Below are 72,089 nucleotides of genomic sequence, written 5' to 3' on the forward strand. Positions count from 1 at the left end.
TAGCTGAGCAGGTAATTACCTGTGACTTAATTGGCCATGCAATGGTCGCGTAGAGCTACAACTATCCAGAGGAGTCCTCCAGGATCCTTCTCTATCAGGTCCTGGCCTGCCTTACCTGCCTTGTCTCCTGGGTCCCTCCAGCCTCCCTTCCAGACCATGGAAATAGCCCAGGCTGTTTGTCTGCTCACCTGCCAGTGACGTGTGCAGTCTCTAAGTCTAACCTGAGTACTAGATTATGCTGTGAGCCCTCCCAACAATGTGATCTCTTTCTCCTCTGAAAGCACTAAGATCCTGCCATGGATTCTGCCTTTGGTAGCCACAGCAGCCTAGAAAGCCATCACAGGGCCCATGGAGCATTTCTCGTGGACAGAGCTCTGCTTTCACTCAGATAAATGTACTTAATCCTTGAAGAACCAAGCCCCAAAGATGTCATTTAACTCACCAAAATCACAGAGCTAATACAAAACTCAAGCCTAAGGTGGTCTGACTAAGGGACTGGGATCTGGACAGATCCATGGCAGACAGGCCATGAGAGAGAGAAAGGAATGACAGATAAATAAAAAAAGGCGCACGCTTCTGCCTTCCTCTGACCTAAGACAAAGGCCGGGCAGGCTTGTTTTTCTGCCAGCGGGGTCTTCTTTCTAGCTAACTGGTCCAGGCCAACACAGTCCAGGCTGATCCTGAGCATGCTAACCTAAGCTATATGAGTCTCGGCTCCCTTTCTTTGTTTAAGTTGACCAAGCTGAAATGAGATGGGGGGCGGGGAGCATCCCAAGCTACCCAAAACCCTTAAAACCCCCAGCCTTCCACAGGGAAAATAGATTCAAGATTCAGGATCCCCCAGTCTTCCCTTTGTGGGGGGTCTTTTTCTCTGTATGCCTTGCTCTGCGTGTGTGTGTGTGTGTGTGTGTGTGTGTGTGTGTGTGTGCGCGCATGCATGTGCGCACGCTTCTTCACTTTAATAGTTTGTTAGCTGCTCCCGCCTGCTGTATCTGAGATTCTCCTTGCCCTTTAGTTCTTCAACTGTTAAAGAAAATGAACCTGATCAAAACTCCTAGACAGTAACACGACCTTTGCCCCTAACCAGCTGCTTCTTGAAAAAAGAAGTTCCTTTTAAATTTTTATTTATTTTGTCTATACAGGTGTGTGCATGTGTGTCCCGGTATGTGTGTGAAGGCTGGAGGTCAGCTTTGAGGCGCTGGGTCTTTACTCCTTCTATGCGGGTCCTCAGGAAGGGACTCAGGCTGCCAGGCTTGGCAGTCAGTGCCTCTGCCTGCTCTCAGGGCTCTCTTCATTTTGTGCACTTACTTGTGCATATCTCTCTGTATTCATTAGTTTGCTCGCCCTGTTGAGCATGCGGTGTGTTACAGTTCTCCTGTGGAGGCAGAAGTCAACTTGAAAGAGCCAATTCTTTTCTTCTACCACGAGGCCCCAAGGAACGAACTCAGGGTTTCAGGCTTGACAGCAAGTCGCTTTACCATCTTGCCATCTCAACAGCTTTAAGGACCAACATGACGCCCACCACAGGTGGAAAATTCCATGCCATGTAATTTTGTTTCTTGCATAAAATTGTCTGAAATACTATCCAAATTTCTCTTTAAGCTGTCTGAAACAAATGAATTTATGTTTGACTTGGATTCTATCCCTAAGATAGGCTTTATGCAAATACTATGTAATCTTTTCTTAAAAAAATGTAGGAAGAATTTAATTTCAAAACGAAGCATTTTGGATAAAAGATATACAATCTGCATATATAAAAACAAATATATACATGTATAACACATAACTACATGTACACACATGTGTGTATATATCACATGCAGTGGGTAGGGTTATAAAGAGTAGTATTAGCTTTCTGTGGCCGCTGCGACAAATAACCATGTTTGGTTCCAGAGACCTGAAATCGCTGTTCCTGAACCCGGATCAAGGTGTGGTCAGCGCATGCGCCCTCCGCCAGAGACAGATTTGCAACCTCTCTTTTCCCTTTGCCTCTCATATAAGGGCACTTGGAACCCAACATAATGACCCCATTTTGGGGTCCTTCCCTTAAACCAATGCTGGAAGGACCCTTCTTCCAAATAGGATGACAACCCAATAAGGGAGTGGAGCTGCTTACCTTTAGAGGTCATTGCGTTGCCAACCAGGACACTCAAAATGAAATCTTAGTCTTAAGTCACAGGTGTCAGGAGCAGCCAGCCATCCTAATTAGCATACTCTAACAACAGCAGCAACAGCAACAACAACAACAACAATCTGTCATTGCAGGAAGCCTTCCCCCATCCCTAAAGGCCAAAGAAACAGAACAGGAACAGCGCCGAGGTCTCCTTAGGAAAGGCTGGGTGCAGACAGAAGGATTGTACATTCTTCAAAATAAAAACGGAAAGAGCACACACTCCTTAGCACACACAGTTCAGGTCACATTACTATGGACGAATCCACAAAATGCTCTCCATAAACCAGGATTCTGTGCAGTACAGACTGTTCCAGAAACTCTCCTGCTGCCAGAATGTAGAGGAGACACAACGGGTCCTCTTACTCTGGTGTCTGTGGAAATTCTTTCCCACGTACCTCAAGGCTTCCTGTGCTAACAACTGGATAGTATATCATCCTCAAGGGACCAGCCAGCAGCTACCCCTCTGGTGGGAGCCGAGGGACTCAGAACACAGAGCATGAAATACTTCAAGGTTCTGAGGTAGAACCCCCGGACAGCTGTTGTCAGTGAGGGGTTACATAAGCATATTAACAAGGGCCAAACTGGAATCGCACGCTTGCTCTGAGTCCACCAGACCCTTTGACAACTCCAGTGAGTGGGTATTTGCTAATAAATCCTCCATCTGGGAAACAACTTCCTAGAAGATGTTCAGATGGAGAATCCCTGCAGGCCCTCGGTCAATATGATTTTATGGTTTGTTTAAAAATGGTTAAATAGCTATTAGGCTTCTCTCTCTGGCCTGCGTCCCTGCCTTCACATAAGCCATGCATGCACTTTCTCCCTCCCTTTAAAACCCTCAGACACATAAACACACACTCCTGCAGTTTGATCGCTCCATTATGGGGCAGAAACATCATGATTTTTCCACCTCTGTTGAGCATTAAGAATTCAATCCCGACCATGAACATGAGCCCAGTGGCCTCCGGTGACAGCCTCCTCCACTTATAGGGGCCGCAAGGGCTCAGCTCGGCACTGACTTGCTGCCAGCCATGGGGGAGCGGAGTCCTTCTCTGATCCATTCTTCCTTGCAAACAGTTCAATAAAATTGATAGAATCAGAAAGCTTTCTTTTCCTAGTGATGGTTCAACCTGCTGTTTTATTTCTGCTGACTTGGTGATCATTTGCCATGCTTGTTGTTAACCAGGTTTATTGTAATGCAGGAAGTATACGTCAACGCTGCCTGGAGAAGGCGCCCTGAGCCTGCTGTCAGCTCTCTTAGGACTGGCTGGGTCAGGCAGGAAGCACATCTCAGTGGTTGCTGGCTGGTGGGATGGCCATTTTGGTCAGGAGCCAGGCCCGGGTTCTCTTCCAATGTCACTCTTGAGGGAGGCTTAGCAGCCGTGAAACCTCTCCTGGGACACTTTCATCCAACCATTTCACAGGACATGGATTTGCCTGGCAGCCTGAAACAGCACAGTGCCTTTCTCCCAAATCCTTTATCTATGCATCTCAAGAAATTTCTGGACGAGGATAAAGCTATATTTCATACCAAGAGGCCGGTTGGCAGGGCTCTCCTTGGAAAAGCAGCATCTCAGGGTCTGGTGCTAATGTAGAAAAGCAATTCAGTCTTTGCATTGAACATGAGAGAGCGCAGAAACCAGGAGGTGGGAATTTCCAAGTTCAAGAATGCTGAATTCTTACTTTTTGGTTCACTGAGCAAATCTCTATTAGCTAACTACATTATCCTGACAAAGGTGATGTTTGCAGCAGCTTTAAAAAATGTAATAGGAAGCTAGATATGGTGAGGCCTGGAATCCCAGCACTCGGGAGACTGAGGCAGAAGGGATATGAGTTCAAAGCCAGCCTGGATTATGTAGCAAGACCCTGTCTCAAAAAAATTTAAAATACAAATTGGAATTCCAGATTTTATGTGCCAACATTAATTTCTTCATTGCACGAAACTAGGGAAGTTACACCCATTTCTTGTAGAATAAGAAACCATTTGCTTCTTTCTTGGTCATACCTATTCACCATGGCAAAAAAAAAAAAAAGGAAGGAAGGAGGAAAGAAGGAAGAGGAAGGAAGGAGAAGGAAGGAAGGAAGGAAGAAGGAAGGAAGGAAGGAGGAAGGAAGGAAGAGGAAGGAAGGAGAAGGAAGGAAGGAAGGAAGAAGGAAGGAAGGAAGGAGGAAGGAGGAAGGAAGGAAGGAAGGAAGGAGGGAAGGAGGTCTTCTACTGTGTCAGGAGAAGAAAATGTTAGCCCTGGCTTATCCTGCTTACAAAATTAGTGGAGAGGGACTAACAAGTTTTCTACCAATGCAATATATGCCATATTAGACCAGATTAAAAAATAGATAAAGGCAGGTTTATTAGATGTCAATCCATGACAGGTTCCTTGGACTGAAGGAACAGGGCCAGGGAAACAAACCATATACCCGGGCTAGGGAAACCGTATACCCGGGCCAGCAAGTTGTTTTAAGGAGCTGGGATTGGGCCCATACAGAGTCAAAAGCTGAGCCCCTGGGCAGGTGCTCTTGGGTGGGTTGCCGGAAACACAGGAGGTGAGGGGTGATGACCTGTTAGCCCCAAGACTTGCTCCTTGTGGTTGGGATTGAGGGACGAAGAGCAGACACGGTTTTCCAGTTTGTTTGGGGCGAGCAGGGGTTCCAACCAAACAGGAACCAACAGAAAAAAGGATTGCTATATGAAAGGAGAGACTCTCAGCCTCTGGAAAGCTACTGATGGAATTGTTTCTAAATAATTCTTGTCCTAAATCTTTGCCCGTTTACAGAGAAAACACATTGGTTTACAGTGGACAGGCAGACTTAATGTTTGGTAATGTCTAGTGTAATAATTCTCAACCTGTGTGGGTCATGACCCCTTGAGGGGGTCAAATGACACAGAGGTCTCCTAAGACCATCTGCACAGCAGATATCTATATTATGATTCATCACGGTAGCAGAATCACAGTTATGAAGTAGCAACAAAAATAATTTTTTGGTTGGGGGTCACTACAACATGAGGAACTGTATTAAAGGGTCACAACATTGAGAGGTAGACAACCAGTGCTCTGGTGGTATGAAGTGTCTCTCAACAACACTCCCCAATATGCCCATGCTAGAAGAGACCCGTGTCAAACCCTTGTGTCAAATCCTTACCTTATTAGCATGAATAACAAATTATTCATTAGCATCAAAACAGATTTGAAGCCAAAAGTGGACCAAGAGCAACAAAATGCAAGTCTGGACCAACACCCCTCTCTCTGTGCAGAGACTTGACCCTGGACACTCAGTACAGTGCAGCTAGGCTGGAAAGGGGTCGGGGTGGGGGGGACTTTGTGTGAATGGAAGTGATATAGTTTTTCCTCCCGGCAGACTCAGCTCCAGAGCAAGATGCAGTATGGTTCTCAGTCCTCACACTTCTCCTCAGTGGAGCCTCTCTATGGAGTATACAAACAAGGCTGACCTCCACAACTTCACACGGGGAATGGCTCTGAAAAACAAAATTTCATTGACCAACTAAAGAGAAACAAACGTTTGTACCTAGTGGCACTCCTCTTTTCATTATTAACTTAATTATGTCTCCATGAATTGACCTTCATTTGGGTTCTAAGTACCACAGGGGTCCTTTCCCATCCAGTAATGGAGGTGAGGCTAGTGTCCACTCTTGCCATGACTATCTCAGAGTATCTGTGTAGTTCTTTTTCTTCTCAATCTCTGACTCAGTTTCCCTGCTCCTCTGACACAAATGAGAAATAAGAAAGGTGAATTTGTAGTGCCAGCCCCACTAGACCAGGGTTATTGAGACAGCTCACACCTCTGACCATGCTACACAGACAAGACCCTGCTTAGTCTTCAGAATGCTACAGTCGCAAGCCTAGTCTCATACCTGTATCCATGGGCTGGAGGAAAAGTGAAATGCTACTAAGAGAGGAAGACAGCGGGGAGCCCAGAAGCTGAGATTATGGATCAAGAGTCCTTGTGTTCATGACCCCCAAGGCCAGCTGCCTCCCAATGAAGATGCAGAAGAGGTGGAGTCAAGAGTTCCTCTTCCGGTTTAGAGTCTGTCTTACAGGTTGAACCCCTGACTTCTTGCCTCTGAGAAGGTGATGTCAGTGGTGTTCACCTCATAAACTATCTTCAAACAGAAGTCACAGTCTCATATTTGATTTCTCTTTTGCACATTTTTGTCATAACGCTAATAGTTATATATTTCCCAATATGTTAGCTACTTGTTATTAGTGATTAAAATATATTTTCTCATAGTCTTGAACTATGAGAAGTAAATTTTTTTTCTCACAGCTTCAGTTTGTGGGAAATATCTCCCAAGCATCAAGCCATTTAGCAAATAAATTTGAAATGCCAAACTTGGTTTTCATCCCAATTACTAAAGCATACTTAACTAAGTTAGAAAAACTTCAGTTTACCTTGTTAATTTAAACAAGGGGTAATATAAATAATTACATTATTAATATTTTGTTAAATGTCACATATTGTTATATATTTGAACTTATATTTCAATTTTACTACATATTATTAGTATATAATTAATAAACATCATTAATATAACTAATGATGATTTTCTTTTTCTAGATTCTGATTCTGGAATGAGTGAACAAACAGACAGATAGATGGATATATTGATGGATCATGTCTTTGTGGTGAGCATGTGTCTTAAGTTAAAGAAGATGTCATTTTTTTCAATATTTCTTAATGAAGTTCTCTTTTCACTGGTCTCATGAAATCCTACCTCAAGTAGCAGCACATTACTAACTTCTTTCTTTCCAGGGTGTCCTAATGGTAGTAGTAGTAGTTGTTGTGTGTGTGTGTGTGTGTGTGTGTGTGTGTGTGTGTGTGTGTGTGTGGTGTGTGTGTGTGTGTGTATGTGTATGTGTGTGTGTAGGACAAAAGGTAAATTAGAAAAGTCAAAGGAAACCTGGCAGCCCAGAGACTAACCATGGCGAGGTAGTTGAGCACAGGGTAATTACAGAAGCTGAGAGTTGGGAAATCTCTTCCTGCAGAGTCTCTCCCACCCCTGAGAAATTCTCATTCCCTTCTAGAAGCATGCGCATCCCAAGCAGAAGACAGCATGATCCTATCACCTAATACAAGTTCAAAGCACTGGGAACCTCAATATTATATCGTCCCTGAAAACACATCGCTCTTCCTGCTCCCCACCCAAAAAAACAGTGAGTGAAAAGTCTGGGACATGAGAACTAAAATATAGTAAAGAGTGGATTTCAACCCCCATTAGAAAAGGTGCTCAGTCCCCACTCCTTGTTGCCTTATTAATGACGATGACTCCTTAATCACATTCCCTGGTGGGGAGGAAAACATCTTGTTCCCATTCATTAGGTCACAATAACTTTTTTGTTCACCCAAAGTGCCTGGGACAAGGTTCAGTGAGCAATGTCATTGATGGCCCTGCTAATTGAAATCCCGTCTGAAACTTAGCACCTACAGAATGGAAGCCGGCCAAATCATCCCAGGCCTTTCATGGTGGCTTCTTCCTGTCCCAAACCCCTGGGCCTAATCCACCAGCAAGTTAGTTTTTTGAAAGATTTAAACAGCCCAACCACTGAATGCCTTATTATTCAAGATTCACAGGGAAAAATTACAAAAGTATATGGGAGGGATGTACAGGCACACATGAACAAATTATGAGTGAACCGATGACTAGAGAATGTCAACCCAAACGGTTTGATCCTCTGTCCTGTACCAAAATCAAAAGTCAGAATCAAACACGTGCAGCTGTTTTAATCTTTCTGGTAAACACAACCATGACTTGTTCAGCACTAATTGAGAACTCAACAATAGCTAATGACTATTCAATAAAACTAACCAACCTTACATCCTGACCTCAGAAAAGGTCAAACGAAGTCAATGACCCAACTAGGGTCATTTGCCAGTTATCAAAGTCCCATAAAGGCTTTCTTTGGTAGCCATTGATGAGAAAGCTGTCACACAGCAAACTCTAGACTTCAGACGCAGTCACCCCTGCCCCATACCCCATACAGATGGGTATGCACATGCGTTTTCCAACCCAAAGGCCACATGTGCTCTCTGGTAAGTTCCACCAGTCGAACCACCCCAAAACTTCTTTTCCTCTTTATAAAGAAACATCAACAATCCCATGATCTGACCTTCCGACAGAACCACGAGTCCCTGGTTCTTAACAATGAAGGGGTAAGGGAGCACTAACAAAATGTCAATGAAAAAGAGGTGTGGTAAGACGTTCCTGAAACGCAGGCGCCCGCAGCTGCTGGAGACTGAAGGATCCGTCTGCTCACCTGTCTTCAGATGTGAGTGTCCGTCGTTTACTGCCTTCGTCTTGTCACACACCCCAAGTAAGCCAGTTGTTTTGCAGTCAACCAAATTCCAGCGGACCGAGATGTTGACTGTGCCCGGAGATCGCACTGGTTTAGTTATTTTTTAGCACTCTGGCCTGTCATAAAAACGTCCTCTCAAATCCCAGTACTTCTCAGAACTCCACTGGCATAATAACTTGGAAATGTATTATTGCTGAGTGTCTCTCTCTCTGCCAACAAGTCCCCGGGGCGAGGCTCTAACAGAAGAAAGTTTTTACAGTCACTTCATGAGACAAAGTCACTCATCCACTGGACCTAATCAAGTTTTCCAAGACGTAGCCCACAGCTGACACCCAGAGCAACATTCTTTGTATTTGTAGGGTTTTTTTTTTTCTGCCTTTAAAAAAGAAATGGAGAAGAGGGAGGAGGAAAATAATCGTCTACTTCTTTTGCAGTAAAAATGCAATGGGCAAAAAAAAAAAGCAACTGCCATTCCGGGAGTGCTAATAGCGATTCCAGCCTGTAAGTGAAACAGACTTACCAGGAACAGAGTGCTAATTAACAGGTCAGCCAGCTAATGCACTAACACAGGAGGAAATGTGTGTTTAAGGAGAGGGGCTGAGTGTGGACCACAAGCGGTTGCTGGCCTTGCAGCTAGTCTTTTGGCCTTGTGGAAGAACATTAGCACGGATTGGGAAAGGGAGTGACCTTAGTTCTAGCCCCAATTAATATCTCCCTTTCCCCTCCATGAATCACGCGCTCTGTATGGGAGAAAAGACCTTTTAAGCTCTGCGTTTAGAAGCTGTGATCTGTTTGACTGCTCAATGAACAGTTTAATAAACAGGGAGACCATGCAGATACATAGCCTAAGAGATGTAGAAAGTAATGGTCTTCCATTCCAAATGTGGGGCCCTGGGCACACCTTCTGTTGGTATTGGTGACTATCATGTGGAGGGTTGAGTCCGTGGCATGTGTCTCTGTTTACTTGACATCCTTTCAAGCAGAAATTTCTGCCAGGCTTGCCCAATGGCTATCAACATACTTAAGGAGGACCTAGGGACATGTAGGATCTGCCAATGTCTTCCAAATCAGCAAAAAGTACTACCTGTGGGATTGTTTTACTGTTATGTATTTTGTTGAAGCTTAAAATATCAAGAACATGCCTCCCTCTTTTCAATTAATTCATTTAAGACTTAAATGTGTGTCTAAATAACGTCCCCACCACACTTGGCCCTCAGCAATATGACAAGATCACAAAAGAATACACATTCATTTCCTTTTTCCACGGAAACAGGCCACCACAGTCATGATGTTTAAAAGCAAAACAATGTATGATCTTATACATTCTGGAGGTCAGCAGTCTGAAATGGGTCTCCCGGGACTCTGGCGAGGTATCTATAGGACCTCATTTTTTCTATGAGAGATTCCGTTTCTTCTTCTTTCCTAGCTTTCAGACAAGGCCCACAGTCCCTGGTTCATCTACCATCCACCCTCTCCAGAGTCAGTAGTAGAGTACCTTGAAATCTTTTACTCCCGCATCCCTCTAACCTTGTGTAGGGACTCAGTTGATTAACTGGGCCAGCTAAATAATCCAGGAAACCCTATTTCTAGACTATCTAGTTAGGACCTTTACTTGTTTATAACCTCACTTCCACATTTTTCTATAACATCAACAGACATGGATTTCAGGAACTGATACATGGGTGTGTTTAGAGGATCCATTCTTCTTCCAACCAGTGGGTCTTCATTGACCCCTTCTTTATTGCCTCCTCTTTAACTCTTTCTGCACCTAAGGGTACACAGGTGGCAGAAGCTATTTACCTGATGCCATAGAAGATGGTGAGCTACTCTGAAAACCAAGCTAAGATTACAACATTACAACAAGCCAAGATACCTATGGGACAGGGAGGGATTAATTACATAAAGGATATTAGAACATCAAACCATCTCATGTGGTGCTATAATAGAAGATACCTGGCATTGTAAATGTGTCAAAATTACAGTGAAATTACAAAATTACAGTATCATGCAAAAAAAACAAAAAACAAAAAACAAGAAAGAACACCACGTCAACTGACGGCTTTGCACATCAGTTCACCAACCATACCAAACACACTACTCTGATACACGTTATTGGCAGTGGATAGGACCTATAGGAACAGCTGAGCACTTCCATCCTTTCTGCTTGGTTTTCCTGTGAACTTAGAACTTTTAATGATACCTGTATTGTGTAGTTTCATCATCAAGGCACCAAATATCCCAAAAAAACAAGTTAAAGGCAAGAATGACTTGTTTCAACCTCAGGTTTCAGAGCTCTCCACCCATAGGCTGTGGTTCTGTTCATTGTGAGCCCCAGGGTGAGACAGAACCATCGCAGTAGTAGGCACACGTGACAGAGGCTGCTCACCTCATGGTGGACAAGAATCAGAGAGAAGAAAGTATGGAGGACAAAAATAATCTTTAAAGTCACAACCCCAGGAACTCACTTCTTTCCAGCTAAAGTTTCTACCACCTACCAAGACAGTGCTACCATGTGGGGACCACGTGCTCGTGAGCCTGTGGGGAACATTCTATTCAAAGCATAATAACAGGCAGGTTAGGCCAGATTGTTGCAAACTTCACTGTGCACACAAACCGTGTGGGGGATTGGTCAGACAACTCGCCTGCTCTATTACTTGCTCGCAGCAGTGCTACGGAGCCAGGACTTTGTTCACGCAAGGCAGGCGCTCTTCCAGTCAGTCCCTCGTATACAGATTCTAATTCAGTCTTTCTGATACCCAAGCAAGGCAAATGCCACTGGGCCAAGTACCACATCTTAGAGAGAAAACACTTCCGCATTCTACAGACTTAAAACTCAAAGAAGTTACACTAATCACTTTCTTGTAGGGTCTTGTATTGGATCCACTGGTACAGGGTCTGTGAATGTTTCCTTTATAAGCCACACCCATAACACATCTCCCATGATTTCTCGATGTGTTTTTCAAAAGCAGGACAGGAAGTTAAAAATTCCCATGTAAACATTCTGAGCACCGAGCCTTCCTGCGGTTCACTTTTTAGAAGTAATTTCTCCCGAGTATATCATTCACACTTGAATCAATAGAAAACGTTTCCAAAACACTGAACTTAATTTTCACAATATTAAAATCATTCACTTTTTCACATGCCTGTATATGTGATGTTTATTTAAACAGTATCCTTGAAATAACATGCCAGTGCAGCAAAAGAATTGGGAGCAGACACAAGAGGCTCTTGGTGAGAACACAGCACAGTGGGAAGTGACAAAGAAGAACCTGGAGAACAGCTGGGTGGCTCCTGGCTGTGGGGTACGGAAAGGGATCCAGTTAGGGAGCAGTCAGGTGACCCGCCACTCTGAAGCTGTGGATCTGTGACCTCAAAAGCTTGGCTGAGAAAGGACCAAGATACACTCACAGAGAGAAAGAAACAATGGAGTTCAGTGCATAAAACTTACTATCAACTTTCTATTTTTAACATTGAGGAAGTCTGACATGGCAAGGCCAGCCCCTTAGTGAGTGAATGTTAGTGTTATTCCGGTAAAGGGGATGCTGTGCCTGCGCATTAAAGAACCCTAAAATCACACTGGCATCTGAGCCCAGCCTTCCAGGCATGTGTGAGTCTTCTTAAAGAATTCACAAAGATGAGTCTAGAACAGACTTTTAGGAGAAGGTTGTCTGACAAGAGATCTGAGTTAGAAAGGAAGCAAATCAGTTCTGGGAAGGCCAGAATTCACCATGTAGGTGTGACAGAGAGAGAAAACCCAACTCTTTTCTCTGTGCACCTCTGTGCACCCAGCCAAAGGATCAAGACCCGGGATCCCAGGATCCTTGTTTTGAAGGTCCCTTTCGATTTTAGTACTCCATAGAGTCCATGAAAGAAGTTGTATTATAAGGAGCAGAAAGGTTCTGTGAAGTAGTTCAGCTGATCGCATAGAGAAATAAAACAAATGGAGCCTTGTTAGAGACAAAAGAAAGCAAAGGGGCAGAAGTACCAAGCTACCAACTCACTTCTCCACATGACATAGTACCTCACAGAACCTGCAAAGGAGAGCCCAGGAGACCTTGCCAGGGGACTGACAGGAGCCACCACTCTGTTTAGTCTCCTGCCAGCTCCCCCTATCACCAGACACATATACCCAGATTGCAAGTTGTGAAGCCCTCAGCAGAGTCTATAACATAATGATGCTTCCCCACCACTGTTCAGCCTCTACCAGGTGTGAATGGAAAAGAACACGCAGTTAACCATAGAGCCGTTCCTTAGTTCTCCAAGTGAAGTGTCACTAAGCACCAGACCCAGAGTTACCTCTCCCATTAGCATAGCCTTGATGAGTCCTCTTCTGTGCAAAGGGTAGAGGGGTGAGAGGGTGTGTTTCTCACCACTGCAATAGGCTCAGTCACAGAACACAGGCAGATGCCTCTCTGTTCTCTCTATTATGACTAATTTACATGGAGTAAATAAAATAGCACCGCTAAGCATGTTATCTGCAATGCTGCAGCACACTGAATACATGCAACCACCTGATGAAATCACATGGTAACCACACAACCACATGGTAATGTCACATATGACAGATGAGGAACTCGGACTCTCGGGGACATTAATCCAGTGGGTCAAGACCACACAGCTATAAAGGGAAGAATGCAAGACTAGGGATGTGACTCTGTGGTTACACTTGCCTAGCATGTACAAGGCCTGGATCCACAAAAAAAAGAAGGGGACAGGGAGAGCTAAGGCAGTCTACTTCCAAGTCACTGTTTAGGCCACAAATAAAAGCAACATCCCTAAAGCTTTCTCTCTACTGGATTCGACAATGAAGCTTATGAGAAGACTAAAGAAAACTCTTACCTGTAACCATAAGGCGTGGAAGGCAGAGGAAGGCTGATACCCTTGGCTTTGAGGTCAGTGTGGTCTATGTAGCAAGTTCCTGGCAAGACAGGACTACATAGTGAGACTCTGTCCTCCCAAAAATGAGGTTTAAGGAGAACGCTTTCAGGTGAGGTCTGAGAAGAACCTAAATCTGGAGGGGTCTCTAAAGGACTCTGGTACTTAGGAATGTTCTAACAATTGTTCAGGCAAGTTAGTGAGATTGTGTCTTTTAAAGAAGGAAAAGAGAAAAGGGGAGAGGGTCCTGTCTGGTGTTTCCAGAGAGCAAAGTACTTGAGTTCAGAGAGCTCCCTTCCCTGTGATCCACCCATCGGGATGCTCTGCGTCTTCTGAAACTGTCAGTTGCCCTGTTCATAACACTCTTCCCTAATGGAAAAAGTCCAAAACTCCATTACATTAGACCCATGGAACTATCTACAGGAGAAAAAAAGACTCTCCAGGAAGATCTCTGCCTGGGGGTAGCAACACTACTTTCCCCAAGAACCCTTTGTGACTCTCACTCAACGTACAGAAGCAGGAAGGACTTAGGTGAGCCAGGGGGCCCCTATGACCTGAGACAGGTACCATCTGCAGATGCACCGGCCTCCTCACCAGCGTTGTAAAGCTCACAGGGAAGCCAGAGGCATCATGATGCTCCAAGCCCACCTCTTGGCTGGCTGCCTGAGCTGATGGATTGCATCCTGTCAGGGTATTGATCTTGATGAACTAGGGGACCCTTGACTATGATTAAATGAAGCTGATCATAAGGAAAAGCCTTGAGCTATAGATGACACCATGTCACCTGGGAGATGTACCAGAAAATCAACTCCAAACTGTTCTACTGGAATGTGATGGAGGCCTTGAGCACCCAGGGAGCAACAGGAGAATTCTGTAGAATTCTTGTGTTTCTTGCCACCAAGAAGTCACATTTACTTCCTGTAAACATGAGGTCTCTGTGCTCTGTGTGTACTTGTGGAGTATGACAACCTTTTAGCCCTCTTGTATAATTTTGCCTCACATCTCCTCTGAAGGAACAAGCTATTCCCACATATGGTCGTCACGTGGCCCATATCACATACACTTCCCTGCACCTTTCCTCCTTCTGCCCTGGCTGCACAGAAAAGTCACCTGTAGGTCTGGTTCTCTCCACGTCTCCCAGCCGACCCCAAATTCAAAATATTTAAGAAGTCTAAACTCCTTCCTTCCCTCTCTGAATGCTCTCTTCTGCCGTCAGCTAGTTGGTGAAGGCATCAGTGTCCTTTGAGACCAAGACTGATCCAAGAGAAACAAAAAGACCTTCTCAGTGGTTTCCAGGCATGAAATGAGCTGAGCAGAGGTAAATATGGAAGCTGTAACATGACCTGCCTTCAGCCTGAAGGATCCCTGTGTCCATGGTTCATTACGTGTTGGAACGGTTGTCAGATGTGTTTCCCTTGAGGGCAGGCTCCAGGTCTCTCCATTGCCACACTGGGTATTCTACCTAGCACCAGCGTGTTCCCATTCACAGTGTCTCTCTCTGGTGGCCGTTCATTCATGGTGCTTTTAATTGACACCCCAGAAGCTCATAATGTGTGTCAGGCACTGTACTGGCTCCAGAGGGGAGAGGCTTGGGAACTCTCACCTCTGCAGGAAGACCAACAACAAACACATCAGGAGACAACCGAGGAAATAACCATGTGGTGTGACGGGCAGCATGGCGAAGAGCCTCACATCCTAATGCCTGAGCATCAAGAATGGCTGAACTCAGCAGAGGATCCAGGTTCTTGTTTAGAGGAACAAGGGACTCTGTCACAAGAGTTCGAGATAACAGACTCTTCACCCAAGGCAAGGAGTTTGGCTTTTATCACCAAAATTACAACAGGTTCTAAAAGCAGTGACACTGGCAGATCCACATTCTAGAAAATTCTTTGTGACTCCAGTTGTGGAGGGGCTAGAAGTATGGCAGAGGCTGAAAGGTTGGAGGTGTGGAAACCACACCTGGGTGGCCACAGGAATGTAGGAGATGGTTACGAAAAACCAAGTTCTTCAGGACCTCTGAGCCCACAGGGAGTGAAGGGAAACAGGCCTGTATTGATCCCAGGGCCTCAGGAATATCTGAAGCACAGAATAGAGAAGGCAGTGAATGCCAAGTCTGGCTGGAGTATGCTGAGTCCACAATACCCTGGGGAGGTCTGTGTGGACGTGTGTCCCCAGAGTCCCAGACTCAGGACCCAAAACAGAGCCTCCAAGAAGTTGATCCAGCTGAGGGAGAGCTCGTGAGAATGTTTAGAGCAGCTTCCACAGGAGAGGTGATGGGTCTTGAGCCTAGGAAACGCCAATGTTTAACAAAACTCACAAAGGTGGGAGAGAGTGACAGCCTGTAAATGAAGGCAGAGATGGGGAGACGTCATAGACACTGGTTTGGGTTTGTACTCATTACCCGCCCATTTACAGAGACGGAAACTCTGGTTAGGAGGTGAAGCCTCCTGTCCAGTTGCTGTAAGAAGATGAACTCAGACCCCGACCTCAAATATGAGCCCCATTCATGCCTGTCCTTCTCTAACCGCCCTCCCCGGAGCAAGCTGTTGGATTTATTTTGTTCGTTTGCTTGTTCATTCATAGTTTTCAGTTTGTAGAGAGTCTCCTCCAAATGGGTCAGAACTGAGAAGTGTTTCCCACTACCCTGCTTTTGAACTGAAGAGGCACAACTACCATTTCTTGAAATCTTTCTTGCCATCCCAGTCTATGCCCTCCATCATCCTGAGACAACCCCTGACAGGTCCAAAAGGCAGGGATCTGAAAAAAAAGGGACTGGGGTGTGGAAACAAGGCACCCCTGAGACTCGCAGACCTGGCTTGCCAGCTGTGAGGTGCAGGGAAGGCAACCTGACCTCTTCTCCTCCCTTCAGTATGTGGGCCTGCAATGCCACCTAGTGTGTGTCACCAGGAGCACCAGGGCCTGGCCTGTGCTTTTGTTTGGTGGATGGCGTTTGTGTAGGCGAAACCCTGGAGCAGCCTCAAACGCTGTTCTCAGCTCTCCTACCCATCGTAGTCAGTTCAGATAACCCGAGCGTTTACCTAAGAGGTCCTGGATGACACGGGCACAGTCCCAGGACTGAACTCAACACACAACTGCACGTATAAACAAAAAACCCTGAGAGGGGACAGGAGACGGCTCGGCAAGTAAAGGTGCTTGTCACCAAACCTGAAGACCCGAGTTCGATCCCCTGGCATACAAGGTGGAAGTTGCCCTCTGACCTCCACATGAAGGCTGCGGCACACGTACATACACACAAACAGTAATTTAATGGGAGAGAGAGAGGGAGAGGGAAAGAGAGAGGGAGAGAGAGAGAGAGAGAGAGAGAGAGAGAGAGAGAGAGAGAGAGAGAGAGAGAGTCTGAAAAGCTGGACAGTTCTAGAAGGGATAAAAGGAGGAGATACAGAAATTTAAAAAAAAAAAAAAAAAAAAAAAAAAACTTGAATCTCACTGCCCAGAGCACTAGTGCCAGCCTCTCCAAGAACAAACATCCTGTGAGGGACTATTTCCCCACTAAAAAAATAAAAAAAAAAAAAAGGAAGATGGAGGAATAGCAGGGAGAAGAAGGAAGAGGAGAGGAAGGAGTAGAGGCACACAGATGTGTGTGCCCTGAGGAGTGCTGAGACAATAATAACAGTTCGGAAAGCAGAAACCGGCAGGGTCCTTTACCAGGGGGCGGGGGAGGGGGCTGGCTCCGGTTTTGCCTGAGGTGGGAATGATGGAATTTCCCTGCGCCTCCAGCTGAAGAGTAAATCCGTCCTGAACCGCACCAGAGAAACCAACAAACACAACATTACCCTCTCCCGCATCTCTCATGCAAAGTGTCCCAAAGAGGCTGGCAGAATGGAATTGAGCTGAGTCGCAATGAGAAAGCATACACGCCATAAAGGAGCATTCGATATAGAAGCAATCACTCCAAGGTGATCCGTGCCATCAGTCAGTCAGAGGTGTAAATCCCACGGGACGCATGAGGTATGTGGCTGGCCGGGATGCCTATTTTCTAGGGGCAATGAATGAATGGATCTCTCCCTCCTGCCCAGGCCCCAATGCTTTTAGCAATTGGCACCGTGGCAGAATTTATACCATGATTCTTGTAAACTGTACTTTCTCTCTCTCTCTTTTTCAAAGGTTCCTTTCAATAAAATGCAGATGGGATTGTTTGAGAGCCGCCTCGCATGTGTTTATCGGTTACTTCTGCCTCGCTGCTTATGCAGGTGTGTGTCTCTAGGCCTCTTTGTTTTTTATTTTCTCTGCCTATTAGGGGATGGAAACATATGGATCCCTTGTGTGGGCCCAGAGGACTTTATAGAATAGTATCCTCATTGCTTTCCTCACACATCTTCCTGTAATCACATGGCTTGGAATTAGCCTCTTAATCCCCCACTGGAAACGCTATAATACAGGGAAACTCAATAAAACGTCTGTGTGTTCTGAACACCAAAGCACTTACAAAGTGGATGGGAATGTGGTCAACTGTATGAGGAGAGTCTTTGCTGGTAAGAAGCTGACATGGCGGACTTGTGCCAGCGCACAGAAAGCTAAGCTTCCTAAAGCCTAACTGAAGTGAGGGGCAAAGGAATTAGAGAAGGGTTCAGATCTGAACCCCCGATATAAATGTTCCCAGCTTCCATGAGCAGTTACATACAAAGATTCTAGGAATGTTCTTTTCCTGGAAGATACAAACTCTAGAAATATTGCGGTGCCCTCCCAGAAATGCACAGTACGTAACATTAAAGACATACTATAAGTAATATTCCCCGCACTATGACTCCCACTGTAAGTAAATACCTCATTTACTGAAGGTGTGTGTTTAATTAAAATGTCTTACTGCAGCCTTCTAGGAACAAGAAACAAGTAAATGTTTATGCAGGAGACTGCCCACCATCCCCAGCAGACTGATTTTTACAATTAATGCAAACACATAATGTCTATGTTGGGAGAAAAATCAAAAATGAACATCCTTTAGCCAAAGATTATCATTTTGCCATCCTTCTCCCATGTCGGCCAAAGGACAGTCCAGCCTCCTTATCCAGAAGGCGAGGGAGTGAAGAGCACGGATGTTGGTCCCTCCAGCACCTACTGCTCCAACAGGAGTCCAAAACGATGTGCAGAGTCCAGCTCAAGATGTCACTGGGTTCACGTGCTTCCCTGAACCCTCGGGAAAATTGCCCAAGTCTCAGCCTAGCATAAGTCACGGGATGGAGCTCCGATGAACAGAGGTCCTAAGTAAGCAGCTCCCCCAAAACAAAGAAGGTCGCTGTCCTGGATATGGGAGGCACTGATAGTGAAAAACCTCCCAGCCCTGTCCAGAAACTGAACCCCTCACCTCCACGCCCCCACGCTCCCATGCTCCCATACCCCCACACCCCCACACTCCCTACGCCCCCAATCTGAAAACGAGCCTTTGATATTAGCTGAGGGGTGTGCGCCCCCTAGTGGAGAATTATCCAATGTAATGATGGTTGTCAACCGTGGGAGTTTTTTTTTTTTTCAGGCATAGAGGGAAGGAAAGCGGGGAAAACCACCAAGAAGGTTTGAATCCAGGGCTGAACCTGGTTTTTCTCCTCTTGGATTCACGGGTCCAATTCTCTACTAGCTTCTCTAAAGGCAGTAGATGTGTTTACAAGTGTGCCTTTGACTAAGGGCGATTGAGGTACTTATGGGTGGTGTTTTGTTAGTTTTGTTTTCAGGCAGGCGATGTGATGCTCAGAATGGACTGGCTTTTACTATACAGCCCAGACTGGACTGGAAACCGCAGTCCTCCTGCCTATGACTCCTAAATCCTGGGACTGCAGGCATGGCTGCCCCACCTAGGACCAGACAAGATAAAACCAAATCATCACTTTCAGACTTAGCATACAGAGGAGTAAAGAGTTAACTAGTAACATGTGCTAAGGTGTCCCGGACAGGATTCTCACTCATGGCAGGCTAGTCCAGAAACGGCTGTCCAACAACAGAATTTGCCCCTCCATCCGAGTATGACCCTCTTCCTGACCTCTGTGCTCCTGGCTAGCCAGGAGGGTAGAAAAGAATTGCAAATGCCTTGGCTTGGTTCCTTATTGTTAGTAGGAAGATGGGGTGAATATTAATTAAATAACCTGATGCATCTTTTATCTTGACAAACAGCGCATCCCTTGTCTTTACATAAACAAATTAGAAAAGCCGTGTGAGGATATAAGCTTCTAGAGACAGTAAGAAAAGAAAATGCTGACTTTCCACTGCGCACTTAGTATATACCACAAGTTCTACTGGGCACCTGTGACTGAAGCTATTTCAAATGTAATTACCGCAGTCACCCCCCACTGGGCAGGGACTCTGAAGGTCTGCTCAGCTTCTAGTGCATGGCTGGTGCTCAATAAATGACAAACGCAATTATAATAATTAATAATTCATATATTAATAATTCAATCCCTTTCCCCTCGCTCAGTAATTGCCCACCAACATTCCATGCATGCATGGGAACTAGGGTTAGCAGACGCCCCAGACTTTCTCCACACTTTCACAAAGCTGTGTGCAAAGGTCACCTTGAAGAGCCGGTCACAGCTGCCAGTTTGTCTAACAAAGATCACCGCTTAAAATGCTTCATTTTCTCCTCATCTCCTTCATATTTCAAATATTTGTAACTGGCTTTGATACCTCATCAGGGAAACAAATGGCCTACTGCCACACTTGATGGGCACTGCGATGGCCCTGCACTCCCAGAGGCAGGGCAATGGGAATTTCTAGCTAATTCCCAGCACCCTCTGCTCTATCCTAACCCTGCACAGGACTCCGGCAACCCTTCCTGCATCCTGACACTGCCCCCCAGGGATGAGGGCTTCGTACGCCCAGCCTGTTATCTGGGGTGACTGGTGAAGTCTGGTTGGCAGATCTCCATCCCACACAGAGCAGATTGTTCATTTCAGAGACAGTTACAAAACTCAAAGGCTCAGGAGAGGCACTAGTGTCCCGGCGAGTCCTCCTGAAGGGGCAAACGGCTGGTCTCTTTATCTCTTTGCTTTCTTTTCCCTGGCTGGCCTGGCTTTTTTACAATGCAGGTGATGCTACTCTGTTTGATCAGAACTCAACGTTGCCTAATGAATTTCAATTGCCATTTTATCGGGTTTTCCAATTGGCCTCTCTTCCCCAGGCATCCCAGACGGTTTCTACACAGAGACTGACATTCAGCAGCCCTGACCACCCTGCACCCCCATCTGTCTCATCCTCCTGATACTTTCTATAGCAATAAGACTGAGATGGGCAGGAAGGAAGATGCTGGAGTCATTAAACAACTGTTACAATTCTCCTGGAGTCTTGAGATGGCTGACCTTGTGCTATGCATAAATCTACTCCCACATCCTCACTCCAAGGGACCACAAGGCAAGACAGCCCTTTCTCATGAGCATCTCGCTCTACCAATCTTTCAGTTTTCCCTCTTGCAGGTTCCAAGTAAAAGCCACTCAACCACAGCCCCTGACTTCATCTTCAAAGGGGTGGCGAGTGAATGATCAATGAGACTAATTTTCAGATGTAACTTTCCTCATGAGGACCATGAGGTTTCACTGGAGACCTCTCCTAAGCACGACATCTGCAGAGAGCGTTCTAAATAGCTGCTGTGGTGGTTTGAATAAAAATGGCCCCCATAGGTCCACAGGAAGTGGTGGTATTAGGAGGTGTGGCCTTTGTTGGAATGGACATGGTCTTGTTGGAGGAAGTGTGTCACTAGGGGGTGGGCTTTGAGAACTCAGAAACTCAAGCCAGGCCTAATGGCTCACTGTTCTCTTCCTACTGCCTTTGGATCCAGAGGAAGAACTTTCAGCTACCTCTCCAGCATGATGTCTGCCTGCATGCCGCCATGCTTCCCACCATGACAATTACAGACTAAACCTCTAAACTGTAAGTCAACACCAACTACAGGTTATCCCTTACAAGAGTTGCTGTAGTCTGTAGTGTCAATTTTGGTATCTCTAGAAACCTAGTTATGTTATGTGAATATGTTTTTGTTTTAATCCCCGGTGTGGGGTAAGAGGCTGTTTCAGAACAGGTGATTATGATTTGCCTGGTGCAGTTCAGGGGTGTAGTTTTGCCAGTTGTAGGTACTTTAATTCTGGGACTCTGGAGAGGGTATAAAAATGCTAGAACCCTGAGGGGAGCCAGGGCATTCCAAAGTGGCCGCTGCTGCCCCTGCTATTCGTGGTTGTTGTTGTTGTTGTTGTTGTTGTTGTTGTTGTTGTTGTTGCAATTTGTCAAGTGTTCATGAGCAAAGAGGCAAAAAGAAGTTAGATATATCCTGACAACGAAGACTGGACTTGCCCCAAGGAACTCAATGTCTCTGATCAGGAGGAAGTAGTCTAAAGAGGTCTACACCCTGTCTTTCCTCTAATCTTGCTTTCCTACCCTGTGTTGGGGAGTTGGAAGGAATTAGGGTAGACTAAGGGTTGGAAAGGAGGTAGGTAAAAGAACCCAATAAAATAATAAAACAAATACACCAACAGTAGTCATGGTGTCTCTTCACAGCAATAAAACCCTAGCTAAGACAGCAGCTGGTAGCAAGACCAAGTTCCCATGCTCCATATCGGCATGAACCTGCCTCACTTCCTGGGTACTCCAGGCAGAAGTATTGCCTGCATTGGTTTTCAGCACAATATATGTCTCTTTGTATGAGCTTTTCCTAAGCTACTAACTAGTTAACTAGCCTGCCGCCATCAAAGGTCTGTGTTAACACTCCTTGTAAAGCCATTCAAAATGTCTTGCCTCTAGTACCATTCTTCATGTCATTGAATTAGAGATCTCTCATTAAACAACTCCATTGATTACCTATTGAAGGCTTAATGGCCTAAAGGCCTCAGGTGGCCCGAGAAACTCCAGAAAAGAAAGTTAACTTGACAGATAACACCTGTGGAATCTTCTGGTAAAGATACCAAACCCTGACGGTGTCTCCTGCTCTGAGACTGCAAGAGGACAGACCTATGGATAGACCTCCATCCCCAAAGTTCCCCCTTTTCCATCCTTGGAAACCCCAATCTCCTGTGCCACATGCACACAATGTCTACCTCCATGGAGAGACTGCAGTCCTTTGGTTGTTCTGATTAAAGAACAATTCTGCTTATGGAGATGCCTGTCTGCTTTCTCCACCAACCCTGACCTAATAGCTACCCATAAGCCCACAAGAGAAGTCAGTATAACAGACTCATCATCTTCCCTATGAATCTGATCTTCTTTTCAGACTCTTCATACTAATCCAGGGAGACCACCACTCTCCTAGTTTAAGGGCTGGCAAACTTTTTCTATAAAGGACCACATAATATCCTAGTCATCAATAGTCAACTCCACTGTCACAGTATTAAAGCAGTAGCAGTGATTGACAATGCATAAATGATTGTGCATGGCATCATCCCAATAAAACTTTATAAAAACATACATGTCATGGATTGAATGTTTCTGAACCCTTCAATGCATGTGTTGCAACCTAACCCCTTGATGAAAGTTTTAAAACGTGGGGCCTTTACGGGTGATTAGATCACAAGAGCTGGAAGAAGAACCCCATGAAGGATCCCTTTTATGATAGGAGGGTATAGTGAGAAAGTTCTAGGAACCAAGAAATCAGCCCTCACCATCCACCAAACCTGCCATGCTCCCAGGCTTCCCAGTTTCTGGAGCTGTGAGATATGCATTTGTGATTTAAAAGCCACTCGGTCCACTTTATTTTGTCACAGCCAAAAGGACTAAGGCTAGATGGTTAGCCAGATTGGCCCCAGCATGGTAGTCTGTCAACCTTTGCAGCCAGAGTCATCTAGGTGTCTTCTCTTTGTCCCTCCATATATCCAAACAACAACCTCCATATGTCAGCCAACCCTACTTCCTAAATAGTCCCCAAAGTTGCCTCCTTTTGCCATTCCTAAGTCTTACCTCACCTTTTAGAAAAGAAAAATGTGATTGTGAATTATACAGGAGTCAAGAAAGAGAGTGAGGGACTGGGAGACAATGGATCTGCATCAAATGACTGGAAAAAAAATGTTTGCTGTATTTTATCAAATCTAAACTAACCATTGAGACACTGTCTGCTATTTAATGCATACCAAGACCAAATAAAACTGCAGTCAAAACTATAATCAAAGGTTTCTAATCACTTAGAGTTTGTATAATTCCTGAAACTTGATAGGATTTGGAATTACCTAGGAGACACACTTCCGAGAGTGTCTACGTGTGCACTCACAGAGAATATTAACTGGGGGGAGACTGGGGACAGGGCTGATCCCAAAGCCAGTGGCACCTTCTACTGAGACACACACACACACACACACACACACACACACACACACACACACACATCTCCAGAAAAGCAGTGTTACCTGGTTGCCCTCACACCTTCATGAACAAGTGCACCTATTGCTGCTGCCACCATTAGATTTCAGCTTCTCTATAGCCTGCTGATGTGGACTCAATACCAGGAACTCTCCAGGGAGTTCCATGTGTTGGTGCTAGAATGGGACTGCCAAGCATCTAGCAAACAGAACAGCTGCCAGGTTCTCTGCCCCTCTAGAGTACAGACAGCCAAACTAGCTAGCCCCTACTGTATAAGTCAGTATAATAAATGCCTTTGATCTCTCTCTGTCTCTGCCTCTGTCTCTGTCTCTCTCACTTTGTGTGTGTGTGTGTGTGTGTGTGTGTCAGAGAGAGAGAGAGAGAGAGAGAGAGAGAGAGAGAGAGAGAGACTATTGGTTCTTCTAGAAAATCCTGTCATCAAGATTGGCTTAGCATTGCTATTCTTTTTGGTTTGGGGGGGGTGGTTGTTTGGTTGTTGTTTTTTAGACAAAGCTTTATTCTGCCCAAGCTAGAATTCACTTTGTAGCCCAAACTCCCCACAATCCTTCTGCCTCAGCATCCTGAGTGTTGAAACCGCAGGCATCGACCTTCATGCTTGGCTTCCTAAAACTTCTTAACATACAAAGACCAACTCATCATTTTCCTTCTAGAATCTGGAAGTCTGGATTTTTTTTTTTTTTTTTTTTTTGAGAACCAGTTTTTTTTTTTTTTTTTTTTTTTTTTTTATTAACTTGAGTATTTATTTACATTTCGAGTGTTATTCCCTTTCCTGGTTTCCGGGTCAACATCCCCCTAACCCCTCCTCCTCCCCTTCTTTATGGGTGTTCCCCTCCCCATCCTCCCCCCATTACCGCCCTCCCCCCAACAATCACGTTCACTGGGGGTTCAGTCTTAGCAGGACCAAGGGCTTCCCCTTCCACTGGTGATCTTACTAGGCTATTCATTGCTACCTATGAGGTCAGAGTCCAGGGTCAATCCATGTATAGTCTTTAGGTAGTGGCTTAGTCCCTGGAAGCTCTGGTTGCTTGGCATTGTTGTTCATATGGGGTCTCGAGCCCCTTCAGGCTCTTCCAGTTCTTTCTCTGATTCCTTCAACGGGGGTCCCGCTCTCAGTTCAGTGGTTTGCTGCTGGCATACGCCTCTGTGTTTGTTGTATTCTGGCTGCGTCTCTCAGGAGAGATCTACATCCAGCTCCCGTCTGCCTGCACTTCCCTGCTTCATCCATCCTGTCCAATTGGGTGGCTGTATATGCATGGGCCACATGTGGGGCAGGCTCTGAATGGGTGTTCCTTCTGTGTCTGTTTTAATCTTTGCCTCTCTATTCCCTGTGGATTTTTTTTCATTAATTTATTTATTCACTTTACATCCCAGGCAAAGCTCCCCCTCCTTCTTCTCCTCCCAATCTCACTCCACGAATCCCTCATCCCTCGTGTACTGTCTAACATTTCTTAACAGTACTCCAGAAGGACTTTCCAGGCTCTCCCTTCCCCCGCCCATCATCCCAAGGGCTCTGATGCTATTGCTTTCTCTTACTTGAAGTGTCGATGCAATATCATTCATGAACTCCTGGTCTTTCTACAGAGCCCTTATGGCTTGTGGCTTAAAGCAATGAGGAGTCCAGAGCTGGGAGGTATAACTATGAAGAGAAGTTCTTGCCGAGATGTGCAAGGTCCTGAGTTTAACCCAAAACACTACCAGAAAAGAAAACTAAGAATTTGCTATGGACCAATCCTACCACCAGGACAACAAATTGCATTCCCCCCAAAAGGTGATAGTAACTATATCTTGAATTTTGCCTGGCAGACAGGGATTACAACACAGAGTCAATTTCTGGAGAAATTCATGTAAATGTAAAAAATATGTACATTGGCGTCCATGAAATGTTGTATATGTTTTGAATTACAGCAAATGTTTATGGCATGTTATGTAATTGTTTTGTTCTTCCCACTTCAACTAGCTTTTTTTCTTTACCTCACTAATAGTCATTGTTATCTATAAACTAATAATAAAATGATAAGAGAGTATATGACTAGTTTTTATATCAATTTGACCCAGGCTAGAAGAAGGAACATCAACTGAGAAAATACTCCCCACCAGATTGGTCTAGGAGCCAATCTGACACGCATTTTCTTAATTAGTGATTGATGTGGGAAGGCCCAGTCCACTGTGGGTGGTGCCACCCCTAGGCAGGTAGTCCTGTATAGTATAAGAACACAGGATGAATAATAATAAAAACAACATTGTACTTGCATAAAAAACAAACATGTAGACCAATGGAACAAAATTGAAGACCCAAACACAAGTGTGCATAACTTCGGCCTTTTAATTTTAATTGATATTAAATTGCTGTCTTAATTGACAAAGATACCAAAAACATAAACCAGAGAAAAGAGCACATCTTTAACAAATGGCACTGGGAAAACTGGATGTCTACATGCAGAAGAAGGAAATTGATCCCTGTACTGGCTGATTTTGTGTGTCAAGTTGACACAAACTGAAGTTATTACGGAGAAAGGAGCTTCAGTTGAGGAAATACCTCCAGCTGTAAGGCTTTTTCTCAACTAGTGATCAAGGGAGGAGGGTCCTTTCCATTACGGGTGGCTCCATCCCTGGGCTGGTAGTCCTGGGTTCTATAAGAAAGCAAGCAGAGCAAGCCAGGGGAAGCAAGCCAGTAAGAAACATCCCTCCATGGCCTCTGTATCAGCTCCTGCCTCCTAACCTGCTTGAGTTCCAGTCCTGACTTCCTTTGGTGATGAACAGCAATGTGTTAGTATAAGCTCTTTCCTCCCCAACTTGCTTCTTGGTCATGTTTGGGCAGGAATAGAAACCCTGACTAAGACAGTCCCATACCCAACGCTTTGCACAAAACTAACTCTGAATGATTCAAAGACCTAAATGTGAAATCTGAAACTACTAAAAGAAAACAAAAGCAGTACCCTCCGTCATCTAGGTGGAGGAATGAATGTTCTGAATAGGACTACATTTTCCCAAAAATTAAGGCCAATAATAGGCAAGTGTGACTTCATAAAGCTAAAAGGCTTCTTCACAGCTAAAGAAATAGTCATACCAAGCAGTGATGCCACACAACTTTAATCCCAGCACTCAGGAGGCAGTGACAGGTAGATCATCATAAATTTGAGCCAGCCTTGCTCTGTAGACAGAGCAAGTTCCAGAACAGCCAGGGCTACATGGAGAAACCCAGTCTTTAAAAATGAAAGAAAGAAAGAAAGAAAGAAAGAAAGAAAGAAAGAAAGAAAGAAAGAAAGAAAGAAAGAGAGAGAAAGAAGAAAGAAAGAAAAGAAGGGAGGAAAGAAGGAAGGAAAGAAGGAAAGAAAGAAAAGTAAGGAGGAAGAAAAGAAAGAAAAAAGGAAAGAAAGAAAAGTAAGGAGGAAGGAAAGAAAGAAAAGAAGGAAGGCAGAAAAAAGAAAAAGCCCAGAGAATGGGAGAGAATTTTTCCCAACTACTTCTGACAGAGAATTAATATCCAAAATATATAAAGAACTCAAAGGACAGAGAGACAAAAATGGGCCTGCGATCTGAAGAGAGAGTTCTCAAAAGAAGAAAAAAAATCTCAAAAGTTGTTCATTGTCTATAGTAATCAGGAAAATACACATCAAAATAACTTTGATGTCTCATCTTACCTCAGTCAGAACGGCAAAGATCAATAAAACGATCAGCAATGAATGTTGGAAGGGATGTGGGAGAAAGGGACCCATGACTTACTGTTAACGGATCCCAAGCTGGTCCAGCGCCCCCTAGAGAGCCACTGTGAATAATTCTGAAAGCAAATCTTCCCTATGAGCCAGCTAGCTGTTCCATCCACTCCCTGGCACCCACCCACAGGACTCGACATTGTAAACCACAGACACTTGTTCAGCCACGTTCACTGCTGCTCCATTCACAACACTTAGGAGATGGAGCCTACCTGAATGTCCTACAGCCGACAGTGGAGAATGAAAGTGTGGTCCTTATACACTGTGGAATACTATTCACCTGGAAAGAAAGATGAAAATTGCAGGTAAATGAATTAGAAAAGTTATATCGAATGAGGTAACCCAGAAAGACAAATATGGCAAGTTATCTCTCATTACAGGCTTCTAGCTCCAAATCTTCAGATTTGGACTCACATCCTGAAGTAAAAACCACGAAAGTAAAAGGGGCCATTTCTAGAGTATGGGTATGAGGGAGCAAAAGAACAGAGTGCAAGTTACCTACTGGGAGAAACAGAAAAAACAAGGAGCTGTAATTAGGGAGGAGGGAAGGGATAAATACAGAAGAAGGAGTGAAGAGGAAAAATAACAGTAAGAAGTCTGCAAAAGGGGTTGGGGATTTAGCTCAGTGGTAGAGCGCTTGCCTAGCAATGGCAAGGCCCTGGGTTCGGTCCTCAGCTCCAAAAAAAAAAAAAAAAAAAAAAAAAAAAGAAGTCTGCAAAAGTCACAAGGAATCATATTATTAACTATCTACCTAAAAATATAGCATGCATAAGTCTGTGTGTAAATATTCGTATACAGATTAAATGAAATATTTCCATCTGGACTAACTGTTTCTTCCAAGAGCCAAAGACCATTTAACAAAAACCCTAACACCAGGCCTGAGAAGCCCTTCTTTGAGTTGTTGATCAGAGTTGTCCAAGAGACTCCCAGAAGTCAACAGGATAGTGCTGTTGCTCTTGGTTGCTACCCAGAGTTGAAAGGTCAGTCTTTATTGCTGAAGACATCGTGCACTTCAGACATAGGGCTCAGAGGCCCTAAAAGCACTGCCAAGGCTTCCAAGGAAAGAATCATCAAGATACATAGCCATGATACCTACCAACCACCACAACAACCAGTATGACACACTAACCCTTAGAGTGCAGTAGTGGCATGCGTATCCGGGTGGTAACCAACATCTCTCAAGATGGAGTCAAGACCACTCGAGCAGAGGGGAAGCCTCGAGCAGAGGGGAAGCCTCGAGCAGAGGGGAAGCCTCGAGCAGAGGGGAAGCCTCACCCAGTACCTCAGACTTAGCTATCCAAGTGAAGTGACTGCACCAGAGCGAGTGAAGTCACGGATCTTGAAGGAAAACCTAAAGCTGCTACTTCACTAAATCTGCACAATTCCTAACTTCACTCTAAATATTTGTCTTTATACCAGAGGATAAGCATGGCCCTTAACTCCCACAGCAAGGAAACTTCGCTGTGCAACAACCAGAAAACCACAATCAATCAAAATGCGGAGTTATGGAGCCCAATCCCAATGGATGATGCATGTAGAATATAACCTAAGGCTCAGGGATTGTGGCAGAAGAGAGTGCTAAAGGACTATAAGAGCTAGAAGAACAGGGAGTCTGTGTCCTCTGGGTACATCAGAAGTTACCCCTGTAAAGTCTCACCAACATGACTGCCTAAAGCTGAACAAAGACAACAATATATATGTTGAGGTAGATGAAGAGGCAGTAGAGGTTCAGAAGACCTCACCCCTACACAAAGAACTAAGGTAACTAAGGAATGCTGAGAGTGGGAGAAATAGTCCTAGCCATGTAAGGAGAAAGCACTGGTTATCCAATACCAAATGGTCAGCCTGAAAGCATACATACAACGAATGGTATACAGACGGAGCAGATTATAGTTATGCATTTAGAAGTGTGTACACACACACACTCACACACACACACACACACACACACACACACACACGTAACAACAACTAGTGAACAAAGAGACCATGAATTTCAAAAAAACAAAAACAAAACTCCAGTAAGTTTAGATAGGAGGTTTTAGAGGGGCAAAGGAAGAAATGATGTGATTATATTACAATCTCAAATAAAATTTTAAAAAAAGAAAGATGTCAAATACAAATTCTAAAAAAAAAAAAAAAGGAAAGAAGAAGAAAAATAGAGGGAGTAGAGAGAAATTAGGCAGAGCTGCCTAGCCATGAGGAGCAAATTAAGCAGCACTCCTCCACGGCCTCTACACCAACCCCTGCCTTCAGGTTCCTGCCCTGCTTGAGCTCCTGCTCTGATTTCCTTCATTAATGAACTAAGATATGGGAAATAAGAGAAATCAACCCTTTCTTCCTTCCCCAAACGCTTATGATCGGGTCTGTGTCTCATCCGTGTGTGGGTGGTTGTGTCTCCTCTGAGGGCACCCATTTCTTACTCCTCTATTCCACCATGTTACCACTCAGAAAGCGTTCACCAGAAATCGTCACCATGCTCTTGTGCCTCCCATCCTCCGGAACCCTGGACTCTCTCAACCTCTGTTCCATATGAATGACCCAGGCTTGAAGCAACAAAATATACAAGTCAGAGGTAGCTACCAGTTGAGCTGCTAGGTACAGAGATGTTCTATATACTTAATTATAAGCTAGAACAGCACCCACAGAACCAAACCCCTAAAGTCCCAGTCAAGAAAACTAGAGAAAGGTGGGTTTTCCTAAGATATCACTCCATGTCAAACACAACATGCCTGAAGCCAGTGTCCTACTGTAACACGCCTTGCAACCCTTGATAGAAAAAAAATCCTTCAATTTCTGAGAAAGACCATTGGAGACCTAGCACAATAAAGCACTACAACCCAAACCACAGGACAAGAGCTTATCTTCTGTCCTCACTGAAATCTGGATGGTGGCAGTGTTGTCCCAATATTAAAATGGAATGACTTAAAACATGTTTTAATTAATCCCAGCACTTGGAGGCAGAAGCAGATGGATTTCTGTTAGTTCGAGGCCAGTCTGGTTTATAGAGGACAGCAAGAAACCTTCTCAAACACAGACACAGAGAGAGAGAGAGAGAGAGAGAGAGAGAGAGAGAGAGAGAGAGAGAAACAACAACAAAAATGCATGTTTTAAAAGATAACTACTTGTGTTCCTAGAGTATAGAAGGCTGAGATTTTCAAATGAAAGGCAACTGTGCTAGAAGATGGAGGTCAGGGGACATCCAGCCACAAAGTTTCCAGGCTGCCACCCAGCTACAAAAGTCCTTCTGATAAACACACAAGCAATCAACAAAAAGAGCAAAGTGCATGCACCCTCTGCTGCATACACCCACGTCATCGTGATCTGAGGGTGTGAAGGACTGAGACTGGCAGCCAGGGGGGATGAGGGAGGGGGTCACTTTCTCTGTCTTAGTTCAGCTGTAAATTTTCTGGGCTATACGACCATGACAATTGATTTATTTTTCATTTAATACAGATTTATTCTGTGAAGCTTTGAACACTCGGTGACTCGGAATGGAGAATTTTCAGTTTAGTAAAGCACACAGTTCCTAAGTGTTATTTGGATGTGGAATCTGTTCCTCTGCTCTTCCCTTGTTTGGAGATAACGATATTTTCTGCTGCCCCATTTGACAGATTTGACCTCCAGCATTTCAGTGTTAATCTGAACTGGTAAGTGATCAAAGCTTATATCCTGTTTTCTTTTCAGACAAGACTGACTTAAAAAAAAAATCATGTTCTTATAAACAGCGCAAAGAATAAGTCAAGAATTTCTGCAGAATCTAATGAGATCTATTATGCTAAGTGGGGAGACACCCCTCCTCCAAGGCTTCGAGAAAAGAGCTCGAAGAAGTAGACCTTAGATTGCCAAGTCTAATGTAGTTCCTGTGTGACTAACCAATTGTACTGTTTCGAGTGTTTGAGGGGATGCACACATCTCACAGACAGGCTTAGTCACTCCTGCTTGGACAGCTGCTGCCCTGCTCCATGTCTAAGGTCAGGTTCATCCATGGCGGAGCTCAGCAGCTCCTGCTCAAGTGGGATGAATGCATGAAAGAGTTTTCTGTTGACATTACTCTGCTGCTTCCAGGGGATCAGCTCCTACTCTGTCTCAGGGAGACTCTGCCCCTGCATGGTGGGAGGTAGATGCGATTAAAGGACTAGGGTAGATAAAAGCTTTCATCCAAGAGGCTGAATACCAAAGAACAGCTCAGGGTCAACCAGATGTACCAAATACACCCTGCCCCTTGTGGTTTCCAAGCCCTCACCTTTATTTTCAACAATTTGCTTCTTTTGTGCTCACAACTTTTCATGCAAAATCCAAAGAGAAAATGGAATGGAGTGTCTTAAAGCCTGTTGGGGGAAGGTGGGAATTAGTACACCCCACAGATAACCATAGCAAGCCCTTAAATCTCGCACTCTCCTGACCATCCTCAAGAGCCAGCTACACCCTCAGCAGCCTTTAAGATTGTGTACATGATATTTAGCTCCTTTACATTGCAATTCTATTTGGTACATCTTCATATTGTTAATATACATAGTATTTTTAATAAGTATATATTTAGAAAACATCTGTTAAAACACATTAAAAGAAATAAAAATCACGCAGTTCCCTAATTGTGCATGTTCATGTGCATAATCTTAGTGCTATAGTGTGCAGTTTAATTTTCCAAATGGATTACAAATAAGGTTTTGAAAACAATTAAAGTCAGGAGTCATTCTTTGGTTACAGTATCATAAATTTCCTTGTCAGAATTCAGGGACCCTGGCTTTGGTTATGCTTTTTTAAACAAATCATAAGCCTAGTAACCAGTAAATATAATGTGATATCTGAAATTTTTGTTATGAATTTTTGTGGTGTTGGCAATTGAACCCAGAGCTTCGCAGCTGCTGTACTGCTGAGCTACACCCCATGATGGCTAACACTTCAGTTATGTAATCAAGGGTCCATTGTTTTAATCACTTACCAGTGGCTATAAAATTATTTTCAGCATTGGTTTTAGTTTGAATAGGAATTTTACAGGGATGGTAACACACCTGTAATCCCAACACTCAGAAGATTTGCTCTAAGTTTGAGGCCAGCTTGGGCTACAGAGAAAATCCCAAGCTCACCAGGGATACATAGCAAAACCTTGTCAAACACACACAGACACAAACCAAAAAACTGTTATATGTATGTAGTGTATATTAATTAGAAAGTAATCATAAAATATAGATTGAGCATCCCTAGTCCAAAATAATAACTTTTTTGCACTCAATTTCTGATTTTGTAGCATTTCAACTTTGTAGATTGGGAATGTTCAAATGACAATCCAAGTAAATATTTCAAAATCTGGGATGGAGGCAGGGGAATCAATCCCAAATCCGAATTCCTTCTGGTCCCAAGCACTTCAGGTAAAGGATGTTCAGCCTGTGTTAGGACTGTGTCTCAAACTCTTCCCCTCTCTATTGTAAAGTTATCATTTGAAATGGGCAAGGAACAGCCATAGAGAGAATCTCTTATGTTCTGTTTGGAAGCATCACCTGTCAATAAATGAGCTGTTTGCCAATTACCTTAGGTAGGAAATAGGAGGCGGAAATTCTGGCAAGGAGAGAGGATTCTGGGAAGCTGTCAGGTGCAGAGGAGATTCAGCAGAACATTAATGGAGACAGTTGCCTGCACCTGAGGAGAGCCAAGTAGCCACGTGGCAGGACTTAGCATAGAATAAATGGGATAACTGAGTTGTCAACCAGCAGGAAAAAAGCCAAGGCTTTTGGCCTAGGCATTTATTCAAAATAATTCAGTCTCAGAGTCATTATTTTGGGAACTTTGGTGAGGGTAGAAAATCCCACATTTACAAAAGGGGATTCTTAGGGTTAGTATTACTATGATGAAACTCCATAACCAAAAGCAGTTTAGATAGAAAGGGTTTTGTTTGGCTATATTTCCAAATCCACAGTCCATCGCTGAAGGAAATCAGGACAGGTACTCAAACAGGTTGAGTATCTGGAAGCAGGAACAAATGCAGAATCATGGAGGGTTGCTACATGCTGGCCTGTTCAGTCTGCTTTCTTATGAAACTCAGGAGCACCAGCCTAAGGGATGGCAGCACCCACAGTGGGCTCGATCATCCCACATCAATCACTAATTAAGAAAATGCTTTACATGCCTGCCTACAGCCCAATCAGTTGAGTTCCTCCCTCTCAGATGACTTTAGCCTGGGTCAAATCGACATAAAATTAGCCAGCACACTGTGGGAGGTGGGGGCACAGTTTGGAAAATCAAGATGTGTGGCAGATTAAGACAGTTTGCTGCACTTGGCAATGTGAGAGATAATCAGAAGATAGGAATTCCCAGCATATAAAAAGCAGGCTGCTGTGAACATGCCAATATTTGGCTAGAGTCCACAAAGAAGGCAAGAATATTGAATAAACTTGGACAAGGAGAGAAAATTGAATGAACTTGGAAAAGGTAACAAGAAAACTTGCAAACTTCCATGCTTGCATTCATGCAAAGTGTTGAGGGATACAGGGAATGGGGCCCTCGCTTGAAGTGATAGCATCCAGGAAGCTGGCACATAAACATTTTGAGTTCAAGGCCAGCTTGTACTGAATAGAAAAACTCTATTAGAAAAAAAATAGTAATGGTAACAGTAATAATAGATATTAGGAGATAGGAGATACAGAAAATGTGGAAAACACACCAGACTGAAAGTTGCCTACACCATGGTTTTCACTCTGCTCCTTGCATGGATTCTGTATCGGTGGCAGTCTAAACTGGTGGCCGTAGCAAAATGCCATAAGCTGAGCAAGCTTAACCTATCAAGATTCTTCTTTCATAGTTGAGGAAACTGGAAACCCAAGATCAAATTGACCGCATGGATAGTCTCTGGTGAGGCTCGTCTTCCTGGCTTTTGGACAATCGCCTCATCCCTGTGACCTCACGTGACCCCCACCGAAGTGAGAGAATGAAAGGGAGAGAACATGAGCCATCCTGTATCTCATGTTCTGAGGGCACTGATCCCAAGGAACACTCAGTATCTGACCCTCAGTGTCCCTCAATGTCCCTCCAAAATTCCCCATCACATATGAATTCGGAGGGCAATTCACAATGTGATGGTATGACCTGAAACAAGCCACCATGAAGCCTCCATGCTAATAACAAATACCCATGTCTCACACATCCTCAGTTCACCGATGGTTTGTGCCCAAGTGTGCAGGGACATGTGGAGATCGTTGTGAGATGGAATCCCTTACCATTAACGTGGGCTTTAACTAGTGGTTAAGCTAGCATAGCTGTCTTGTAAGCCCCAGGAATCTGTCTCTGCCTCCCCAATGCTGGGATTACAATGCATACCACAAGGCCTGGCTTTTTATATGGGTACTAGGGATTCAAACTCGGGTCCTCACGCTTGAGCAGTGAATACAGCCAACTAAACCATCTCCCCAGCCCCACTTACCTTATTTGAATTCGTCTTCATCTGAGCTCAACTCAGGGGGCCTGAGTCCCTTGGGTGCGTCTCCTTCCTTTGAGCAAACGGTCGTAATGGAGATGTGGAACACAAGTCTCAGTGCGCCGTTTTCAATCATCTGGTTGTGTCACATTTGCTAGTATCTTTTTAGCCAAAGCTGTTCACATGTAGGACCATCCTAGTCACCCACCGTAGTCACCAAACAGGATAAATGTATTTCTTCTACATGTGTTCACTCAGGGAATCCTCTCTTCTCAATTATCCTGATGACTGAGACACTGGTGGCCCTCGATTTTCTGCCTAAATCTCAGTCTCTTTCATCCACTGAATTTTGCCCATAACACAAGGCAGTTGAAGTCCCACAACACAACTCTCTCCTGAGAAGTCTAGACTTACGCTTGAATACAGCCTTCGCCCTGAAATAAACTCCCTACTCTGCCTCCTTCCTGAATCCTTTCCTCAAGAGTCATGAACCTGGAAACACTCAGTAGACGCCTCAGCCTTCAGTTACTGGTACCAGTCAGAGCCATATGTTATGGGAAATCTTTTATGGGAGATTTTAAAGACCACAGAACTCAATCAAAATCAAGACTTTGGAACTGGGTATTCAGTCCCGTGGTGGAGAGCTTGTATAACATGAGCAAGACCCTGGATTCAAACACTAGCATTGAAAAGAATTCAGAAACTCATACTCCAAACGGCTATCCTTTACCTGCCAGTCACTGCACAGCCTTTCTCTGAAGAGGGCCGGGAGTGGCCTCAGGCAAAGGGAAAGAGGAAAAGGCATGGGGCCTATCTGCAGTAACTCACTTTCTGGCTGGGGAGATGGCTCAGCAGGTAGCAGCACTCGCTAAGCTTGACAGCACTGGATTCAGTCACTGGAACCCGCGTAGGAGAAGAGAAATGACTGTTGCAAGTTGTCCTTTGACCTACACACACACACACACACACACACACACACACACACACACACACACACGAAATAAATAAATGTTCGGAAAAATGTTAAGATAACACTATTCCCTGGAAACTTAAAAGCAGGAAACGGACAACAAAGCTATTGTCCTGACATCATGAAGAGACTGAGATTTAGGCAGAAAATCTAGGGCCACCAGCTTCTAAGTCATCAGGATAATTGAGAAGAGACGATTCCCTACATGATAATGAACACATGTAGAAGAAATACATTTTTTAGCGCTAGAAACAGGTCGTGCTGAAATATCAAATTTAGAACGATCCCAGAGGGACAGCAGGATATGCATCCCACCGAGCAGGAAGAATTGTGGCCCTGTAGAGCTGAGCATAGATAAATGCCTTCCAGGGTATGGTCTTCTCCTCTGCCGACGACAGTTGCCATAACCACCACACTTTCTGCAGGGAGAGGCCACAGTCAACCCAGAAGGGACCCCAGGAACAGTGTAGACAAGCTCTTGCCCAAGAGCAGCCAAGGACTTGGACTTGTGGCTGGAAAGATGAACCCTCTGGAGTCTCAGACCACATCTGCAGACAAGCCCATGCCCTGTTTAAAGCATGGACAGCCTGTGCCTCACAGAGCCTACCTTGGCCTCTCCATCCGTAAGACAGGCCACTAGCATCTCGCTGACCAAGGGCAGACTGCTCAGGCCAAAGACTAACTGCTGGTATCTTACCTGATGCAGCACCCACATGTCAAGCTTGAGCTAGCCCTCCTTGCCCACTGACTCACCATGTCAGACTCTTGAGTGCCCGTTCCCCATCTGACAAACTTACTTGGGAGAACTCACAGGCAGGAGACAGCCATGGAAAGAAGACAAAATGTTGTTTTTGGATCTTTTACCTTGGGGAGACTTAAACAAACAACCCCTTCCTACCAGGGACCAATGACAAACCAGAGTTTTGAGAACTAACAAGTTTATGGGCCTGCTTACAGAGCACAAGTGAGGGCTTGTGTAGTGAGCCATATTGGATTTGGGCCTGTCCACTTTGTAAAAGTCATGGGATTGTTGGACAGAGGCCTCTCCCATGTATTTATGGCACAGGAAGAAAAGACCAAGTAGTAAACACCCGGTGTCTCCACTGCATGACCTCTGCTGAGCCCGCTGATGCATGTGGAACCGACACACCTGGACCACACCTGGGTGGTGGTCAATTTACTTCTGCCTTTTGCTTCCTCAGCCTTTATCCTTGAGATTTAGGCTGGTCTTCTCGGATTTCTCCCTAATTAATTCAGGTCTCGTAGTCGGTCTTTTGTTACCGAAGTCAGGAGCCAGGTAGTCACGAGACAGGGTTTCCCACTGTGCTTCCCAGATATTTTCTACCTGGAGAACTTGGATATATAAGTGGTGAATAAAGCTACAGGAGTCTCTCCTCCTTCCTATCTCTCTCACTCTCTCTTCTGCTCTTCCTCTCTTCTTCCTCTCTCTCTCTCTCTCTCTCTCTCTCCCTCTCTCTCCCTCTCTTCCTCTCCTGGCTTGACACAATAACCTCTGTGTGTGTGTGTGTGTTTCTTTCATCCCGCAGGCTTTCGCCCGATTCTCGGTACCGTGTCGGTGCTGGCGCCGACAGGCTTGCTTACAGTACTGTGAATGACCCCAAAGCAGTCACTCCGTTAGCAAGGCTCACCCCAACCTGTTGGTGGATTTCTCCGTAATCACACACATAGAGTCCCTCTTTAGTCAAGCTCCTATGGTCTATTTGCCTTAGCACCTCCTGAGGCCAAGGGCCACATGCAGTCAGAGTGGAATCACATACAGCTGGTACAGGAGGCAGTGGCCTGATTCTTAGGTCCCTGCAAATCGTCACAGTTGCTCTGAAGCCGCAGCCGCTGTAGACAGAGAAGAGGTTGCTACCACAACTATTGAAAGACCCTCAGTGAGAATCTTCCCTCGGGAAGGAGATCCCCAAGCCCAATGACCAGGCCGAGACCACTGGATGCAATCAGCAAGAGGGTTTATTGTCAGGATACACAGGTACCTGTGGACGTCTACACAGGCACCTGCGGGCGTCTCAGTCAGCTCGGAAGGACTGGCGCGCCCAGCAGAGCCAGGGACGGGTTTTTATAGGGTTCTGGGGAGCAGAAGCAGGCATACAGAAGCAGATGCATGGTTACAGGGACTTGATTGGTGGATTCAAATGAGGCGAGGATGTATGGTTACACCCAATTGGCTAGTTTAAACATATTCAAATGAGGGACAGAGGTATGGTTACACAATTGACTAGTTCAAACTTATCCAAATGAGGTTAAAACACAGCAAAAGAGTGCGTGCAGGCTGGGGCGTCCGGAATGTCAGGGGCTAGGGGCTTATTCCTTCCTGCCAGATGGCCTATGGTTCCGATACCTCAGGCTGGTTCTGCATTCCTCCTTCCTTATCTTTATGGTCTGTTAGTCTTAACAGCGGGCAGGCCCCTCAGGGCCTGGGCGTGCCTGGACCTGCCCAGGCCTGTTTCAGCTCTGAGTCTGTGGATCTTAAAACTTACTTTTTACTTTTATAGTTGTGGACCTTAGGCTTGTATAATTTCCCTTTCAAGGGGGGGTCTTTCATTATCATCAGCAGGCTCCACACTGGGGCACTAACAGGAGGATGAGGTGTCCTGCCCACACCCGGTCACCCCGTGGCTTGTCCCTGCTGCCCTGTGGTGGGATGGAGCACACTGCATGACAGGGAGCATGGTTATGTAACCATGCCGAGTTAAGACACAGTGGGGAGGGGCTGGGGATTTAGCTCAGTGGTAGAGCACTTACCTAGGAAGCGCAAGGCCCTGGGTTCGGTCCCCAGCTCCGAAAAAAAAAAAAGAACCAAAAAAAAAAAAAAAAAAAAAAAGACACAGTGGGGAGAGACAGCCACCCCTGACCTCTCCAGCACCTGTAGCAGCAATGGTTGGGTGTACAGAGGTGGAAAACATGCCCAAGGAGAAAAATGAGAGATGGGGACAGTGTGAGATAGCCCAATAGGTAAAGCCCAGTCCCAGGGGTTGGGGGTGGAGGAAGCTAGATCCTGGAAACAGCTAGACCCAAGCCTGATAACTCACATCTGTAGCCCCAGCACCAAGGGAGGTGACTGCAGGGGGATCAGAAGTTCAAAGTTATCCTCGGCTATATGGAAAGCATTTGAGGCCAGCCTGAGCTACAAAACATATCAATTGACAATCTGAAAGAGCCTGTAATTCTAGCACTCAAAAGCCTGAAGTGCAAAGAGCTCAAGTTCAAGGCCAGCCTGGGCTACGTGGTTAGCCCCTGTCTCCAGAAGCCAAACAAACAAGAAACTATGAGGAAAGCTTTTACCCAGGAGCAGATTCAATGCCGTGTTCGTTCGGTCAACTTTTTTTTTTTCATTTATTTGATTAGTAGTCTGGTGTGAGTTTTCTCTTAAAGATATCAGTAACTCTCTCCATCTTATAGGAAAAAAAAACACATACACAAAAGAAAGGCAAGAAGGAAATGAATGTTGCAGGAGTCGCCCACCCTCAGAAAGCAATAGCAACTCCATTCCCCCAGCCTGGCCTTTTCTCTCCCTTATCTGCCTGCAGCCCCTCTGTGCTCACATGAAGTATTCCATCAGCAGATGGACACCATGCTGAATGCTACAAAATAGGCTGCTTTCATACTAAAACGAATTCAATAAAAGTGAAATACATAAAAGCCTGTGCTTATAGATTTTTATTATGATTCTCTTCAACCAGGCTCTAGCAAACTCTCTGATGTCGGGGAAGGTATAACCGATGTGTCTTTCAGGACAAGACAAGGTGTCAGGAAACAAAGCTGCTACCCCAGGACAATGCCTTCTGAAAAGAAAAGGCCACCTTTCAGAAGTGTTGCCCTGGAGCTCACTCACGCATCTGTGCTTGGGTGCGGCTTGCTCTATGTCAATCCCCTGAGTGATGTCAGATACCAAGGAGGTGGGCCCTGCAAGTTGCATCTCTTTATGAATCTTGCGTGACAGCGCTTCTCTCCTTAAGCATTGGTAATCTGTTTGATGTTCATAGAGATGGATGAGGGGCCTTGGGTGTCAGTGGAGAAGCCGACAGACAGCAATTGTGGCAATAAATAATCGTAATGCTTTCCGCTTGCGTGGCCTTGACAATTCAAGGGTTTCAAAACATAGCTGAAAGTTCGAATTATTAAGAAAGGGCAACTCGTTCATCCTTCCAACGCCTCACTAGAGAGCTTGGAGGAAGCAAGATTCCCTCGTAAACCCCTGGCCCTGACTGCGGCGGGGACTGCTGGCTTCCGGGTGAGAACATACACTTGGGGCGAAGAGTGACAAGATATAGCTTTTTCATTGCCACAGGAGGAGGAGAAACTTTGAGAGTCAAGGGCAGGACCCAGTGAGCTCCAGAGCCCTCCCAGTGAAATGAGTAAACCCAAGAGAATTTGAAGGCAGGTGGTCGGGTCTGAACGCCAGGTTAGTAGCAAATGCCACTTCTGACCACCAGAGGGAGCAGTTTCGGGACTGTTATTGACACAGACCCTTCACAGCATGGATGCAACCTGCTTCGCTTCGCCCTCTCTTGGATCCTGGAGACTACATTCTTTGTTGCATTCTCCTAACAAGTCGGGTCTGGGGCTCCTGACACACTGATTGGGCTCATGAGCTGCTCAGCTCATGAGCTGGGCCAAGAGGATAAAGAGAAGTGACAAGAGGCGACGCTTTTCTTTCGAGGAACTCCGCATAATCCATTTCTAATCCTCAGGCACCAGCTTGAGGTAGAAGCTTTGCATACCAATCACAGTTATGGTATGAGACTTTCACTCTTCTCAAAGTGGTCGGACTCTGTACAACCCCCTGGCTTCTGGCGAGCCCTATAATTTTAATATTTCAGCCAAACCACACAGGGGAGACTTCTGTTGTCTGTGTACACGAATCTTCATTCCTGCCTCTCTCCAAAAATAAAATGCCTGGCTAGAATAGCCGAACCTTCCTGCCATCCTGTTCTCGTAGATCCTTAGTAATATCTCTGCTCTTGAGGTACAAATTCAAGTGAGGAAGGTGTTCCCAAGTCCCTCGGGACGCAACACAGCATCCTAAGCAAGTAAGCTGAAATGAAGGAGGTTTTTAAACCTCACAGTTTCCTTCACTTACTCCTTCAAAGTGGGGGAAAAAAAGAAAAGGTAGCCAGGTGTGGTGGTGTGAGCCTTTAATCCCAGTGCTTGGAAGTCAGAGGCAGGTGGATCTCTGAGATCAGGGTCACCGAAGTCTACATAGTGACCTCCAAGACAGCCATAGTAGTCACAGTGAGACCATATCTGAAGAGGGTACAGGGGGGCAGGCTGAGGATATGGCTTTACTATATAAACCCAGCAACCTGAGTTCAGGTCCCCAGAACCTATGTAAGAAGGAGACCTATTAGCATACTGTCCATAACTCAAACAGACCCCTAGGGCATGGAAGGTGGTGCTGTGAAAATCATCACAGGCTATCTCACCTAGCTAGCACAGCAGTGAACAAGAATGAGGTAGAAGGCAAGGACTGACATCCACATTGTCCTCTGACTTCTGTTATGACACAAGTGCGTACACACACACACACACATACACACACACACAAAGTAATTGTTATGCAATCAAAAGCTGATTTTCAAGCAACAATTACCAGTAGAGGCAGGCAAGTCTCTGTGAGTTCAAGGCTAGCCTGGTCTACATAGCAAGTTCCAGGACAGCTAGGGCCACATAATGAGACCTTGGCTCAAACAACAAATACCATCAAGTAAATAAACAGCAGCAGCTGATAAATGATTAAGAAAAAAAACCGAAGCTCTTTCTATCAAAGTCTGATTGTAGTTCAATCATACCGTCCTAAGTATCAACGAAGAAATGAGAATAGACAACATCAAAGCAAGGTTGAGGGCCAGGCGTGATGGCACTATAATCTGATCTATAATCCCGACTCCAAGACGATCATATATTTAAAGTGACACCTGCATCAAAAACACAAGACAGAAAAAGATAGGAAGAATCACATTTCAAAGTTTCCCAAAATTGTAACTGCTCGTAAGATTCAAGACGCTGGTCTTCCAGTCATAAAAATTCACCAGGAAAAAAAAAAAAAAAAAAAAAAAAAAAAAAAAAAAAAGTCCAAATATCATAGCACAGCAGCACTCTGCCATCTGGTGGCCAAAGGCGAAATAGCCCGTCGTGCTCTTGCAAAAGACTGAAAACAGCTGAGTCACATGTAAAGTACAGTATTCGTTAACAAAAGAGTTTTGTGGACTCAGAATTCTGAAACAGCAAGTCCAGCCTTGAAGAGTCCCCTCTGTAATGCTTCCCAGACCTGAATGAAAGGCTCTTAAATTGCTTGCTTAAACAAATCTATCTGGGGGCTAGCAAGATGGCTCAAAGGTTAAAGGAGCCTACTGCTCTTTGGAAAAAACCCCAGTTCCATTCCCTGCACCCATCTTGGGAAGCCCCAGGAGATATAGTCCTTCTGGCCTCTGCAGACGCCCACCTTCACACCCTCACACCCTCACACCCTCACACCCACGTACAAATCTTGAAAAGAAAAAAAAAGCAATGAGCCTTCAGTCATAGATGGAAACACTGACCGTCTATCCGTACAGATCTCCGTTGGAAATGATTACAAAATGTGAAAGGGTAGTGTGCCCCGGCCCTTCTCAGAGCTCTTGTGAATGAATTTAAATAAGTATGGTCAACATTCTCAATTTTCCTCTTTGGCAAATCAGAAGGCACTCCAGCACAGTAAAGACCCACAGAACAGAAGGTAGATTAGCTTTGCTAAGTCACCAGCTCCCAGGGGGTTTGGTTTGGTTTGGTTTGGTTTGGTTTGGTTTGGTTTGGTTTGGTTTGGTTGGCCTCTAACCAGGCCTTTCGGGCAGGTTGCTGTTATTCCTCTTCTCAAAAAAAATTTCTCTAGAAATTGATGTTTGGTGGTGGTTTGGGGGTTTGACTGACTGAGTGGGTGAGGGGGTGGTAGGAATAAGTGTTTTGTTTCGGTTTGGTTGAGATAATGCTGTATAGCCCATGCTATACTCAAATTTGGGGACCCCCCCCCCGCCTCAGCTTCCTAAATGCTGCGTTATGAACATTCTACCTGTATCCCTGTCCAACTACAATGAGTTGTTTTTATGTTTGTTTTAATATAATCCATTGACTGCAAATGCCACCCACCTCCTCTTCTACAGCTCCCTGGGTGGCATTCAGGATGGTTACTTAGTCTCTTTGTGCCTTAATTTCTACAGTTATAAGCCAGGGACAAAAAGGTTAGAGAAAAGAAATATTATCTGAGGAATTTCTGGGATCTGCCACTGTACCCTCTCTTCATCTCAGCAGCTTTCACTGTAGGTCACACATGAGGCCCACACCCCTAAAACAGATGCCTAATGACATACTTTTATCCCCCAATCCTGCCCAGCTCCAATGACACTGTGAAGGAATAATGAAATATTATTAACTCTCAAGGCCACAGTGAATAGGGTCAGCCTTAACGAGCATGCTCTAACCCAGACTCTTACGGCTCAGGCTTTGGGAACTTTGTTCCCTTGGCTAATAGCCATCACGCTATGAGGAAGCCCAGGCTGTGCCAAGCTGCAGTGTGTAGAAACTCTAGTGTGCAGGCTCAGCTGAGCACAGGCTTTGAGTCGTCACAGTGTAGGAAACAGGCAAGCGATAGAGAGAGAGAGACTTCTTTCCACTTCAAAAACAGTAACTTGAGCCAGCTCAGTCCTGATTCATAGTCAGAATCCAATTCATTCATTTATTATCCTCCCTTGCTACACTATGATATTCAAAGGGACAGGGGCATTTATCTTATTTGCCATTACATGTGTCTCCAACATCTTCAATCGCCCCTGTCACAATGTATCTGATGAATAAATAAAATAATAAAATGATCAGAAAAACGGAGGAAAGAGCAATCCTAATATCAGATTAAAACGCCAAGAAAATATCAATTACTACCCTCAGAGACAGACAGACAGGCAGACAGACAGACAGCATCCATTCGACATGAGTTAGAAGGTACTGGAAAGCTGGGGAGATAAAAGCAAACTGGATTGAGGGCAGAGCCCAGTAGCACAGTGCCTACCGAGCCTGTGCAAGGTCCATTTTACTCACCGAAGGACGCATGCGTAAGAGGGGCTCTTACAAAGTAGTAGCCAAAACAAAATCAATTCAAGGCAGGTTTTGTCAGACAGGGCTGACTGAAAACCAACCCAAGGGGAAGTAAGAGGAAGAAGAGGGATGAAATTAGGAATCAACCTATGATATCTATAACCCATCTCATGTGAATTCTAGAAACAAGAACAGAAACGAAGAAAATGAACATGGATCAGGAATATCACATGTGCGCAGAGCGAGAAAACCTGGACCGACCGAGGCAGACACCGAGGGGGATGAGCAGGACATCACAGGGATCACAGCCTGCTTGGGTTGTGTGATGTGGTCGAGCATTTGGAAGACCATTACAAGAAGGTTTATGGAAAAGATCTGTTGAAGTGGTTAGAATGAAAATACGCAGGGTAGGTAGCATCAAGCTAAATGATGAAGGTGTTCTTCAGAGATAATTATTCAAGAATGGACTTTGATACATGGACCGTAGGAACGCCTGAGCATATGCAAGTGCAAAGTCAGGGGGACTCTGTGGTCAATTTCGAGTGCTAACTCTTTTGTTAGTAACGGGGTCGGCAACAGTTCAGAGCACTCGGGCAGCTGCCCTTACACAAGTGTCTGTGTGGTGCTCCCATGGCATCTGTGCAAGAGTGTGTCTTTTGTGATAGTTCTAAACCATCAAGAACATGTGCCTGAGAATCTATCTCTAAGCACTCCTGATTTTATTATTTTGTCAGAATTAAATATAAATGATCCATTTTCATTGTAAATGCCTTGGTAGACCCATTAGAAACTGTTTTTTTTTTTTTACTTTTAATTAACTTAATTGTTATACTTATTAACTCCAGGAAAAAGCAAAACAATGACCAATTTGACACAAATAATAGGAAGACATGACTATCTCTCGTCCCTACCCCCGTGGGGAGCTCACCAGGTTGGAAGGATGAGGAAGAGAAGCAGAGAAAGTGTGTCATAGAGAGCTAATCCTAAGACTCTCAGAAAAGCTCACACCCATGCTCTCAAGTGTGTCTTTTTGAGTGCCTCTTGCTCTTAGCTCTCATGCTTAAAATCCATTTTTAATGTGATTTAATGAAAACCCAAACTCTGCCTCAAAAAAATAAATAGATAATAAAAGTTTTTAAATGAACTAAATCCTCAACTATATTAGAAAGCCAAGAGATCATATCCAAAATAAACTACTAAATGTGTAATATGACCATATTGCTTAGAAAAATAAATACAGAAAAAACTAACATAGACTCCTAGCAAAGTGTCTCAGGAACCAGAATGCAGAGAAAAGTGGGGGACTAAATTAATGTTTTTCTTTCTAAACCTTTAGTACTTGTGATTCTTAGCTGTGTGTATTTTCCCACAACTTGCCTGACATGCACAGAGCACTAAGATTAATTCTTAGCCCAAAAGATATATGGATGGATGGATAGATAGATAGATAGATAGATAGATGATAGATAGATAGATAGATAGATAGATAGATAGATAGATAGATAGATAGATAGATGATAGATGGATGAATGGTTGATGGTTGATAGATGGTAGATAGATAATAAACAAAAAGATGATAGATAGATAGATAGATAGATAGATAGATAGATAGATAGATAGATAGATCTTAAATTGTAAATAGTTAAATGATTCAGAGAACAGAATCTTTCAGAAGATATGGCAGTTTTGTGTAGTCAGCTTTCTATATTGTGTTACCTTCCTTCTCCTTTTTCATATTTTTTAAAATTTCCACATTAAAAAATAGTATGGTGATACACACTTGTAATCCCAAGGCTCAGGAGGCAGAAAAAAGAGGATTACAGTTCTAGTACAGGTCTTTCTATATTGCTAGACTCTGTTTCTTTAAGAATCAAAACTGTGTGTGTGTGCATGTGGGTAAACATATAAAAGTTCCCAATAAACTTTTTAATTTTTCGAGGCAGCATCTCACATAGCCTAAGCCTAAGCCGTCCTCAAACTCACTACGTAGCCAGAGATGACCTTGAGCTCCTACGCTTCTGCACCACCACATCCAGAATACAAAGTGCTGGGATTGAACCCAGGGCCTCATGCATACTAAGCAGGCAATCTGTCAACTGAGCTACATTTGCAGACTCAATAAATTATTCAACTTCTTTAAATTTTATTATTTATTTAGTGTGTGTGTGTGTGTGTGTGTGTGTGTGTGTGTGTGTGTGTGTCCTGAGAATCCAACTCAGGTCAACAGGCACGGCAGTAAGCACCTTTACCTACTGGGCCATCCCCCTCCCCACACCCAATATGCGTTTCTAAATAACATACTTATAAATGTTAATGAGATAGTCCCTAAATACGGGTGTACATAAAATGTACCTGAAAGATTACTTAAAGCTCAGAACTCTAGGTCTTCCGTGTGCAGATGCAGGACCTTCAAAGGACTCCTAAATATCGAAATGTCATAATGTTCCACTCCTCATACAATTAAAATATGAAGGAGTGTACCTCCTACTTTAGCCGATGTGTGAGAAACATCTAATGGATCCGAAGCCATGTGCTCCTCTTCCTGCAGTGGGCCACCTTCTAGTATGCAGACACTCGTGTGGCCTGCACATGCCTCTTCATGCTAGCATGTTAAGCTAGTGTGTTTGCTAGTAGGAGTCAGGCCTGTCTAGAGGACCATTCTGCTTGGTCAGAAAGAACTGCATGTGCAACAGGCTTCACCGGTGATGTAACCATGACTACAGGCCCGTGTCTCCGTGCACCTGAGCCCCCGAGACTTTCACCTTTCTCAGTGCACCTTCCTCTACAGAACCCTGGGGCTGCACTGCTATCACAGGGGCAAGCTGAGGCCTGCTGGCAAGTGTAGGATACCACGAGGCAGCTCAGCAAAAGTAGACTGAAGCTGTTCACACAATCTTCACTAATGACCACCACTGCCAAAAAAATGGTGCGGAGGGCTCCCCCCAGCAAGGAGACGGCTGCATTTCAGGGCTCCTTCTGACACTAGCATATTGGTTACCCACAGAGATTTGACCACCACACTTGTTCCCCTCAACTTCCAGAATGTTAACAATGTTTGGAAACATTTTTGTCTACTTTCATTGGGGAACCACAGGATAAAATACTTCAGATATCATCACGTAAAACATGGAAGTTACCTGCAAAAGCCAGGGATGCTTGTCAAGTTCTTATAAAGCAAGCAGGGTGTGGGATGCAAGCAAGATGGAGACTGTGTGTGTATGAGTGTGTGTGTGAGTGTCGAGTGTGTGTGTGTATGTACTTATGTGTATATATGTGTGTGCATGCATATGTGTGTATTTGTGTATAATTATGTGTGTGAGAGTGTTGAGTAAGTGTGTGTGAATGTGTTGAGTGTATGTGTATATGTGCTTGGGTGTATGTATGTATGTGCATGCATGTGTGTCTATTTGTGTATGTGTGTGAGTGTGTGTTGAGTGTGCGTGTGTGTGTATAATTATGTGTGTGAGTGTGTGTGTTGAATAACTGTGTGTGAATGTCAATGTTTAAGTGTGTGTATGTATATATGTATGTGTGTGCATGCATGTGTTTCTATTTGTGTGTGTGTATAAGTGTGTGTGTTGAGTGTGTGTATATATATATGGCTCTGTGTGTGTGTGTGTGTGTGTGTGTGTGTGTGTGTGTGTGTGTAGAAGTCAAAGGTCAACTTTTGGGTGAGGCTTCTGTTCTTTGAGAACCATCTACTTTTTATTTTCCAAGACAGGGTCTCTCATTGGCCTAGAGCTCGCTGACCAGGCTAGGGTGGCTGGTCAGAGGGCTCCAGAGACCCTCCTGAACCTGTCTCTAGACAATGAGATGACCACATACACTACCATGCCCAGATTTTTCTTTTTCTTTTAAGAAAAAGCTTCTCTGTGGCTCTGGCTGCCCTGGAACTTGCTCTGGTCTCAAACTCAGAAATCCTCCTGCCTCAGTTTCCCAAGTGCTGGGGTTAATGGTTTGCACCACCCTCACTCAGCATAGATTTTTTTCTTAAAGGTTTTTATTATCCTATATTAATTCTACACGACAATAATTGTAATTATGACATGTTTGTCCACGTACATAATGGATTTTGACCATATCCACTCCTCCCCTCTGCCATTATCCCCTCTTGTTCCCTTCCACTCCCACCGATCCCTTTCTTCTTCCCAACCAGTGCTCCTGTACTTTCATGTCTTGGTGGCTGGGAAGTTTCTTTATGGTTGCTTACGGGGCAGGGGAGGGTTGTTTACCAGAGCAGTGTCAGTGACTGTGCCTAGGAAGGGAATTTCTCTCCGTCCTCATGAGCCTGCAGACCAATGATCAGGGATAGGTAGTGGCCTCTCCTACTCCCAGGATAACACGTTGATGACACCGCAGGATCAAATTCAAGTCCCTGCACTTGCCCACCTCCATTCCCAGATTTACAAGTTTGAGCCAGCCCAGGCTATACATGGAGACCTTGTCTAAAAAAATCAGTAACTATGTGCATACATTAGAATTCTATACTGCTCAGGGAGGACTTTTCTGCCCCAGTGCTTCAGTAAAGAAGTATCAGATCCAAATGTTAGTAGGGCTGAGAGTGACCAGTCATGTGCTACAGCCTGTGACACATTCAGATAAGACAAGGAAACAGGCCACCCCCTCCCTCACAGCAAGCTATTACCTACAAATAGTTGGCTTATTGGAATGTGTGCAAGGGGACTTGAAGACCATTTGTAGACAGAGCACTTGAAAGAATGCCATTAACCCTTCCTGAATAAGATCACTCACTACCTCTGTCACCATGTCTCCTGAGCAGGCCTATATGTTGTTCCATAAAACATATTCTATGTGGTGGTATATTAGGATTGAGTATTATTGTCAGGGTTTCTCTGTGTAGCCCTGGCTGTCCTGAAACTTGCTTTGTAGACCAGGCTGTTCTGAACTCAGAGACCTGCCTCTCTAGTATTAGAATTAAAGAAGTGAGCCACTACCTGGCTGGACTTGGGTCTTTTTAAAGACCCACTTCTCCACTGGAAGCTGAAGGTTTTGTTTTGTTTTGTTTTTTAAGTAAAATGAAATAATATCTATATACAAATAACTAAGAAAAGTAATTGGACAAGTAATTCCAACAGTAAAAATGTAGAAATATCTGTGTCCTCATATTAAGGAGAATCTAGCATACTACGGTATCAGCAGGGCATTCATCAGACTGAATAGACATCACATATAATTGGGACACGGCACAAATATCAGAGATCTGGCAGCGTGCCAAGGCAAAGTGTCCCATTAGGCTTTGTTCTTGTCTAAGTAGGACAGGGCCACCACATGGGGAAAGTGTTGTGGTGACAATAAAGATCCATTGTCCATGGATCCCAAGAGGAGGGAGCTACCATAGAGGACCACAGGGGGAAGAAGTGAGGTAGCTGAGGGGCAGGAGGACCAAACAACAGTGACTGGAGCCCTCATGGTGGTTTCTGAGGTGGGGAGGATGACACACAGCTAGCAGACTTAGGGTTGTTAGCTAGAAGCCTTGCATGAGTTCTGGAGCATAGGGGCTGTCCCCCGGGCGTCTGCTGCTTGTTCCCAGGATGAGCAGGCCAGCAGGCAAACAGCAGCTGGAGGTGAAAACCAAAACAGAGCGTGAAGTGGCTGGGATTGCTGGCTCTGGGTTGTTAGTCTGTAAGGGAACTGCACATTGGAAAGTGGTGTGTTGAGTACTTCTGGGAAGTGGCTGACTGGTCAAAGGCATTCATGCCCCAGACACCAAGAAGTAAGGACTAGAAGACAAAAATGGAGAGGGAGCAAGGTTAGCTCCCAAGGACAATGTCATGAATAACAAACCCTGGGCACGGTGAGTAATTCTTGCTGTGTTGGGAGTTTGGTGGGCATGGAAAGGAGAAATAACACCAGTAACAGTGTCTGATAAAGTCCTTTCTCTGACCTTACTACAGATGTTTGGCTCAAACGGCTGCACCCAGTGTTGGATACATAAAGCCAGGTGTGTACCTAACTGTCATATCAACAGTCAAAGGGATGCACCAAGTGTACTCCACCTGCATGATGGAATATTACTGAGCAATAAAAAAGGACGGAATACTGATAAACACTATAGCATAGACAAACTTGGGGAACAGCATGCTGATGGAAGACCCAGAACACAACGGGCCACATCACCTTTGACTCTCTTTCACACAACGTCCAGTGTAGGCAAATTCTCAGAGACACCGCAGTTCCCAGGGGCCAAAGGGAATGGAGAACAGAAAGTGATGGGAGTAAGGTTGCCTTTTGGGATGGTGAAGTGTTCTAACACTAGTGGCAGCCACGATTGAAAACTCTATGAATGTGATTATTTTTAACCCATCAAATTCTACCACTTCAGAAGTGATGGCAAGTGGGTTGTGAGTTTGAGGCCAGCCTGGGCTACAAAGTGAGATCCTGTCTCAAAACTATAAAGGACAACAACAACAACCATCATCATCATCATCATCATCATCATCATCATCATCATCATCATCATCATCAAAATAGCTGTATATTGTGAAAGTGTAAACTCTATGGCATAAGAATTATAACCCCCCCCAACTCTGTTCTTCTTAAGTCCCAGTATCAAGTGTAGTGACACACATCTCCACTCCCAGCTGAGACAAAGAGGATTGCCCAGAATTTGAGGCCAGCCTGAGCTACATGGGAAGTACTGAGCCAGTTATCTCAGTTTGGATTTCTGTAAAGAGACACCATGACCAAAGCAAACATTTACATTCAGTCCGTTACCATCATAGCAGGAAGCATGAAAGTATGCAGGCAGACATGGTGCTGGAGGAGCCAAGAGTCCTACATCTTGACCTGAAGGAAGCCAGGAGGAGAGTCTGTTCAATACTGAGTGGAGATTGAGGAGCATCAGAGACCTCAAAGCCAGCCCCCTCAGTGACACACTTCCTCCAACAAGGCCACACCCACTCCAACAAGGCCACACCTTCTAATAGTGCCACTCCCTGTGGGCCAAGTATTCAATCGCATGAGTCTGTAAGGCCAAACCTATTCAAAGCACCACACAAGCCAAGTCTAGAAACAGAGACCCTTTCTCAGAAAGGAAGCATCTGGGATATTACCCTATGGAAAAGCAAGGTCAACACTTTATATTGTTCATGCCTAAGCACATACCAGTCATACACATCAGGCTCACATGCTAGGCCCACCCACAACACCTTAGTGAGTCGGGCTGGGTCTAGCTTTGGTGTCTACCTTCCTCACAAGTCTCCAGGTGGCACCAATGTCGTAGACCACCAGTTCCACACGGCCAGATTTTAAGAACCCTGACTTTAGACATACCATTCACCTGCCTTCCAAGGTCACTTGCACAGAAGGATCAAGTGAGGTTTATGCACACAGCAGGAAGGGCTCAGAGTTAAAAAGACTGGGGGCTGAGGGGGGACCAAGAAATTCCCTTAAGAAACACAGGAAGGATCTTCACTAATAATGTTCCTGCTGCACTTAGCGATTTATTTCATGTAAGCCACACAACAGAGAGAGATCGGGTCCCTTGCAGCAAGAGGGAATTGGTAGTTGAGCACCAGGGCTAGAGGCAGAGAATGGAAAATTACTAAAGAAACATCAGGAGTAAGGATCCTGCTCTTCCGGTCTCTTTGGCCTCGCCGGTAGAAGCAAGATGACGAAAGGAACGTCATCCTTTGGAAAGCGTCGCAATAAGACGCACACGCTGTGCCGCCGCTGTGGCTCCAAGGCCTACCACCTTCAGAAGTCGACCTGTGGCAAATGTGGCTACCCTGCCAAGCGCAAGAGAAAGTATAACTGGAGTGCCAAGGCTAAGAGGCGAAACACTACCGGGACTGGTCGGATGAGGCACCTAAAGATTGTCTACCGAAGATTCAGACATGGATTCCGTGAAGGAACAACACCTAAACCCAAGAGGGCAGCTGTTGCAGCATCCAGTTCATCTTGAGGATTTCAATCGATCATAAAATAAATGTTCTGGTTTCAAAAAAAAAAAAAAAAAAAAAAAAGGAGTAAGGATCCTGTGCACCAGGCAAAACATGTTTCTCTCTGAAGACAGGCTGGGTGATGAGACAGTTGATGGCAGAGAGCGACACAATCGAAACCCAGTCAATATGTAGGGTGACCAGATACGGAGGAAATGAAGGTTCTGTTAGATTGACTTAGCAGGTGTGAGGTTGGCAAGAGAAAAAGACAGGTAGGGAACGAGTGACTCAGTAATGAGACATACATGATATGCCAGACAGGATGGAGGCAGGAGGCAGGTACACTGCGGGTCCCTTCTGCAGGGTTTGCTCCTCAAAAACAAAACAAAACAAACAAGCAATTCTGTATGATTATTGAGACGCTTATCCACGCCGCAATCTGAGTTGAACCCAATGTCTTGCCCATCCCGAGTACTCTGAAGTTCATTCCCACATCTGTTCTCCCTTAACGAAGTCCTCTGCTGTTTCAGACGAGCCTCGTTCCCTGGCTTGGTCTGTTTCTGAGACACCATTCTGTATCCCTGGCTGGCCTAGAACTTGCTATGTCGCTCAGGATGGCCTCAGACTTGCAGTTATCCTTTTGTCTCTGCCTCCCTGCCCCTCCAGGAAATGCAGATTTGTGCTGCCACACAGGCTCAACGTTTTTTTTCAACATTTCCCTGTAGGCGTGCCTGTCCTGTGTCCAAATTGTCCTTTTTTCAGAGGACACCTGTCACATTGAATGAGGAGGCCCACGCTACTTCAGAACAACCTCATCTCAACTAATTACACTAATGGCTTTATTTCTAAAAACATCCCATTCCGAGTCCTGACAATTCAGCATTTCCGTTTGCTGGGATTAGGGTCCGATCTAACTTCAAACAGGGAGTAGAAAGTCTTCCTGAAACTGAAGACATGGAAAATAACCTCTTTGGGCAAGGCCAGGCTGCCACAGGATACACACTAAATAGGAAGCTCTACTATCATCGGAGACTGAAGTCAGCTGTGGGAGACGAGAGAGACAGCAGCAGTAGGGCGAGGTCTCCTTCTGTGCCTGACTGACTTCACTTCCGCTTTGCGGCCACTACCATTCAACTATAAGGCAGGAATACAATACAGAGGAGAATCAGGAGAATTCGGTGTTGGGGCCTGCCACACGTTCACCAGCGTGTGAGCCTCTTCCCTCTGAACAGCATTTGAATAAAAAGTTGAATTAGGAGAAATGTAAAGAGTTCTCTGACCATAGGTCTGAAAACCTAAACGCGCTGCTCTCTGAATCAAACCACTCAGGAGACAGACGCACACTATTCATATGCATAAAAGATAGTAAGATAAAGAAATATTTTTATTACTTTTATTTTTTTATAGTGCAATCGTTACCGCCGCCGCCACCCCCGCCCCGCCACTCCCCCTCCCGCAACCTCCCACCCTACCCCCTCTCTCGCAGTTCCTCTTCCCATTCCTCCTCCCCCATGTTTCCAAGAAGATATCCCCTCCGATCAGGCCTCTCCACTCCCTGGGGCCTCGAGTCTCTCAAACATTAGGTGCATCTTCTCCCACTGAGGCAAACCAGGCAGTCCTCTGCTGTATATGTGTCAGGGGCCTCAGACCAGCTAGTGCATGCTGTCTGGTTAGTGGTTCAATGGCTGAGAGATCTCCAAGGTCTGGGTTAGTTAAAACAGCTGGTCTTCCTATGGGGTCGCCCTCCTCAGCTTCTTCCAGCCTTTCCCTAATTTAACCACAGGGGTCCCTGACTTCAGTCCATTGGTTGGGTGTAAGTATCTGCTTCTGTCTCAGTCAGCTGCTTGCTGGGCCTCTGCGGGGACAGTTAGGATCCTGTCTGTAAGCACACCATAGCATCAGTAATACTATCAGGACTTGTAGCCTTCCCTTCCCAATTTGGGCCTGTCACTAGACCTCCTTTCCCTTAGGCTCTTCTCCATTTTTGTCCCTGAATTTCCTTCAGACAGGAACAAGTCTGGGTCAGAGTTTTTGACTGTGGGATGGCAACCCCATCCCTCCACTTGATGCCCTGTCTTTCTGCTGGAGGTGGATTCTACAAGTTCCCTCTCTCCACTGTAGGGCATTTCATCTAAGGACTCTCTTTGAGTCCTGAAAGTCTCTCACCTCCCAGGTCTCTGGTACTTTGTACAGTGTCGCCCTACCTCCCACCCCCACCCCCGAGGTTGCATATTTCTATTTATTCTCCTGGCCCTCAGGGTTTATCTTTTGCATGACCCTCCCCAAAAGACCTAATCATGTTCCCCTTTTCCCCTCCCCATCTCCTCTCCCACCAAGGTCCCTCAACTCTGCCTCCTGTGATTGCTTTCTTCTCCCTCCCAAGTGGGATTGAGGTGACCTCTCTTGGACTCTTGGACTTGTTAACTTTTGAGTTCTGTTGACTGTATCTTAGGTATTTTGTTCTTTTTAGCTAATATCCACTTATTAGTGAGTACATACCATGCATGTTCTCTTTTCCATTCATGACATCTCATTCATCAATCCTTGATCTTAGAGACTGAGCCATTGAAATTCCGCTTAGGGAATCTCCACCCCCACCCCCTGTGCCAGTGAGTTCGGGTCTCTTTCCCACTTTCTCATCTATTAGATTTAGTGTATCTGGTTTTATGTTGAAGTTCTTGATCCACTTGGACTTGATCCTTGTACAAGGTGATAAATACAGATCTACCTTCATTTTTCTACACACCAACTCCCAGTTAGACCAGCACCATCTATAGAAGGTGCTTTCTTTTTTCCATTGGATGGTTTTGGCTTCTTTGTCATAGGCCAAGTGACCATAGGTGTGTGGGTTTATTTCTGGGTCTTCAGGTCTCTTCCATTGATCTACCTGCCCGTCTCTGTACCAATACCATGCAGTTTTTTGGGATTTTTTTTTTTTTTTGGTTCTTTTTTTCGGAGCTGGGGACCGAACCCAGGGCCTTGCGCTTCCTAGGCAAGCGCTCTACCACTGAGCTAAATCCCCAACCCCAATACCATGCAGTTTTATCACTATCACTCTGTAGTACAGCTTGAGGTCAGGGATGGCGAGTCCCCAAGAAGTTCTTTTATTGTTAAGAATTGTTTTTGCTATCCTGGGTTTTTTGTTTTTCCATTTGAAACTGAGAATTGCTCTTTCCATATCTTCGAAGAATTGTGTTGGAATTTTGATGGGGATTGCGTTGAATCTGTAGACTGCTTTTGGTAAGATGGCCATTTTTACTATGTTAACCCTACCGATCTATGAGCACGGGAGATCTCTCCATTTTCTGAGGTCTTCTTCAATTTCTTTCTTCAAAGACTTGAAGTTCTTGTCACACAGATCTTTCACTTGATTGGTTAGAGTCACCCCAAGATACTTTATATTATTTGTGACTATTGCGAAGGGTGTCGTTTCCTTAATTTCCTTCTCAGCCAGTTTATCCTTTGTGTTGAGAAAGACCACTGATTTGTTTGAGTTAATTTTATATCCGGCCACTTTGCTGAAGTTCTCTGGTAGAGTTTTGGGGGTTGCATATGTATACTATCATATCATCTGCAAATAGTGATATCTTGACTTCTTCTTTGCCAATTCGTATCCCCTTGATCTCATTTTGTTGTCTAACTGCTCTAGCTATAACTTTGAGTACTATATTGAATAGGTAGGGAGAGAATGGGCAGCCTTGTCTAATCTCTGATTCTAGTGGGATTGCTTCAAGTATCTCTCCATTTAAGTTAATATTGGCTGTTGTTTTGCTGTATATGCTTTTATTATGTTTAGGTATTGATCTTGAATTCCTGACCTTGCGCCCTGATTGTAAAAATCCCAAAGAGACCACCTGGAACCACAACTCCCATGCAAGCACATGAGAGTCTTTATTCAAGCCCCCGCTTGGGTCCCAAACCCTCCCTGCACAACAGGTTAGGAAAGTGATGCTTGGGTCTAGGGGCTTAGGGTTTATACAGGAAAAGTTTGCAAGCTGGGGCTTTCAAGCCTTGGCATTACAGGACTGGGTAAATGGGTAAAGGAATATTAATCTTCAAACTGATAGTGTTTGTTCAGACCACAATGAGAGACTTGACCTGGGAATTGCTTATGTTTTCTTAGCCCGCTCTGTTGTTATCTGCTAGCTGCAGCTGCTGTGTCTATTATGCTACTGCCAGTGACATTTTGTGATTTTTCCCAGACCTAAAGGGTGGGGACCATATCACTCCAAGGACCTTTCTTCAAGGACAGCAGCTTAAAATAGAGTTTAGAGGACAGGATGGGATCTGCCCTGCTGCTTTTAGTCTCTTCATTGGCCATGCCTCTCTAAGGGCAAGTTAACTTAGAATGGAGTCTTAACAAAATGGAGTTTATTTTGCTACCTCAGTCCCTTCAATCTTGCCAATACTTTAATATAAAGAAGTATTGTGTTTTGTCAAATGCTTTTTCAGCACCTAATAAGAAAATCATGTGACTTTTCTTTTGAATTTTTTATATAGTGTATTATATTAATGGATTTTCATATATTGAACCAACCTTGCATCCCTAGATGAAGCCTACTTGATCATAGTGAATGATTGTTTTGATGTGTTCTTGGATTTGGTTTGCTAGAATCTTATTGAGTATTTTTGCATCAATATTCATAAGTGAAATTGGTCTGAAGTTCTCTTTCTTCGTTGGGTTTTTTTGTGTGGTTTAAGTATAAGAGTAATTGTGGCTTTATAGAATGAATTAGATAGTGTTCCTTCTGTTTCTATTTTATGGAATAGTTTGAGGAATATTGGTGTTAGCTCTTCTTTGAAGGACTGGTAGAATTCCACATTAAAGCCATCTGGCCCTGGGCTTTTTTTTCTTTTTCTTTTTCTTTTCTTTTCTTTTCTTTTTTTTTTTTTTTTTTTTTTATTGTTGGGAGGTTTTTAATGGCTTCTTCTATTTCCTTATGGGAAATGGGTTTGTTCAGATAGTTTACCTGATCTTGATTTAACTCTGGTTTGTGGTATCTGTCTAGAAAACATCCATTTCATCTAGATTTTCCAGTTTAGTTAAGTATAGGCTTTTGTACTAGGATCTGATGATTTTTTTTTAATTTCTGTGGTTTCTGTTGTTATGTCTCACTTTTCATTTCTGATTTTGTTAATTTGGACACTGTCTCCATGCCCTTTAGTTAGTGTGGCTAGGGGTTTACCTATCTGTTGATATTCTCAAAGAGCCAGTTGGTTCGGTTGATTCTTTCTATCGTTCTCTTTGTCTGTTTTTGATGAGATTCAACCCTGAGTTTGACTATTTCCAGCCTTCTACTCCTCTTGGGTGTATGTGTGTGTGTGTGTGTGTGTGTGTGTGTGTGTGTGTGTGTGTGTGTGTTTTTAAAAAAGAAACATATGGAGCCTTGCCTAGGACAGCTCCCAGCAAAGGCTTCCCTGTTAGAGGGGTGGTAACAAAGAATATGTCACCCAAGAAGACAGCACCTGTTCAGCTCAGCCCAAATTGAAAGACCCCCGGAGCAGGGAGACCCTCACTCAAGTCTCGGGATGACGAGACCCCCCAAGAACTCACACAAGATCGTCCTTGTTGTAATCACATGAGGTTTATCGATAGCAACCAGTGCACTGGGGTCAAGACTCATATCCCACGCAGGGGCAGTGGAGTTCGACCCGGAGAGGCTGGGAGAAGAGGTATTTAAAGGGAGAAACCACAACCCGAGGGGGCAGGGATGGTGTCATTGGAAAGTGTGTAAAATAACAGTGAAAAATCACAAGGAAAAACTCTCTGTCCCCCAAGATTGTTTCCTAGGAGAAGCTGTCTCCTACTTCTCAGATTGTTTAACTTCATGGTCCGCTAGTTCCTAGGAGAAGTTGCTTCCTGCTTCTCAAGATTGTTCTCTAAGATTTATGGTCAGCTAGTTTCTGAGAGAAAGCTGTTGAGCTGGCCAATATAATTATCCATTCTATAGCCCTAGGAGAGGCTTCTTGGAACATACAATTCTGGGGCCTAACCTGGTTTTTTTGTTTTTTTTTTCTGCTCTAAACTTTGTGTCTAGGGGGGCAACTTTAAAACTTTTACCTTTCAAAATGAGTTACATGGGAAATAGACAGTAGCTAGGTTTTGAAATTTTTCATAGAAATTATTAATAGGAATAAACACATAGACATATAAATATTTGTACATGCAAATACACAGATGCATTTATGATTAACTATGTCAGTTAGGCAAGTAGATAGATAGATAGATAGATAGATAGATAGATAGATAGATAGATAGATAACAGACTTACAGACTTACATAAGGATCCAAGGGTGTGATGAGTCCCTGGTCAAATCTTGAGTTGTCAACTTCAATGCTGAGTTTCTGAAGGGACAGATGTGGGTAAATAAGAGGACTCTCACAGGCTGTGGAGAGCTACAGAGGGAAGAGAAAAGGGAGCTGAGAAACAACACATAGGGAGAGGAGGTCAATGCTCTAAGGATAAGACACTCTAGATGAAGAGCACTTCTAAGTGTTGGGAAAGTCAACGTATACGTGTGTAGTAACGTATACATGTGTAATAACGTATACATGTGTAGTAACGTATACATGTGTAGTAACGTATACATGTGTAGTAACATCTGAGGACTGACAGAAGGCCACTGAAATGCTTTGCTACCAAAGAAACCACAAAATAAAAAAGGACAAAAATACTCAGAGCTACTGCAACTATTGATATTTAATTCTACTTAGTTAATAGCACTCCATGGTGGCTTCAAGTAAAGCAAAGTGAACAGTTTATTACCAGTCAAAGGAAAACTAACCCAAAATAAGTCAAAAACCCAACTGGATAGATAACGCATCCATGTGGTTGCAGCTCTCGGGAGACTGATGCAAGAGAATCCCCATAAATTCAAGGCTAACCTAGGTCATGGACTGGATTAGGTTACAGAGTGAAACCCAGTCTTAAAAACCCAAAGATTTAGAAGGAACTCATCCACAGTTCTTCCTGCCAGCCAAAACGTCTTTCCTATCAATAATTGAAACACCCTCCAGATATATTAGAGAGCTCAGAAGTCAAGCTTTGCCCTGAGAGCTGCCACAGGTGAACATTTGCATATGTCAAAGGAAATGGAGTCCGTACCATTTCTGCCTGCCTCCCCCTCTTCCTAAGAGAGAAGCCTCAGCTCCAATGACATCTCCTTAGATCTCCCTCACACACCTTGTGTGTCATTCTGCAGCTGAGATGGCAAACACAGCCCTGTATCCAGTCTGTGTGTGCATGCATGTGTATGTGTGTGCATGCATGTGTATGTGTGTGCATGTAAGCCTAGAGGACTGTGACCAGTTGGGTTTACACTACAGAGGGATGGGAGGGCTGGTTAGGAAGGAGAAAATGAAGGCAGGCTGAAAGAAAGGGAGACAGAAAATGGTTCTGGATGTAGTAACCGCTTGACTACATTTCTTTCTATCTGCTATTTTTAAGTTCGCTTTTTTTTTTTAACATTGCAAACATGTTTTCTTTTCAACAATCAATAGAAAGGCTGCCAGTTTAACATGTATGATGCAAAGCCATTAAAGCTAAGGCACAGCAGGACTCCCTTTGTTGCACCTGAATGTGCCTTATCAAACCTTTACAATTGTACATACCCTTACCATGTCCCTGGACGTGAGGCCCAGACGAGCAGAGGGAACGGCTCACTACAGTGTGAGCCTACCTCTATAGCTCAGACCAGTAAGCAACAGGCAGGAAGGGCCTCGCTGGACTTGATTAGGGGATGTAAGAGAGATGGTAGTTTGGATTACCCTTTACATTTATGAAAGGGAACCTTAGGACTCTGCAAAGTCTTGTCTGTGAGTTCCCCCTTCTGTCAATCATGAGCTAGTAGAGACTGTAAGAGCAGCACTCTTATTCACAGCAGTTTGGGAGCAGAAAGGGTGAGAAGAAACGTCTCACTAGCCACATGAAAACGTAAGGTCCTGCAGTTTGCTGAGCCCTGGTCCTGAGTCTCCCCACCATGGACAGGATCACAAATGCCCCGTTAAGATGTCTAAGTAATTTTGCATCTCACTTTCTTGGGTGAAAAAGTTATGTCTGCTAACCATTTTTAAGGTTTGTTTTTGTTTTTCTTTCCCATTGCTTGCTTGGGTCAAAGGTTCATTCAACCGCCTTTCCAAACACCTGTGTGGTACTTCTGTTTGCACACCTGACAAGCGCTCTGCGCTGGACTGTGGACCTGCTTCTTTTGCAGTGTTAGGGAGTAACATTCTCAGCACTTCTGTCATCCACAGGCTGGAGAGAAGGGCATGAGTGCACTTTTCTCAGTGCCATCTCTGCAAGGCCTATATTCCTTCTCCTTCATTCATTCTCCCCCTCCCCCTCTCCCTCTCCTAATGTTTTTCTTTTATTTATTATATATAAGTACACTATAGCTGTCTTCAGACACACCAGAAGAGGGCATCAGATGGTTGTGAGCCACCATGTGATTGCTGGGAATTGAACTCAGAACCTCTGGAAGAGCAGTCAGTGCTCTTAACCACTGAGCCATCTCTCCAGCCCCCCTAATGGTTTTTAAAGCATGTAAAAGGTCAGGGTTGGAGGCTTACACTCCCAGCACTTGGGAGGTAGAGACAGCAGATTCCTGAGTTCAAGGCCAGCCTGGTCTACATAGTAAGTTCCAGGAGATGGAAAGAGAGAGGGAGAGGGAGAGGGAGAGGGAGAGGAAGAGGGAGAGGGAGAGAGGGAGAGGGAGAGGGAGAGGGAGAGAGAGAGAGAGAGAGAGAGAAAGAGAGACTCTAAAAGGCTAGCTTTGGTGTGGTGCTGCACACCTGTGATCCCAGCAGGCAGATATCTCTCTGTCTAGCCTGATCTACATAGTGAGTTCCAGGCCAGCTACATGGTGAGACTTTTTCTCAAAAAGAAAAAAGAAGGGAAACGGTGAGGGAGGGGTCAGGTGAGATTCTCAGTGGGCAGACATGCTCACACTCAGGCTAACAACCTAAGTTTGATTCCCAGCCCACAAGGTGTCCAGAGAAAACTTACTCCAGAAAGCTGTCCTCTGACCTACATAAACCATGGCATGTGTAAGCCTACAGGAACAGGCACATGAACACACACAAATAAACAAAAACAATTGCTTAAAGAGTGACAATAGTCAGAAAAAGACATTTCTATCTTATGAAAAAATGCATGTATATGTATAAATAGAGTCCTCATATCCATTGAGTATGAACTTCTTTTTTTTTAAATATTTTTATTTATTCATTTATTATATATAAGTACACTGTAGTTGTCTTCAGACACACCAGAAGAGGGCATCGGATCTCTTTACAGATGGTTGTGAGCCACCATGTGGTTGCTGGGAATTGAACTCAGGACCTCTGGAAGAGCAGTCAGTGCTCTTAACCGCTGAGCCATCTCTCCAGCCCGAGTATGAACTTCTTAATTATGAAGAATCAGGCACAGAAGATAAAATGTTAAGTGCTTTTCCTTTCAATTTGGAGTGCTCTCTGGGCATGTCCACATGTGGGACTGATAATTTATGCTTATTATTAACTTCTGTCACTTATTTCTTATTTCTTCTTTATTTTTACTACATGTATATTTATTTTCCTTACAAATTTACCACTTTTACATACAGCAAGATACTAGTTCTCTTTAGATCTGGTAACTGTTTTCTAAATATGGACAGACATCTATCAGAGAATAGTGATTAATTTATTTTAAAAATGCATTGCTAGGGTTAAGGGAATGATGACATAAAAGGAATTGTTTGAAATGACTTGTAGAGTTATCAAACTCATATTTATGTAACATAACAAATTCATGACTACATCCTACTCTGCAGGAAGACGCAGAATGTGTAGTGACTTCACATTAACTATAAAGTTCTCTGGGCCAATGCTCCCTGAAAGAACATTGAGGAACAGCATTTCACATTATGGCTAAATCACACCATAGTCAAAAACAGTCAAGCACCAACCATTCAAGCTCTCTGGTCACACAGGAGGATCGAGAAAGAATCATTACTTTTCAACTTGATTTTTACGAAAGTTCTACTCAAGTACTTAAAATGGGCGAATTTTATGGCGTGCAAACTGTAGGTCAATAAACCTGATAAAGATTCTGCTGGCGCCGTTTGCTTATTACCGTCTTCAAAGCGTGACCCATACTTCACAGGTGGGAGAGCCTGCTGTGGTTTCAGGAGTCTTTATCTACTTAGCCAGAGAAGGGAAAACACATGCCCCAAATGAAAAGGCCAGAGCGTCTTCTATTGGGTGGGATCCTCTTGTGCACGAGGGCGATAAAGCCACGAAGAATAATCGTTGAGAAAAGGAGACACAAAGTAAAGTCCACCGTCTCAAGGGCTCCTTTGTCCACACACTGTTAACCATTAACGGCCGTGCGCAAACAGGGACTTTGCCTTTTCCAGACTCTTCTCCATCTCCCACTACACACCCTCTTCTCCCTACCTCCTGACCCAAGGTGCAAGATGTTACTAAACACCAACGTCTCTCTGGAAGTTCAAGTCCAGCAAGTGGTCCAGGGAGATAGCAGACAGCTGCAGCAATTTGCAAATACTTTACACGTCGTGTGGCACACGTGTGCAGTGGCCATGTACAAACGCAGTCCTGTTGACAGACAGAGCCTCTAGCCCTACAGAAAGCTAAGGTACTTCCCAAAGGTGCTTCTGCATGGCTACTCTTAGCAGTTAGTGAAAATGCAAATCCGGAGGCTGAGGAGATGGCTCAGTCAGTGAAGTGTTTGCCATGAGGGCCTGAGCTTGAATGAATCCCTCACGCCCATGGGAAAATCCAGGCACAGCAATACATTGCTGTGATTCCAGTGCTGGGGAGACAGTAACAGCGACAGGATCTTCGAGGCTCGCTGGCCAAACCAGCTAGACAAAGCAGGAAGCTCCAAGTTCAGCTTGAGACCCCACCCCCCAAAAAAACTATTATGGAGAGGGGCTGGAGAGATGGCTCAGAGGTTAAGAGCACTGACTGTTCTTCCAGAGGTCCTGAGTTCAATTCCCAGCAACCACATGGTGGCTCATGGTCAGCTGGAATGAGATCTGATGCCCTCTTCTGCTGTGTCTGAAGACAGTTACAGTGTTCTCAAATACATAAAATAAATAAATAGGGAATTGTACTATTAGGAGGTGTGACCTTATTGAAGGAAGTATGTCACTGGGGGTGGGCTCCCCCCCCAGCTCTGTCTCTCCCTCTCCCTCTCCCTCTTCCTGCTGCTGCCAGGAGGACTCTCAGCACAGTAATAAAACCTTACCTAAGACAAGAGTAATAGAAGTCACCCAGTGATACATCACACACACATACATACATACATATCTAAATGTGTGTGTGTTTGTGTGTTTGTGTGTGTGTGTGTGTGTGTGTGTGTGTGTGTTAGGCCTAGCTAAAAGCACAGGCTGACTTTGTACTACAACCCAGGTTCACAGACCCTTATTTCTCACAGGTTCTAATGCAGCTGCTGGTACAGAGACCAACATTAAATAACATGTTTTTGTTTGTTCATTTGTTTGTTTGTTTGTTTGTTTGTTTGTTCTAAAGCAGTATTGTTCCTTAGGACAGGGCAAGGAACAAGTGTCAACCATGCCCCAATTTAAAATTTATCATAGCTACATTTTAAAAGGTAAAGGCCATAGAAATAGCTCAGCAGGTAAGAAAACTGGCTGCTTTTCCAAAGCACCTAGGTTCAATTCCCAGCTCCCACATTGCATCTGACAACCATCTGTAACTTCCATTTTGGGAGATTTGACAACCTCTTCTGGCCTCTGAGGGCACCAGGCACACTTGTGGTATGCAGATAAGCATGCAGACAAAACACCTATACTTATAAAATAAACAACAACAAACTATGTAAGTACAGAGAAATACAAAATCTCTAGCAGTGCTAAAGACAGGTGCTGGAGACCGGTGCTGGGGCCTTGTTTTTATAAGGCAGGCACTGGCCTGCCCACTGGCCCACGTTTTTTATTTATGTTCAAAATGTTATTTGTAGGTGTCTCTCAACTACTTTTTATATTAACCACTTGAAATCTGGCATAAGTTTTAAAGCACCAAGTATGAAATCCCCCCAACCCCCTCACCCCTGCTACTTAGCCTTAAGTTCAATTAAATAGCTGTTGGTTACCTGCAATATAAAAATGCCACTCTTGTACCATTGGGGATATCTTTTGATCCCAGTCCAGTCGTTGTTGTGGTTTATAGGTTTTATAGCTTAGGTTGTTGTGATGGTTTGTATATGCTTGGCTCTGGGAGTGGCATTATTAGGAGGTGAGACCTTGTTGGAGTAGGTGTGTCACTGTGGGTGTGGGCTATAAGACCCTCACCCTAGCTTCCTGGAAGTGAGTCTTCCTCTTGCAGCCTTCAGATAAAGATGTAGAACTCTCAGCTCTGCCTGCACACTGAACCTGCCTGGATGCTGCCGTGCTCCTGCCTTGATGATAATGGGCTGAACCTCTGAACCTGTAAGCCAGCACCAATTAAATGTTGCCCTTTATAAGACTTGCTTTGGTCATGGTGTCTGTTCACAGCAGTAAAAACCCTAACTAGGACAGTTGAACTATTTTTTTCTCTCTCTTAGCAGCTTGCATAGCACCTTTGGATACTGAGAGAACTAGCCCTCAGGAAGGAGGCTTCCGGGGCACTTCTCAGTTCTTCAAAGCCATGCCCCAAAGTGTGCAGCATACACCTTTAAAAACTCCTTTTTATTCCACTTATGTGTATGGGTGTTTTGTCTGCATGTATATCCATGCACCATGGTGTGTGTAGTGGCCATGGAGACCAAAGACAGGATCATATCCTCTAGAACTAGAGTTAGAGATGGTTTTGAGTTGCTTAGTGGGTGCTGGCATTCGAAGCAAGGTTCTCTTCCAATATCCGAAGCACCTCTCCAGTCCTATCACACACTTTATTTCCCAGCACTGGGTAGAAGGAAACAGGAAAGTCTCTGGGGCTCTGTGGCCAGCGAGTCTAACCAGGTTGTTGAACTTCAAGCCAATGAGAGACCATGTCTCAAAACACAGCATTCTTAAGGAAGACCAAAAAGGCTGGCCTCCCTCTACACATACCTGCACATGGATCTCACACACCCATATGCCACAATAAATAGGAAATGGTAGTGGAGATATGCTTACACGGGATATGCAAGGCTGTGGCTCCAATTTCAAGTACAGAAAAGGGAGAACTGGAGGTGAAGGAGAGAAAAGAGAAACAAGTACACTCTAGTATATTAGTGGAGAAATTGGTAAGAAGACAAGGGGAAAGGCAGGAATACTAAGGAAGGCTGAACACTGTGAGTAAAGGTCCTGGGTAGGCACAAGGCCAAGCCACGCCTGGCTATCACAGGAAAGAGCAGTCCAACCAGGCCATAAAGCATAAACCCCCTGAGGCAGAAACATGACCCACGTTCCAGAAATATCAGAGAGCCTTGAAGGCCTGGTGTGCAGTGTGTATGCTCCAATGAGTAGATGCCTGGAGGCGACTAGATCGGAAGATAAATGAGAACCAAATATACACCATTGAAGAGGACAAGGGTTCCTTAATGAAGGACTCACATGATCTGATATGGGTTTTAACAAAACACTCTGGCTGAGAACAGACTGAATAGTGTCAAGGTCAAGAGCAAGGTGAGCAGATGGCCACTCTAATAATCCAAGTGAGAAGTGACAATAGCTTGGACTAATGTGGCAACCAGTGAAAGAAGTTAAGGAGTCAACCAGTCACTTATGATTAGAGCCTACATGAATGGGTGCCAGCACATGGGAGTGTGTAACCATGTTGTTTGTTTGTTTTGTTTTTTTTCTGATATAGGGTCTCGTTTTGTAGCCCAGGCTGGCCTGGAGTGCATTCTGTATGTTGCCCAGATTCATCTCAAACATACACAGCAATTCTCTTGCCTCAGCCTCTCAAGTGGTGGCATTGCAGCTAGAGTAGATTTTGAAAGTAGAGTGGATAAACCAGGCATGGTGTATGAAGCAGAAAAAGAAGGTCTTGGTTACTTTTTTATTGCTGTGATAAAATACCATGACCAATGCAACATAAAGAAGGAAGGGTTTATTTGGGCTAACAGTTCCAGAGGACTAGAGTCCAAGTTGGTGGATTGAAGGCATGGAAGCAGTTAGCTGAGGGCTCACATCTCCAAAACACAAGGAAACACAAAGTCAGCTGAAAATGGATCCAGTCTTTAAACTTTCTCAATCCTGCCTTCAGTGACATACTTCTCCAACAAAGACACCCTTTCTGGACCTCACCAAACAGGATCATCAACTGGAGACCAAGTGCTGAAATGCTCAAGACTACAAGGGAGATTTCTTATTTAAACCATTATGTGCTGCAGAATATTCACTCACACTGTGAACCCCGAGATTATGAACTGTAAACTTTGTTGTAGTATGGCTCAGCCCTCCCACACACCTTTTATCCAAGAGCTAATGAAGACAACCCTAGGTCAAGAGGTGGAGCAAGCAACGAAGCCCATAGGGAGTAAACATAAGTAAACAGAAAGGAGGCTCTTTGAGAAAAATGTTATTTAAGACAACATGGAGGAGAAAGGTTATAATGAAATTAAATGTAATCCTATAGATATAATAGCTGTGAGAAGCAGTCATTCCCTATAGCGTGCATTCATCCTGTGTGAAACAAATATTAAACTCATGAGCAACTCAGAGTTATCCCCCCAAACTGGAAAGATTTGGTGGTGTTGGAAACAATGAGACCATGGTGGAAAGAGAAAGCTAGAGCCATAGAACAATGAAAAGGGAATAGAAGCATTGATATTGCCCAAGATTTCTATGTGAAGGTCAGTATGCTGAATTACAAAGGAAATTTGAATCTAATAATCACATCTTGGTGTTATGTCATTTAGCAGCCTTAAATGCTTGGGACGAGGTTGAAGAATCAGAAAAGAAGTCTGAGTCATTTATTAAAATTATACAAGGTCCAAAAGAAGCCTTCACTGATTCTTTGCAAAGATTGACTTCAGCTGTAAATAGAATAGTATCAGATTCAAAAGTCAGAAAAAATACAGATTGAATCTTTAGCTTTTGAAAATGCTAATTCAGAATGTAGAGGGATGAATAGACCTTTAAGAGTCAACTCCTGTAGAGGAATGGAAAAAGTAGTGCAGTGGGTCATGCCTCTAATCCTAGCACATGGGAGGCTGAAGCAGGATTGCTGATTTCAAGGTTAGCCTGGGCTACAGAGTGAGGCCCTGTCCAGAAAGAGAAGGAAATGGAGTTGAGAGGCCAGATCTTGGGTTCAGACTCCATCTTAGAGAACCTGACCTAAGGTTAAGCTCTCTAATACCAGTCTCCAAGTTACTCCCCAACAAACCTGTTGTCTAGCCCCACTTTCCAGGTTATTCCTCGACAAACCTGTGCCTCCAGGTTACAAACCTGCCCCTTCATTCCTTAACCACCAATCAGGAGGAAAGCAGAAGTTAAGTTTATGATTTGTCTCCTAGTGCCAACCAAGTATTTTAAAGGGAACAAAATTCCATAATAGCCCCTCCCTCAGGTATGTGCCAGGCTAGAAACCCCCTTGATTGTCATTTCCTATAAAACCTCGTCCCAATAGGAGCTTGGGGCTTCACCATCCTGTCCTGCTGTGTCAGAGACGGCAGTGTGGTCCAAGCTTGAGCTTGGATAAAGACCCTAGTGTGATTGCATTGAAGTCAGCTCCTTGGTGGTCTTTTGGGGTTCATGAAAGCTTAATGGGCACAACAGAGTCAACGAGAACATATGCACTGGCTAACGAGTAGAACTATGGTAGGAGATAGTAGACGTTGCCTTTGATTTAATTTTTAAGTGAAACAGAAAGGAAGGGCACATGTTAACGGTGAAGATTGGATAGGAGGTTAGGTTCTAGGAAGAGGACTGAGAGGAGGAGACATTAGAATATACACACTTTCATGGGGAAACTTTTTGCTGCTCGTTGAGGCAGAATCTCACTATGTAGCCTTGGCTGAACTGGAACTCCTTATGAAGACCAGTCTGGCCCCAAACTCACAGAGATCTGCCTGCTTCAGCCCTCCTCTGAAGTGGAAACTTAAGGGCTCTTTGGAGAGTCAGTTGTGTTGGATGGTGTTTTGCTGGGGCAAGCACAGGAAGGAGTGTTTTCCTGAAGTGGACATAAAGTGAAAGGTTGTTCAGCTAAAGCAAGCATGCGAAAGCTTGTAAGATTATGCCTTAGTTAAGGTTTCCATTGCCGTTAAGAGACACCATGACCCCTAGCAAGCGGAAGGCCCTGGGTTCAGTCCCCAACTCCAAAAAAAAGAAAAAAAAAAGAGAGAGACACCATGACCAAGGCAACTCTTATAAAGGACAACATTTAATTGGGGCTGGCTTTCAGGTCAGAAGTTCTGTCCATTATTATCTTGGTGGGAAGCATGGCAACATGCAAGCAGATATGGTGCAGAAGGAGCTGAGAGTTCTACATCTTGTTCTGAAGGCAACCAGGAAGACTGTCTTCTAGGCAGCTAGGAGGAGGGTCTCAAAGCCCACCCCTACAGTGACACACTTCCTCCAACAAGGGTACACCCCTAATAGTGCTACTCCCTGGGCCAAGCATATTCAAACACATGAGTCTATGGGGACCAAATCTATTCAACCACTACAGATTAATATCTAATAACAATATTTCTCCCTTCCTTTGAATCTCCAAAACCCCTTGCTGCCCTCCTTCAAATTCATGTCCTTCCTTTTCACTAACTGTTATTTCATGCATATATCAATGTATGTACATACATATTCCTAAATATAGTTTGCTCAGTCTGTACAATGTTATTTATGTATATACATTTTCATGACTGACCATTTGGCACTGGATAGGCATATTCTTCTGTAGGGAGGAGCACCTCTCCCACTCTCAATTTTCCTCAATTGCCTACAGTGTAGAGTTAAGGCCTCATGAGCTTTTCCTCATCAATTTTGGCATGTTCATTGGTTTCATCTTTGGGAAGTCGTGTTGCAGACACTTTCTGGGTGTGGTATCAGACATTACTAATAGGAAGCACAATCTCACAGCAAGCTCTGACTTTCTCTTCACCCCCTCTTCTGCAATGTTCTCTGAGCCTTACGTGTGGGTGTTTTATAAACTGATCCATTAGGACTGGGCTCTATAAGTCAGCATCCTGATTGACTGTAGTGGTTTTCATCTGTTACAAAGAGAAGTTTCTTTGATGAGGGGTAGAGACCACACTCATCTGTGAGTATAAGCCCAGACAAGGTCTTTTATGAATGGAGATGGACCTCAGACTCAGGATCTTCCTGCTTCTGCCTCCTACGTGCTGTGAAAACAGATGTATCTACCTTACACAATCCTTCCCCTCATGGACGTGTAAAAAGCAAAACCAAAACACTTTAGTTTTAGAAGGAAAAAAATGTACATATTAAGGAAAACACAATCTGAACAAATATGGAAATCAGCTACAAAATCTTTTTTTTTTCTTTTTTCTTTTTTTCGGTGCTGGGGACCGAACCCAGGGCCTTGCGCTTGCTAGGCAAGTGCTCTACCACTGAGCTAAATCCCCAACCCCTCAAAATCTTTTCTTGAGATCTTCAGTAGAATTCTCTTCAATCTTGATAAGTCTAATTGAATAATACGTTTTCCATCCTTACCTCATATAATGACAATTTTAAAAACTTTTTATTAGTTGTGAATTTCACATCATGCACCCCAATCTCACTCATCTCCTCCTCCTCTCATACCTGGCAACCTCCCCTTCAACCGAAGGAAAAACTCTCATTGTAGAAGCTGCAGTGTGTCACAGTGTAACCTTTTGTTCACACTTTTTTGTTTGTAAATGCTCATTGCGGTAACTTGTTGGTTTGGTATGTCTCTGGATTCTGCTCTCTATTAATACTAGAACCTCACCTGGGACATCTCTTGGATATCATGTTGCTTCCGTGTCATGGAGATATTGTAGTTTTGGATCTGTAGGACCTTCATGTATGCATACAGTTCATAGGTGGTGTAGATGTTGGAATGGGCCACTTCAGAGCCCTGAATCTGGCCCTGAGAGGTGTCTGAGCTGGTCAGGCTGCCGGCTCTCCAGCTCTCGGGGCCAGTTCCCTAGCAACCCCTGCAACTAGGGCCAGCTCTACCCTGCTGCCCAGGCAAGGTCCAGGGTCTGCTCTCCTGAGTGTTGCAGCCAGTGAGGGGCATGGGCAGTTCTTCCACTCTCATGACCCTGGGGCCAGCTCTTTCACTTGCTAAAGATAGCGAGGGGCAACGGATGGGAGGAAAGAGTTCCTCCATCTTTCATGCCACTGACCAGCAGATAAGAGGCAGGGACAGTTCTCCTTCAACCCCCACATCAAGGGCCAGTTCAACTGTGCTGAGAGGTTCAGGGCCTGCTCTCTGGAATGCTGCAGCAGGTAAGGAGCAGGGACAGTCTCCTTCTCTCATGAACCCAGGGCCAGATCTCCCACCTGCCATGGTTGGTGAGGGGTGATAGGGAAGAGGGTATCTCACCTTCATCCATGCCACCTTACAGGAGATGAGTGGTAGGGACAGCTCTTCCATAATGAGTGGACAGCACTCCCAAGTACTGCAACTGGCTAGGGGCAGGGTCAGCTCTCCTGTTTCCATGGCCACTGGGCCAGCTCTCCCACAATACTCAGGTGAGAAGTGGGGGTAGTTCTATACAGCCTTCAGACATCAATATATCCCCAGGCCACAGCCCAAACCAAAGATATCCACCTGGACTTTGGTGGTAACAGACCTCTGCTGCTGCTGGGCTACAGGCCCAAATGTGGCCCCCAGGGGCAGGACAGGTCAGGACCCCACCATGATCCCAGGTGGCATCACTGGCTCACATCAACTCACATCAGGTTGTTTCTCACTACCTCAAATCTTCAGTTCTGCCTCTTTATTGAACACACGTCTTTCTGTTTCTTTCTCTTCTATTTCTCTACCACTGACCTGCTCCTCTTAGTGGTGCTGGTGTCTTTGAGTGTCAGGGCCATCTCAGGAGTGTTATGGCCCCATAGTGCATTATAGTGCCAGACTATATCTCAGGCTAGCTCCCTGTCTGAGCCCCATGGCACTGGTCTGGTGGTTGTCTCAGACTCACTACTCACTCCTGTCTGGTGTCCGTGGTCCCAGGCAGGGTTCTTCTAGTCTCCAGCAGAGAGAAGAGAGGCTGTATCTATGTTTAGTGTTCTGACCTATGACCATCTGAATGATTAGCAGGCTAACACTCCCTGGAAAAAAGCAAGCCTGAGATGGCCACCAGTCTAGTACCAGTGGACAAGACGAAGAGATAGCCTGAGATGATCATCAATCTGGCTGCTCAAGCAGGCCCTGATGGGCTCCCAGGGCGGAGAGCAAGCTGGAGACAAAGGTAATTCAGGACCATAGCATCACTTGAAGTTTTGTTTATCCTGTTAATAATTAATTAGCTTGGGCTCCAAATGTTCTTGTAGTATTAAACCAATCCAAACACTTTCCTGATGTCAACCAGTGGCTGAATTACACGTTTGTGCCAAAGCAAACATTGAACAGAAGTGATGGGTAAATCTATCATGGACTGAGGACTGTTCAGAAGGCCCACTGCAACAGAGCAGGAGGGGGCAGAGGCTCTCCAATATGTGGAGCTGGAAGCATAGCCTGAGCAATGAGACAGCAAGCAGAATGAAGAATGGCTTGAACTCTTCGAAACTAGTTTAAAAGATGACAGTGTTCTTTTAATCTATTGATTACTGATATGAGTCACACATTGGTGGCACACACCTGTGATCCCAGCATTTAGGACATAGAGGCAGAAGGATCAGGACTTTGAGGACATTCTCAGCTTCATAGCTAGTTCAATGACAACCTGAACTAGAAGAGAACCTAGCTCAAAATTAATTAATTAAAAGGCAAAGGCCATCCTGGTTCTACATAGAGTTCCAATTCATTCAGGCTACATAGTGAGGTGCTGTCTTAAAACTAAAATCAGAAAGGACTAGGGATATGGCTCAAATGATAAAGCTCTTGCCTTGCAAGCACAGGGCATAGTTCAATTTCATGGATGTTAGTGTTCCTTCTATGCTTCACCCAACGGGAACCTGGCAATAGTCAGGTAGGCCTGGCTTGCTATAATAGGGGCTCTTTGGCCCCTCCTCACTCTCTCTGCCACTTCTCTTTCTCTGACTCTCTTCTCTCCCTGATGTCTTTCTCCTTCTTTCTCCTTCCTCCTCCCCTTTCTCCATGTGTTCCTGGCTGGTCTCTCCCCTCTTCTTCTCTTTCTCTCCCTCTCTCCCTCCCTCCCCCCTCTGTCTTTCTCTGTCTCTACTCTCTTCTCAACTCCCCTTCCCGTGTCCCCAAATAAACCCTATTCTATACTATACTTATCATATGACTGGTAACTCAGGGGGAA

At 44.5% G+C, this 72,089-nt stretch overlaps 1 long non-coding RNA gene and 2 pseudogenes across 2 annotated transcripts; all 3 read left to right on the forward strand.

The window, feature by feature from the left end:
* Positions 1-17,147: 17,147 nt before the first annotated feature.
* LOC102548410 (uncharacterized) lies at positions 17,148-30,907 on the forward strand. Of its 2 annotated transcripts, XR_015629606.1 has the most exons (5): positions 17,148-17,322; positions 17,479-17,564; positions 18,361-18,576; positions 20,480-21,225; positions 30,825-30,907. It is a non-coding gene; the product is annotated as an uncharacterized LOC102548410 (long non-coding RNA). The 2 variants fall into 2 exon arrangements; XR_015629607.1 differs by lacking the exon at positions 18,361-18,576 and having other exon boundaries at positions 21,134-21,225.
* Rpl37-ps5 (ribosomal protein L37, pseudogene 5) lies at positions 51,434-51,817 on the forward strand (annotated as a pseudogene).
* On the forward strand, positions 70,842-70,930 carry LOC120094933 (small nucleolar RNA SNORA17; annotated as a pseudogene).
* The last annotated feature ends 1,159 nt before the right edge of the window (positions 70,931-72,089 follow it).

Source organism: Rattus norvegicus, chromosome 9, assembly GCF_021556685.1.
Source record: "Rattus norvegicus strain SHRSP/BbbUtx chromosome 9, alternate assembly SHRSP_T2T, whole genome shotgun sequence".
NCBI lineage: Eukaryota > Metazoa > Chordata > Mammalia > Rodentia > Muridae > Rattus > Rattus norvegicus.